General features: G+C 43.9%; 1 protein-coding gene across 2 annotated transcripts; it reads right to left on the reverse strand.

Moving 5' to 3' along the window:
• Positions 1-14,391: 14,391 nt before the first annotated feature.
• On the reverse strand, positions 14,392-45,895 carry LOC148522795 (homeobox protein SIX4-like). 2 transcript variants are annotated; one of them, XM_088473729.1, is made up of 3 exons: positions 45,057-45,895; positions 39,431-40,092; positions 14,392-17,069 (listed from the first exon to the last, which is right to left on the reverse strand). In XM_088473729.1, exons 1-3 carry the CDS (start codon positions 45,761-45,763, stop codon positions 16,273-16,275), a joined length of 2,166 nt encoding a protein of 721 aa, XP_088329855.1. In that variant the 5' UTR covers positions 45,764-45,895; the 3' UTR covers positions 14,392-16,272. The 2 variants fall into 2 exon arrangements, with proteins under 2 accessions (XP_088329855.1, XP_088329856.1); XM_088473730.1 differs by lacking the exon at positions 14,392-17,069 and adding an exon at positions 23,255-24,043.
• Positions 45,896-72,089: the final 26,194 nt, after the last annotated feature.

The following is a 72,089-nucleotide window of genomic DNA, read 5'->3' on the forward strand; positions in this document are numbered from 1 at the left end:
GGACAGGGACGTGACGGTGTAATGATGTGGGACGACAGGTATGTGGAGGTGTAAATGATGTGGGACAGGTATGTGAAGGTGTAAATGATGTAGGACAGGTACGTGGAGATGTAAATGTTGTGTGTACAGGTACGTGGAGGTGTAATGATATGGGACAGATATGTGGAGGTGTAAATGATGTGGGACAGGTACGTGAAGGTGTAAATAATGTAGGACAGGCATGTGGAGGTGTAAATGTTGTGGGGACAGGTATGTGGAGGTGTAATGATGTAGGACAGGTACGTGGAGGTGTAATGATGTGGGACAGGTACGTGGAGGAGTAAATGTTGTGGGGACAAGTACGTGGAGGTGTAAAAAATGTGGTACAGGTACGTGGAGGAATAAATGATGGAGGACAGGTATGTGGAGGTGTAAATGATGTGGGACAGGTACGTGGAGGTGTAATGATATGGGACAGGTACGTGGAGGTGTAAATGATGTGGGACAGGTATGTGGAGGTGTAAATGATGTGGGACAGGTATGTGGAGGTGTAAATGATGGAGGACAGGTACGTGGAGGTGTAATGATGTGGGACAGGTACGTGGAGGAGTAAATGATGGAGGACAGGTATGTGGAGGTGTACATGATGAGGGACAGGTATGTGGAGGTGTAAATGATGTGGGACAGGTATGTGGAGGTGTACATGATGTAGAGCATGTATGTGGAGGTGGAAATGTTGTGGGGACAGGTATGTGGAGGTATAAATGATGTAGGACAGGTACGTGGAGTTGTACATGATGAGGGACAGGTATGTGGTGGTGTACATGATGAGGGACAGGTATGTGGAGGTGTAAATTATGTAGGACAGCTACGTGGAGTTGTACATGATGTGGGACAGGTATGTGGAGGTGTAATGATGTAGGACAGGTATGTGGAGGTGTAAATGATGTGGGACAGGTATGTGGAGGTGTACATGATGTAGGGCAGGTACATGGAGGTGTAATGATGTGGGACAGGTACGTGGAGGAGTAAATGATGTAGGGCAGGTATGTGGAGGTGGAAATGTAGTGGGGACAGGTATGTGGAGGTATAAATGATGTAGGACAGGTACGTGGAGTTGTACATGATGAGGGACAGGTACGTGGAGGAGTAATGATGTGGGACAGGCACATGGAGATGTAATGATGTGGGACAGGGACGTGACGGTGTAATCATGTGGGACAGGTACGTGGAGGTGTAAATGATGTGGGACAGGTACGTGGAAGAGTAAATGATGGAGGACAGGTATGTGGAGGTGTACATGATGAGGGACAGGTATGTGGAGGTGTAAATGATGTTGGGAAAGGTACGTGGAGGTGTAATGATGTGGGAAAGGTACGTGGAGGTGTAAATGATGTGGGAAAGGTACGTGGAGGTGTAAATGATGTGGGACAGGTATGTGGAGGTGTAAATGTGGGGACAGGTATGTGGAGGTGTAAATGATGGAGGACAGGTACGTGGAGGTGTAATGATGTGGGACAGCTACGTGGCGGAATAAATGATGGAGGACAGGTATGTGGAGGTGGACATGATGAGGGACAGGTATGTGGAGGTGTAAGTGATGTGGGACAGGTATGTGGAGGTGTACATGATGTAGGGCAGGTATGTGGAGGAGGAAATGTGGGGGCAGGTATGTGGAGGTATAAATGATGTAGGACAGGTATGTGGTTTTGTACATGATGAGGGACAGGTATGTGAAGGTGTATATGATGTGGGACAGGTACGTGAAGGTGTAAATAATGTAGGACAGGTATGTGGAGGTGTAAATGTTGTGGGGACAGGTATGTGGAGGTGTAATGATGTAGGACAGGTATGTGGAGGTGTAATGATGTGGGACAGGTACGTGGAGGAGTAAATGTGGTGGGGACAGGTATGTGAAGGTGTAAATGATGTGGGACAGGTACGTGGAGGAGTAAATGATGGAGGACAGGTATGTGGAGGTGTACATGATGAGGGACAGGTACGTGGAGGTATAAATGATGTTGGGACAGGTATGTGGATGAGTAAATGATGTGGGACAGGTACGTGGAGGTGTAATGATGTGTGACAGGTACGTGGAGGTGTAAATGATGTGGGAGAGGTATGTGGAGGTGTAATGTGGGACAGGTACGTGGAGGTGTAAATGATGTGGGGCAGGTATGTGGAGGTGTAATGATGTGGGACAGGTACGTGGAGGAATAAATGATGGAGGACAGGTATGTGGAGGTGTACATGATGTGGGACAGGTAGGTGGAGGAGTAAGTGATGGGGGACAGGTACATGTAGGTGTAATGATGTGGGACAGGTACGTGGAGGTGTAATGATGTGGGACAGGTACGTGGCGGTGTAATGTGGGACAGGTATGTGGAGGTGTAAATGATGTGGGACAGGTATGTGGAGGTGTAAATGATGGAGGACAGGTATGTGGAGGTGTAATGATGTGGGATAGGTGCGTGGAGGGGTAAATGATGGAGGACAGGTATGTGGAGGTGTACATGATGAGGGACAGGTATGTGGAGGTGTAAATGATGTGGGACAGGTATGTGGTGTACATGATGTAGGGCAGGTTTGTGGAGGTGGAAATGTAGGGACAGGTATGTGTAGGTATAACTGATGTAGGACAGGTATGTGGAGGTGTAATGATGTAGGACAGGTACATGGAGGTGTAATGATGTGGGACAGGTACGTGGAGGAGTAAATGTTGTGGGGACAGGTATGTGGAGGTGTAAATGATGTAGGACAGGTATGTGGAGGTGTAATGATGTAGGACAGGTACATGGAGATGTAATGATGTGGGACAGGGACGTGACGGTGTAATCATGTGGGACAGGTATGTGGAGGTGTAAATGATGTGGGACAGGTATGTGAAGGTGTAAATGTTGTGGGGACAGGTACGTGTAGGTGTAATGATGTGGGACAGGTACGTGGAGGTGTAAATGTTGTGGGGACAGGCGCATGGAGGTGTAATGATGTGGGACAGGGACGTGACGGTGTAATGATGTGGGACAGGTTTGTGGAGGTGTATATGATGTGGGACAGGTATGTGGAGGTGTAAATATTGTGGGGACAGGTATGTGGAGGTGTAATGATGTAGGACAGGTACATGGAGGTGTAATGATGTGGGACAGGTACGTGGAGGAGTAAATGTTGTGGGGACAGGTATGTGGAGGTGTAAATGATGTGGGACACGTACGTGGAGGAGTAAATGATGGAGGACAGGTACGTGGAGGTGTAAATGATGTGGGACAGGTACGTGGAGGTGTAATGATATGGGACAGGTACGTGGAGGTGTAAATGATGTGGGACAGGTATGTGGAGGTGTAAATATTGTGGGACAGGTATGTGGAGGTGTACATGATGTAGGGCAGGTATGTGGAGGTGGAAATGTTGTGGGGACAGATATGTGGAGGTATAAATGATGTAGGACAGGTATGTGGAGTTGTACATGATGAGGGACAGGTAAGTGGAGGTGTAATGATGTGGGACAGGTACGTGGAGTAAATGTTGTGGGGACAGGTATGTGGAGGTGTAAATGATGTGGGACAGGTACGTGGAGGAGTAAATGTTGTGGGGACAGGTATGTGGAGGTGTAAATGATGTGGGACAGGTACGTGGAGGAGTAAATGATGGAGGACAGGTATGTGGAGATGTACATGATGAGAGACAGGTATGTGGAGGTGTAAATGACGTTGGGACAGGTACGTGGAGGTGTAAATGATGTGGGACAGGTACGTGGAGGTGTAATGATGTGGGACAGGTACGTGGAGGTGTAAATGATGTGGGAAAGGTATGTGGAGGTGTAAATGATGCAGGACAGGTATGTGGAGGTGTAAATATTGTGGGGACAGGTATGTGGAGGTGTAAATGATGGAGGACAGGTACGTGGAGGTGTAATGATGTGGGACAGGTACGTGGAGGAATAAATGATGGAGGACAGGTATGTGGAGGTGTACATGATGTGGGACAGGTACGTGGAGGAGTAAATGTTGTGGGGACAGATACATGGAGGTGTAAATGATGTGGGATAGGTACGTGGAGGAGTAAATGAAGGAGGACAGGTATGTGGAGGTGTACATGATGAGGGACAGGTATGTGGAGGTTTAAATGATGTTGGGTCAGGTACATGGAGGAGTAAATGATGTGGGACAGGTACTTGGAGGTGTAATGATGTGGGACAGGTACGTGGAGGTGTAAATGATGTGGGAAAGGTATGTGGAGTTGTAAATGATGTAGGATAGGTATGTGGAGGTGTAAATGTGGGGACCGGTATGTGGAGGTGTAAATGATGGAGGGCAGGTACGTGGAGGTGTAATGATGTGGGACAGGTATGTGGAGGAATAAATGACGGAGGACAGGTATGTGGAGGTGTACATGATGAGGGACAGGTATGTGGAGGTGTATATGATGTGGGACAGGTATGTGGAGGTGTACATGATGTAGGGCAGGTATGTGGAGGTATAAATGATATAGGACAGGTATGTGGAGTTGTACATGATGAGGGACAGGTATGTGGAGGTGTAACGATGTAGAGCAGGTATGTGGAGGTGTTATGATGTGGTACAGGTATGTGGAGGAGTAAATGTTGTGGGGACAGGTATGTGGAGGTGTAAATGATGTGGGACAGGTACGTGGAGGAGTAAATGATGGAGGACAGGTATGTGGAGGTGTACAGGATGAGGGACAGGTATGTGGAGGTGTAAATGATGTTGGGACAGGTATGTGGAGGAGTAAATGATGTTGGCACAGGTACGTGGAGGTGTATATGATGTGGGAAAGGTATGTGGAGGTGTAATGTGGGACAGGTACGTGGAGGTGTAAATGATGTGGGATAGGTATGTGGAGGTGTAATGATGTGGGACAGGTACGTGGAGGAATAAATGATGGAGGACAGGTATGTGGAGATGTACATGATGTGGGTCAGGTACGTGGAAGAGTAAATGATGTAGGACAGGTACATGGAGGTGTAAATGTTGTGGGGACGGTATGTGGAGGTGTTGTATTGATGTGAGAGGGGCTTTTGACTTGCAAGTGAGAGCTAAAAGTGTTTATTCCAACTTTTTATAAAACAGTATTAAAACACTGAAAAAATCACTTTAGACATTTTTTCTGTACCCCAAAATGCTGGAAAGACTTTCAGAAAAACACTTGTTTGCTATCATTTTTCAACCATTAATAACAAGTGCAAAAATCAGCCATTTGACACAGCCTATATGGTCCTGCTATCTCAGTTGGGGTGCAGAGTGGTTTCCCCACTTTTTTATGCACCTTTCCCAGTTCGCTTTTGGTAGAAAAGTCACACAACCTCGCTGTGGGTATCGCAAATTAGCCTACTCTAATTGCATTTCTCGGGTGCGCACATTCACGCGAGTTTCATGAAACAGACTCGATTTTGGAAACTCACTCCTAATTGGATTGGCCCCACAGCGTATCTTTATAAATATCTTTTCATTGTAAATTAGTGTAGTGCATAGTAAATACTCACCTGCCAGTGTGTTCCTTAATCCGCTTAAGGGTTAGGTTAAGCCTTGTTTTATACCCCAAAAGAAAGGATATTTATAAAATATTGATCCTAATGTTCATAGGAGATGTATCAAAACTTGGAGAGAGATAAAGAGCCAACCAATCAGCGTCTACTTTTCAAACACAGCATTTAAAATGGCAGTTAGAAGCTGATTGGTTGGTACTTTATCTCTCTCCAAAGTTTGATGCATAGCCTCCATAGGGCCATATTTAATTTGGAGCGAAAAGTCCATTAGCCGATGACGTAATTTTCACTATTTTCAGTTATCCCCATATTCAATTTCAAAGGCTTTTCGCATGGCGCGAAAAGTCTTTGTAAAAAAAACGTTTTCACCACTACACGTGGATTTTTGAAGAATTTTTAAAAATCGCTTTAGGGACTTAAAAATTAGCTTGCATCCATTTTCATGTACCCCAAATTTGATGGGACTAGTTATTTTTTCCCCCCCAAAAATCTAAGTGCTATTCTTCACCACTTCTGCCGCGGCTGTTTAAAAACTCCAATTACCTTCAGCAGGCCACATCGGGGGTACCCATAGTGATCCCCCATGTCAAAACATCTTTTAGAGGGTGACAGCCTGATTTCCCCAAAAGTGACAGGACTTTTCGATACTTACCTTTCTGCCGGGTCCCGTTTTCGCTGATTCCTAATTGAATACTGGGAAAAGTGAGCACGCGCCCGATACTTTATCCCCTCCAAAAACGGCGATGATGGCGAAAAGTCTGACCTCTGACTTTTCACCTCAAATTGAATATGCCCCATAGTGAGAGAACACTTAAAGCTTAGGGGTATATTTACTAAAGCACCTTCTACAACAGGTGTTCCCAACCACGGTCCTCAAGGCACACTAAAGCTGCATACACACACAACGATTTTGTTACCAACGATTTTCTGTCAGATTTTTTAAAGTGTAATAAACGATATTTTTGAACTACAAATGATTTTTGCATATTCCCTTAATGAACATTGTTGAGTTAATAAGTCTGACTGAACTACAAACGTGAACGCGCATGAACGATAATCATTCATCGTTTGACTCAGAAAGTGAACGATTTTTTCAACCGATTACCGTTAAACGATATCGTTTAACGATAATCGTTCAAAAAATCGTTGTGTATGTATGCAGCTTAACAGTCCAAGGCCCTGATTCAGACCCACTCGCGAGCGGCTGTCCGCTCGCAAGTGGGTCGATGTTCTGCACTGAGCATGCGCACGACGGAGGGAGCTCCGTCGTGCGCATACGCCAGACGCGACGAGCGAAGGACTTTCCTTCGCTCGTTGTGTCTGATCAAAGGGGGCGTGCTGTCAATGTTGATTGACAGCACGCCCCCTTTGGTGGGCGTGCCTCGCTGACGGGGGCATCCCACGGGAACGCCTCCCGTCAGAAGCCGGCCCACTGACATCACTAGTGATGTCAGTGGGAGTGATTTTGGCTCTGATAGAGCCAAAATCACTCCGGGCCTTGCGGTTGAAAACCTCAACCGCAGGCTCCGGCTGGCAGTTTCGATGGTCGCGATGGTCAAGACCATCGCGGCCATCAAACTGCACGCTCGTATAGGCTGTGGGTGGTGACCCACAGCTATACGAGCGTCCAGGAGGACGCTCCATAGTTATGGAGGCCGGCCCTCATTCAGAGCGTGCGCTCTGCTCAGAGCGTACGGCTCTGAATGAGGGCCCAAGTTTTAAGGATAGCCACACTTAAGCACAGGTGACTTATTTGGTACCTCACTTATTTTGATTTAACCACCTGTGTTCAAGCATGGATATCACTAAAACCAAGACTGTTAGTGTGCCTTGAGGACCGAGGTTGGGAATCACTGTTCTACAAGATAATAGCTAGAATCTGACTCGTTGCTATGGGCAACATCTTCACTTCTAAAAACCCACACTTTAGTAAATATACCCCTTAGGGGTTTATATTTGTCATTACATGTATATGTAAATTTGTTTATGTTCAAAGACAGAGCTACCTTTGTCTTCAACAGCAGCCTGTTAAATAAACTTCTGTAACGCTGTGTATCCACTTGCAGAAAGTGGAAAGACAACATTGTAATCGTTCAGTCGTTCCTCATCCCGTATAGTGCCTACACTGAACTATGTCATTCAGTGTAGGCACCCTCCCTCATCCCTGAACATGGTCAATCTGTCGTTATCGGCAGATTGACCGTCATGTTCAGGCGATGATTGATGTCGGAAACGACCAGCGGGAGCGTGCATCGCTGGTTATTTCCAACATTAAACTGCCCGATTTATGCACGATTAATGAGCGATTGAACGATAACGGTGTCGTTATCTTTCAATCGCTCATTTATACCTGTAAGTGGATACGTGGCTTAAGATTAGTTATATCTGGTGTGATCATTGTGTCTGGGGTTGGGGAATCCTTTACCTCTCTGCCAGGGAAAGGGAAGGAGTGACTACCGGAAGAGGCCATTATACCCTTGGTGAGTGTTACAGATAGTCTGACAACCTAACCTGAAGAGGGGGGAGGGAAAAGCTCCTTTCTGACCCTATACTGAGCAATCGGATTCATTCTATGGTTCAAATACACCAAAAGTGCAATTTACTAGTTATAATTATTGGTAGCATTCCTGATAAGAAAAGTGTCCAATCAATTGAATTAATCTGCCACTACTACCTTCAATGATAGGGATTTATGCTGACCATCCTTACATTGCAGGACACTTTCTATACGGATGGTATTTTACCAGACTCAGTGGTAGTTCTCTGCATAGTGCTGGGGATAAAAAATGTTTTAAGCAAACTGTCATATGGACCTTTAATACATTCATACATAGTCAGATCATCCCTATGGTGCCTTTTTTCCATTGTAAGCAACAATCCTAATTTGACATGCCTTTCCTCATAATGACACCTCTCATTCCAATTGGACCTTCATTGTTGAGAACAGCTGTTTACTGCCCATACGCAGAGCTTTTTCAGGCAGTGTGGTCAAACATGCTAGAATTGACTAAAGTGATTGGTACCAGGGATGTGCAGTCAGGGAAGGCAGGGGAGAAAGAGCTTCCCCTGTCATACTCCTGGGATTTGTTATAAAATCATAACCCTGTTCCAACCTATGGGTCAGACCCGGAATTTAGGTATAAAAGCAGTATTAGAAACATATTCTTTGTTTATTATAATAATTTTTACAGTTAACACTCACCAGCTTTGGGACTGCAGGGAGACGAGAGATGAGGCAGCAACAGCTCAGCCTCGCTTCTGTATAGTCAGACACTGCTTGCAGAGCTGGCGGCGGGGCCACACCACGGACACTAAGCTGCTCAGAAAGAGAGCTGATACTATTATTAGCCTAATAGAGGCATGTCTGAGTATGGGGGGCATGCCTTGAACACTGATAGACACCTTGGATGTGTCATGTGACCAGGTAGTGCACTGCAGTGTTTAGAGATCGGAGTTCAGTCAGCAGAAGCAAGAGAAGACACAGTGATGCAGGTAGGAGAATCAATGGTGTAGTGAGGGGAGAGTTACAGTGAGTAGGGGGTTAGACAGTCTCCCAGCACTCAGACCCATCACCATGTGTGCCTCCCCAGCCATTGACCTCACCGTACGTCACTGAGTGGTACATGTGGCCAGCATACAGTATGATGTAGAATAGCTCAGTGCAGGGTGTGTCATTCCCATTAACTCTAACATCCTCTGTCACTTCATTCTCTAGAAATGCCAACATGGAACATTACAAGGAACAAAACAAAAGACGGGGAGGGGTATTTTGCATATCCAGTTAGGGCAGGCACATATCAGTACAATAATGCACAGCGTGGTATGTATCCCATTAGTCTTTAAAACATTGGTCATGTTCTTACCTGCACTAGTTTAGCTCGGGGGATTTTTAAATCATGAGTCAGCTTGTTGTATGCAGGAAAAGGTTAGAAAGAGGTTTGCAGATTGAAGCAAAACTGACAATACCTGAGACTGAAGTACTTTATGCTACACCACATTCAAGGTGAATTACTAGATGCTACTTAACAAAGGGCCGGATTCAGAGAGGTACACTAATCTTGTCGCAGCTGCGAATATGCATCAGCTGTGCAAAAACTTTGTAAAATCTGTATAGAGAGGCACACTGGCAGCTGCACAGATCCAAGCGACTGAGTACATAGATCCATCGGTCACAGATTACTTGATTGTAGTACTTCTCAGGAACCCCATGGTTACTCAGAAAGGCCGCCGGAACGGAGAGAGTAGCAGAGCCATGTTTACCGCTTAGAGGATCACAATTGCAGCCTACAGCACGCCCCGAAAAGGGTTGCGACATGCTTACGATTTTATTGCCACTCCAGTAATCTCCCCCAAACGCTCCGCAACTGTTAATCACACAGGCGCAGGCCACCGATAATCGCTCAACTGCGGAAACAATTGCGCCAGTCTCTGAATCAGGCCCGAAATCAAGTGATGTGTTCCTGAGCATTTTACGTAGCTACTAATGATCCCTCTCTGGGAGGAAATACCCATCTTTTCCACCAGTTCTTGTTCCAGATTTCTATAAAAGGTGTAAAAGTAGGTAAGAATGGCTGTAAATGTATCTGCCTCAGTAAGCGGCTTACAGTATATAATATAATCATTTGAAGCACTGTATAATCTGTTCAGACTTAGAACAAAATAAAATATAGCGGACAAGGAAAAAAACCTGTGTAATACCATAGATATAAGCTCTGTAAGCGATTAAGTGCAGTCACCACTTTTTATAGTGTTGGAAATAAAATTTCAGTTCCCCTCCTTTTTCAGTATCGCTGCAGTGACAGCTGACACCTCAACTGGGCAGGCCGCAGGATAATTTAAATGCCACCCAGTTGTGATGCCAGCCCAGACACATTGGGGGCGATTCAATTGTTTAGCCAGTGGCTATTTTTATTTTTTTTAAGTTGCTCGATGGAGCAGTTCAATTGTTGCTCCGTCTGAGCGTGATAGCCGCAGGCGCCGGCATTTCTGCTCGCGCCCTCTGGTGGTTGTGAGCAAAAACGTGCTTAAAAACTGTAGTTGGGGTGCCCTAACCAGGACTTCAGACGGGTTTAGCCGATATACACGGCTCAACCAGGGCTTATAGAGCGTGAAGAGGGTGATAATGAGAGCCCAGAACAATTGAATTGTACACCTCCTACACAACAATTGAATCACCCCCATTGAGAGGCCAATTGGTGTGTATTGCTTACCAATCGGCCGCCCTGGCGGAAGATCAGTCATCAAAGCGTGTACCCAGCATTATTCATTTGCTGGTACCTATCATGCATTTTACCTTGTACAGCGCCATATTGTCCCCTAATGGCAGATATTAGAACAAAATTTTTTTTCATAGAATCCTTCTACCCATGCTTTGAATAGTATCCTTACTAAATCTGATGGCATTCCGTCTAATCGGTAGAGCTACAGCCAGCTTTGATTAAGAATACTTTATTTAAAGCCACTTAGTGTTTACGGCTCCAAAGATCCTTCTACATCATCCATCTGTGCAAGGCAGGCTTGTTCCCCTCATTCAACGCCAACATGCAAAAATGTGACACCAATTTTTGGGAAAAGATAATGAAATATAATTCATGGTGAGGAAAGGATGCATTTATGGGACATTACCTGCATGAGATAGCAGGGGCGGGGGAGTTAATGGGGCGACATCATATCCTCAGAGGTGTTGGAATTATACTCTCAATGAGAAGCATTTTGTAACTTATGTTCACTTTACAAGAAAAAGTGCAATTCCAGGCCCATTTTTCCTGAAGTTGTTAAAATAATTAACATGTACTATAGGGAAACAAAAAAGACATTCTCGTGGCTGACCCAAGCACTATTTTAGGTGACACGCAGAAAATGTGAGTTGATGAATGGGATGAGGTCTACCGAATATCAGTAAATAATGTTTTCTTATTCTAAAGTGAGAAACAATGAGGGGACACATTTGACACTTGCAGATTGTTTATGGAAAACACTATGGAAAATCCACTGATAACAGCGACATGACCAGTTTCTGATATATACAGTGCATCCGGAAAGTATTCACAACACTTCACTTTTTCCACATTTTGTTATGTTACAGCCTTATTCCAAAATGGAATCAATTCATTTTTGTCCTCAAAATTGTACACACAATACCCCATAATGACAACGTAAAAAAATTTTTGGGAGATTTTTGCAAATTTAATAATTAAAAAAAAAACAAAACACTAAGAAATCACATGTACATAAGTATTCACAGCCTTTGCCATGAAGCTCAAAATTGAGCTCAGGTGCATCCTGTTTCCACTGATCATCCTTGAGATGTTCCTACAGCTTAATTGGAGTCCACCTGTGGTAAATTCAGTTGACTGGACATGATTTTGAAAGGCATACACCTATCTATGTAAGGTCCCACACTTGACAGTGCATGTCAGAGCACAAACCAAGCATGAAGTACAAGGAGTTGTCTGTAGACCTCCGAGACAAGATTGTCTCGAGGCACAAATCTGGGGAAAGGTACAGAAAAATATCTGCTGCTTTGAAAGTCCCAATGAGCATAGTGGCCTCTCATCCAACCTGATGGAACTTGAGAGGTACTGCAAATAGGACTGGGCAAAACTGCCCAAAGATAGGTGTGCCAAGCTTGTGGCATCATATTCAAAAAACTTGAGGCTGTAATTGCTTACAAAGGTGCATCAGCAAAGTATTGAGCAAAGGTTATTAATACTTCTGTACGTGTGATTTTATTTTTTTTTTCTTTATTAAATTAGCAAAAATTAAAAAAAAAAAAAAAAACACTTTACACGTTGTCATTATGGGGTATTGTGTGTAGAAATTTGAGGACAAAAATGAAATTATTCCATTTTGGAATAAGGCTGTAACATAACAAAATATGGAAAAAGTGAAGCGTTGTGAATACTTTCCGGATGCACTGTAGCTTCTTACCTGGGCATCTCAGTACTCCAAGGACTAAAAACTAAGTTGCTGTAGCCAAATGTGGCAGGTTATCAGATCAGGGGCAGATCTAGACTGTTGTATTAGGGGGGGCGAGTTAATGATTAATTCCACCCCCCCCCCCCCCCGCGAGGCGACCGCCCCTCCCGCCATGTTACTTTCACTTACCTCCGCTGCTCCAGTGGTGTTCTCCCTCCGGGCTTCGGTCAGCTGCTCTCCCATCCTTCACTGTGACCCGGTCAGCTATTTAATGTAGCAGCAGACCAGGGTCACAGTGCAGGAGCCGGGAGACCAGCTGACTGGAGGGAGGACATCACCAGAGCCCCGATCTTCGCTTCCTGGACAGAGGTAAGTTGTTTTTTTTTAGCAATGGTCAGCATATGGTCTGTTTAGACCACACAGCTGATCACAGGGTGTAAGGAGCCGGCTGCCCCCGGCTCCCGAGTCAGGTGACAGCCTGTCACTGACACATCCCCCTGAGAGACGGGAGCTCCGATCACAGCACAGCCCAGCCATTATCATCTCTCTCCTCTGAACTTAATGATGCAGAGGAGAGAGATGATAAAGGTCGGACAAACTGTGCTGGGGGGGTGGGGGCGATCGCTCCAATCGCCCCCACCCTGGATCCGCCACTGTATCAGATGTATTTGTTATGCACATTACTGTACAAATCCCTAATGCATAAGTCTTCCATATTGCAGAAACCAAATAAATATCTACATCCACCACCAGAAGACGCTCCTGCCTTGCTGCACACTTTGGTTTTATTACCTTTTGAGTTTGCAACAGTGATAACACCATTGATGGCTGGACAGTCAGTAAAGATGTATTTTATCTTTCCACATTGCAAATTTGAGCAGCGATACTAGAACCGTTACAATAAACTGAATGTGGACGTGCTCCAAGTTAGGCTGGGTACACACCTGAAGCACTTGTAATTAGAACGATCTTTCACCCGATTTCCCTTCAAGCCAGAAGAACTATATTGAGCATACACACTATACAATCTCGCATACGACCAAGCGATCGTAATCGTTTGATGGTATACGATTTAACGTTGCTCCCGTACACACCATAACGACTGGCCTAGTCAAAATGGGACCAACATTATCTGGTCTGGTTTGCCGTATACACTACGCGATCGGCACCAAGTCGCATACAATATCGCCTGATTGGAGGTGCAGCACGACCAAACAGAAGATCTCGTACGCAACTCGCGTGTACACTAAACAATGTAGACAACTGTCGTTCCAATTCAGCAAATCGCCCTGATATCGTTCAGGTGTGTACCCAGCCTTAGGCTCTTTGGGACAGTTGGTGGTTCGTAAATGACCTTTAAAGATCCAGACGAGAACCTGCTAGGAAAAGAAAGAACCAAGTATTCTGTTGACAGGCAAATTCATGTTAATATTCCCATTAGCTGTTTCATTAAACTGTATATAATTCTGGGGTGCCCCTTTCTTGTGGATTGTGACAATTTCCCAGATCTCAAATGAGGGAACGAATGTTATATAGTAAGCCAGTGTGTCTGTATGCACCTCTTTATTTTATACAAGTCCGGAGAGAATCATAGTATAATAAGGGAGAAGGTAACATCTACTACAGCACTCACAGATGGTTCTTAAGGAAAGTCTGACCTGTAGGACAACAAAGATCGAAACAGATAGATCTGAATGATTCAAAAGTTTATTTTTTATATTTCTTTAATCATTATATTTGAACAGTATCGACAGTCAAATAAATGTTAAAAGGACAACTACCAAAGAAATAATTTTTGCCACAGTTTGATATGCTGCCGGCATATAAATATTTACTGCCGTAATGGTCCAAGAGGTAGGTATTTTTCCCTCCCTAATCATGAGCTCCCCAATCACCTAAAAGGCAAGCTTACAATTTATTTTATTTCACTGGTGCTCTACTTGTAACACACTAGTGCAGAAACCACAAATGACCCAAACGGACATGAAGCAAAATGTATAAATATAAAAGTTTATTCAGTATAGTGTTTAGAAAAATAAGTTCACATCATTTCAGAATACAATAAAACTTGTCCAGGCATAAATCCCTATTACAGTACAATGAAAAACAAAACAAAAAAATAATATATATACACACACACACACACGATACCTCTTTGGTTGGGTAACTGCACAGAAATGATTTTTGACATGAGGTTGGTACCATTAAAAAGAAATGCATCATTAATAAGAACTACATAAAACATTACAGAAGTGTTCTGTTCACTTGAATCATCATAAGGCACAAACAAATATAAATAAAAAAAAAAAAAAAAGTTCAACCATGCACAAGAAAGCAGTTTGAAAATTAGAACAGGAGGTCGGATATTAGACATGCATATTTTAAGTTAAATAATTCATAAAATACAACTAAACACCACCAATTCCCAGTTCCTAAACTAGAGAACAATTTTTAATAATCCGTGTTACTGTACCTGCTTCAGTTCTATTTTTTTTTCTCACAATGTTTACAAACCCTCCCCTTAAATTCAAAAAGAAAGTCAAAATAACTGAAACATGCAACAGGTTAACTTAAGTAAACAAAAGGCATACAAAAAAAAAGTTTGACGATTCTTCAATGACAAAGAAACACCTTTTTTAAAAATTGCATGTTTTTTTTTTCATTAATTAGAAGCAAAAAACCTTGAGTATAAAATAGCATTTTGCATCTAGTTATATATATATATATATTTGTTAATGCAGATTCCATGCAATAGTGAAAAAAGTCTAAATAAGTTTAGTTAAAATAGTGCAAAACAATTCATATAAATGTAGTGTGTAAATTCCAGGGAAGAAATTTCAACAGTATTGTACTAAAGAATTTGAGAGAATACTGGATAAACACCATCTTTCCCTTTCAAAGCAGGTTGCTTTACCGTAAGCTTAAATTGCAAAATAGTCTATTACTTTCTCTCTCTATCCTTAGTCATAGGATAAATGGATCGTGATCAGAACATCACAGAAGAAATACCAGACCAAGACACACATATATGACTGATCCGATTTCCTTCTTCATAATGTGCTTTGCTACAAGTAAACGGCCCACAGGCCAAAAGGCACATAGGAATTTTTAAAATTGCTATATTTGGATAGAAGAAAAATTGCAACATTTTAAAACTATGAAATAATAGGGTAAATCTTTACAATTCTAGGACTTTCCAATACTTAAAATATAAGTTTTCTAAAAGAAAAAAAAAAAAAGAAAAACCAAAATTGCATATTTTCAGCCTTGTAGACTAGTGAAACAAATTTTTCGAGTGTACATTCATTGTACTTGTTATAAGAAAAAGGTTTGTGTATAGTAACTTAAAAAACATACACGACATTCCACTGTTCAATTTTCACTTTTACAGCAGAGCTGGCAAATATTTTATTAACATTCTTATTTAGCAGAAGCTTACTACACAGACCTAAAATTCCAAACTGTCTGTTGTAAGCCATTTAATGGGGGTGGAAAAAAAAAAAAGTACAAAAGACTGGCTTTTGGGGGGGAAAAAAAACAACAATATTCCAATATATTTTGTGTATTAAATATACAATTCCAGCATAGCCCCAGAATTTACAATAAAGTACCATTAACGCTCCTTTATCACCCTCTTACACCATACCAATGTACTAAAGGTGTTCCCTTTATAAACCCACATTTCAAGAAATGGTTAAATGTTCATGTGGGGAGGGCACGACAAAATCAAAGAAAAGCAAAAAAAACAAAAAACAAAACAAAAAAACAGTGCGATTTCTTATATATATAAAAAAAAAAAAAGAAAAGGAAATTCTAGTCCAGACAAACCCCAGAACGGCCATTGAAACATACTCCTCCAGCAAAGTTTTCCTTTACATGTCTTGCATGTCATCATCCATTTGAACATTTTGAAGCTTGGCCAACTCCTTTTTGCCAGAGTCAAGTTCTTCGCAGCCTGTATTGATCATTCCGCTGATCACATACTTGGATTTTGCATCCAACAACATAAGTCTGCCACTGATGGTGGTATTCTGCTCTATGGGCAAGTAATTCTCCTTCGTGTCAAGTACAGGCCCCAGAACCAGGTTGTGGTGGCTGTTGAAATCCTGATGGGTTTGTGTGGCAGGGTGGCTGCTGTTACTATTACTGCTTGTAGTAACCGCTTCGCCAGGGTTCTGTTGTGCAGAAGACACAGATAGCAGGTCTTGGGCAGCGATGTAGTGACAGTTCTGAAGGGGTGCAAAGTTCGTGTTACTGGTGGGAGTGACACTGGTTGTTGTGGTGGCAAGGGTGGATATAGGCTGGTTGAGCGCTACCGACTGGTTCCCTGTAATAGAGGCAAGATGTCCGGATGCAGTTATTAAGGTAGGCGGAGCGAGTGAAAAATTGTGCGCGTGATTTCCATTTACTAATGAGGCTGCGACAGAGTGCAGCGCATCGTCAGAAGACATGCTAATGTTTACTTGTGCTGTGCTTTGATTGACAGGCACTAAAGGAGAAAAGACAAGGCTGCGTTCAAGGCCATCTTGTTTGATAGAATGCGGAACGGTGTAGACGACTGTGCTTGGCGGGAGAGAGCTGAGGAAGACTTTCCCTTGATCACCACTTGAGATGGTGTCACTTGTAAATGTCCCCCCATCCGAACTACAGGGAGCAAGCGAGAGGTTTCCTGAAAATAGAAAAATGGGGGGAATATTAGTTAAAATATACAAACACTACAAACACACAAAAAAATGCTGTGCAGTGCAGGGTAAATGAAACCAGCCCTGGAGAGTATTGCGTGTTTGATTTAATACGAAGCTCATTCCTGGGGAGTCCCTTTTATTTCAGTTACTACACAGTGTACAAAGAAAATAAATACAGTGACATCTGCAAGTTCTGATGTCATCACTTCTACGCTGATTAGGAAAACTCTCTTACTGTAAGGAATAATACCTCGCTACTTTAAGATAAAATCGGTACAAAAGCACAAAACCATTTATGGTCACAGAATTCTTATCACACATATATAAGCTTTTTTTTTTGTAAGCTGTTATGCACCTCTAGCACCCCCACCCGTAACTTCTGGCCATTGACAGACTTTCCTGGTCATGGTGGGTATAGTCTCCTGTATGTTATGGGAGCAATCAGCAGGGGGGGCTGTAGCTCCCACTGCACATGACAGAGACGGGACAGACCACAATTATATAGATATGTACTCATAGGCAGGTGCCAAAATGTACAAAAGCACTTCTGATGGGCTATTCAAACACATGATTTGCTCAGTCATAAATAAAGCTACTACTACTTTGCTACATTAAACTTCCACTTATAAGCAAGCCATGCATTTACTGTATGTTGAATGTATGTGTGCTTTGCTATGAACAAAAACCTGGCTTTGTTACCAAACTCTGAAAATGACAAAGCATTGCAAGCAAACACCAAGCCATTAAATACTTCACAACACAGAAAACAGCCAGGAAGGGAGACTACTCATTTATCTGAAATGTTTTTATTTGCAGTTCCCTTGAAAGTGAATTTGTTTACATACACAAGAGGGAGGCAGCCATTTTGTAAACTGAATGACCGTGTCAACATGTAGAAGGTAGGTAAACATTAAACAAATGAACATATGAAATAAACAAAAAGTATACCATAAAAATATGGCATTAACAAATTATATAAACCATGACACAATCTACTTCAGAAAATATGTGAAATTACATTTGGCAAATACAGTAGTAAGATTCAGCCAGTCACCAGGGGAGCTGCTACTTTCACAGGCTAGGGGGGGGGGGGGGGAGGTTTTGGAGCCTTATTTATAGACTTGAGCTCTTATGCTCTTGATCTGGCAGCCATTTTGTTCCTGCACAAATTATAAACAATGTGCTTATTGCTTCTTCCAAGTCGCAAACGAGCAGATTCCCAGACCTATGAGTAAAATAGCAGCACAATGAGCTAAAACAAAGCATATTTTAATATTGAAAGTCGTTTCACTTAATTTCAATACAATATTTTAACTGCATCTGTCATTTTATTTAGTTTCATCTTCCAACGTAGAACATATCTGAATTCCATGAATTTGATCTTTTATGAGAACCGTCCAACCTCAACAGTGAGACTTTATTTACAACTTACTGATTCTCCCTCTCTGGTCCCTGACCCTAACCTCCTCCCCTAGTGCCTAAACCTAAGTTCCCACTCCCTAAACCTAACCCGCCCCCCCCCTTAGTGCCTAACCCCTAACCCTCCTGCCAGGGCTTAACCCGAACGTAAATCCTCCCCCAACCCCGCTACTTACCTCTGGGATTCTGGCGGTTGGGATCCCGGCGCAGGGATTTTGACAAGTGTCGGGTTTCCGGTGGCGGCATTCTGAGCGCCAGAACCCCCTGCGGTCGGGATATTGACCACATCACGTTACTGAAGGAAGGTCTCTCCCCTGTATCAGTTAATACCTGCTCACATGATATAATAGCTCAGAGTTTGTATAGAGCAGCTGGCCATTACATTTGTTATTTCTTTATCCCCAGCAAAATGGGGATAAAGAAATAATGTGAAATGTGAAAGCAAGTTCTGATTAAAAATACAGACAAAAAATGTTTTTCCTGATACGGTCAAATTAAATATGCATTTCCCAATGCTACTAGGATGACAACGCATTCTTGAAAGCAAGTAGTTTCCTACTGACATAAAGAAAAAGCCTTTCGGGTGTAAGTGAGAAAGATCATGGTTATGAAAGTACAACTAGCTCTTGTCCAAAATTAAGTTCAATCTAGAAGTCCTGCTACTAAACGATGTTTGTACCCAGCGATGTCCCTGACTATCCCAGCACTGACAGATCGGGCGGTCCATACACACTGGACGATCTGGTGCTCGACCATCCGATATGCCGCACCCCTGCATGGTGCCGCATGGGATCGTCAGCCGCATCGGCTGATCTTACATGTAGCACATAAGATCAGGCAATGATGTTGACGACCCCATGGAAGCGCGCACTACGCAATGTACTGCATACACACTACTTATTTTTAACGATTTGTCATTCCGATGTGTCGGAAATCGGCCAAATCGTTAAAGATATTGTGTAGTTTGTAGGGGTAACCCAATATTACAACCAACTAAAAAACACAAAATAACTCTAAAAAGAGCATACACGCTAGACTATTTGCTCCCTGAGCGATATCGTCTAGTGTGTCCCTGGCAGGGTCTGCTCAATGTCGTTCATGACATTGAGCATACCTGCTGAACGATATCATTAACGATATTGTTCAGCGACGGGCTCTCTCCTCCATTCCCCAACATGCAACAACCTGACAATATCGTTAGGTTGGTCTGCATGTTTGCCAGATGAACGATAAAGATGAACGACCTGCGGGAACGCCCATCGTTGGTCGTTATCGTTCAGGTGAAGAAATGAATGATAAAGTGAACGACTGAACGATATCGTTCAGTCGTCCACTTTAATCGCCCAGTGTGTACGCACCATAAGGAATGGTTTACTGAAGAGAAATAGTGGAGTTGTTGTCAAAGCAACAAGATTCTAGCCATTTTAAACAACATACTAGATAAATGATCTGTATGGGTGCTAAGGACAACCCACCTATACTGCTCTTCTTAAAAGGCGGGGTGCATCAGCATTGCATTTTGCGTACGATGCATCCAGTCAATGATCGAATGCACACCAGCATTTAGTAACGCCATATGCATGAATATTAAAACAAAGGACACCTCTTCCGATAAGAGCTGTCCTTTGCAGTGTTGGAACTTCCGGGTTTGTGACCAGGGAGTCCCACTGCACATGCGCAGCCAGTGCATGCACGCACCGCGGGTGACCCTGGGAGGGATCCTGCCGGATCCCTCTTAAGGAAGTCTCCCAAAAAAAAGCCCATAGACTTCTATTAGGCTACAACATCTATAGACGGCATTGGCTATCTGGTCCATGGTCCGGAGAGCGAGCTTAGGGCCTGATTCAGACCCGCTCACTAGGATGCATTCGCACGCAGCCGTCAGCAGCCAAGGTATGCAAATCCTGCGACTGCTAGCAAGACATTAGCACGCCCACTAAGTCTTGCCGTGCGATCACGGTATGCATTTAGACGCCCACCAGCCTGACACAAGACGCCCACTTTCCCTTAGTAACACACGTCATCTCCAGGAAGTGTATTTAAAAAAAATAATAAAATCGGTAACATCGGACCCATACACAGCTGACCAAATCTTAATGCAAGCACTACGAGTGCTGAGGTGCGTAATTCAGCCATGTGACATGTATGCTGACGCCGGGTCTTAATTATGCACGCCCCTGAAACGACGTTCAGACGCACCCCCACACCCCCGTTACCATCGACCACCCCGTCACCACCCACAAACTGCTCGTCCTGTCACTCATTCTAGTGGGGAGTCTGTGTACAGGGTGCGAGCGCTTCCCGATTACATGGACTGGTTCGCACACTGCGTCTTATACGCATGCACAGATTGCAAACATCGGCAAGTTACGTGCGAACGCAGCCTAGCGAGCGGGTCTGAATCAGGCCCTTAATGCATACAGAAAATGCAGTCAATCCTCTGAAATCAGCATTTTCCGAGGTGTGACTACATTCTTAGCGTTGATGCCTCCCGCCCAGTGAGAATTAGTAAACCTGCCCCTTAATATTTTCACATGTAGGAAGATACAAAAAAAATGAATAAAAATGATTTAGGCAGGAAGCTTTAAAATAAGTCAGACATATTGTTTGCCCAGCAAATATATTTGAGCTAGCCTCTACTGCAATCAGACAAATGGACATGTCATGCAACCTGGCCTGGGAAAGTCAATGAGGCACGGTAATAATAATACAAATGATTACAAATATTATATCAAAATAATGACTTTACATCCATTTTTAATATATTAAATAAAGGATTAGGAAACCCCAAGTGCACATTTCTTTTTTTGGGGGGGAGGGAGAAAAGACCTCTGGAAATCATGTCTGTGACAGTCTTTTGAGAGATGACATGGGTTAGCACTGATCAGTACTTTCCAACAACAAGCCACTAATAAAGGCAGAAAGAGAGAATGCTCTCCAGACAATATATGCACAAAAAACAGGGGATACTTAGCAAGCCTAGGGGAGAGGTGGAGATGTTGCCCATAGCAACCAGAGTCCAGCTATCATTTCACAGAATGTACTAAATACATGATACCTAGGGTTGCAGTAGATGCTATGGGCAACTTGTGCTCTTAAGAAGCTTTGATAAATCTCCCATCAAACTTTAAAACCGTATTGCGCTACCAACTACTTATTTTCAACTCTGGTCTGAGATAACTACCTACCTCTCCCCAAAAGACAACAGAAGATCTGCCTCAGAGTGTTCAATGTATTATATTCCAAAGCAAACTAACATGGAGATCAGTCTCCTTCCATGTATTATGGATTACATCTCCCCTCTTAACTGTACTTTACCATATAATATGCCCCCCAAAGCTTTAGAGAATTTGAAAGCTTTAATTCTATTTTAACACTACATAATAGAATATAAAGTGACAGAACTTAATCTAACCCTCCCCCTAATACCAGAATCCCGACAGCAGTTGGGATCCAGACGGTAGTAGGGGGGAAGGTTAGGTTGCGGGGGTGGAGGGGGAGAGGGAGGGTTAGCATACTTACCTTCAAGGCGTTAGGATTCTGACTGTCGGGATGCCGCAGTTTAGACGGGTGATAAGGTGCAAAAAATCTAATTCCCCTCTCAGCATGCAGAAAAATGTGGAACTACAAGAAAATGGCTGTCCGGGCAATAATAGAACTCGAAGTTTGTTCATTCAGCTATGGGGAATTATGTTGCCACAACATCAGTTTCAAGGGAATTAATATTCAACGTCTCCATTACTGATTGAGTCATACAAGCAGCGGCCATTTTTCTGAAGACCAGCATCCTTTGAGATCTATGTAAACAAGGCAGCATTGGGAACACATTTGATTGTGATAACTCAGTGTTCTCCCCAGGCTGTTTTCTGTGGGCGCATCGCCCGGCAGAAAAAGCCTGCCCCCCGGCACTTTTCCCCGCCGACCCACGCTGTCCCCCACTGTGGAACACTGGCCTCTGAAGTGACCACTTCAGAGGCCAGCGTTCCCAGTGATGCACTGCGACGTGAGGAGCCTGCCCCGCACGTCTGCTGGATCTAGTTAGATCCAGTCAGCGTGAGGCAGCAGCGAGCGGGAGAGCGGCCAGCAAGTAAAGGTATGTGCTGGGGCCAGGGCCCTGACCAGTCTGGGGGCACTGCATAAAGGGGCCAGCCTGGGGGCACTGCATAAAGGGGCACTATTTAAGCCTGGGGGCACTACATAAAAGGACCAGTCTGCGGGCACTACATAGGGGCACTACATCAGCCAGGGGGGCACTGCATAAGGGCAAAGCTAAACTACAGGGGGCAATGCATAAAGGGGAAAACTACAGGGGGCACTGTATAATGGGCATTTTTGACTGAGAGCCAATGGGGGAGCAGCCCGAGACCTGTCGGGCTGGAATGGTAAGGGAGATACCCCTTTTCTTGGCGCGCGCATAATTGCGAAGGCCCCCACCCAGCTACTTTTGGATGCCACCCGGCAGAAAAAAAATTCTGGGGAGAACACTGTAACTGATCACCAAGTGGTGAATCAGAGGTAGAGAAGGAGGAAAAAAAATAGTAAGTATAATGTACTATTGTATACATGGCTCACATCAGCCACTGCATACAAGAAAGAAAAGCAATCTGGCCTATGTCCCAATGGCAGGATCTCAGCCACTATGCTGATGTATTGTGATAACAAAAACACAAGTCAATAATATCAATATGATTTATTATTATAAAGCAAGAAACAAAAAACACAAGTCTCACGGCCCCTACTGACATTTTTTTTTTTTTTTTTTAATCAGTTTTTTCTGCAACTGCAGATTTTGAGGCCACAGATTTCTCAAGAAGTTCCAGCATTTTCCCAAGTATCAAACCGATATTAGCCATCTCGCTGCGCAGACCACGCACGTCAGCGGCCATCGCACTCTGAAGTTCACATATATCTCTTAACCTTTGATCGGCATTTGAAAATGGTCCCTGAAACTGGGCCGGTTTTCTCTGTTTAAATTCCTCAGGAGTATTCCCCATTAATTTAGAAGATGGGAAACTCATAGGACGAGCAGAAACGGGCACCAAAGAGCGCCGTCTGTATTTCTTTTTTATTTTCCTTTTTGGCCGTTCCAGTAAGTGATTTTCATTGCAGTCTGAAGAGGAATCTCTCTCTAGCAGAGACAGTTCTTCTGATGAACAATTTGTTGATGCCTCAGCGGAGCCCAACTGGTTTCGGACATGTCCATTACAGCTTGAGCTAAAGGTGGAAAACTTACTATATGTAGTACCCTTAGCCACATTTGGGTCTACCCGAGTCTGCTGTAACCTGGACATTGAGCAACTCGCTTCACTATCACGCGAATGGACACGAGATGAGGAGCTTTTGTGGATATCCATTTTTAATTCCTCGTCCTCAAAATCTGTATAATTCAGTATCTCTGGTTTAAAGTTGCGCAGAATGGTCTTTGGGGCATCTGCCTCATGAAGACCCTGTAGCGGAGATGATCCTTCATGGTGGACATCCATGCGATGTTCAGAATCAAGGGGCAGCAGCTGGCAATGCTCATCACCATCTGGATGCTCTGTGGGGGCAGAAAAAAAAAAAAAAAATTGTGTTGAAATGAGCCCTTGAGATTCTAAGTCTTTACATTTTACAATATTAATTGAATATGATATTCCACATGGAATACTTACACACAGGGAAGTCTGCAGCACAAGGCCGTGTAGACTGAGCTACTGCAAAGGAGCAGGAAGAAGAGGTCTAACCTTAAAAACAAATAATTTGTTGCTTTAAAAAAATAAAAAAATGTAGCCAATAGGCAAAGAGAAAAAAAATAAATGAAAAGAAGACAGGGTGGTTAAATATTAGAAACCAAATTAAGAGGCAGTGGAGTCAATCCAATTAGGTGCGAATTGCGAGTTGCTATTTTCTCTTGAAATTCGTATAGCGAATTCATTTTGCAATCCAATTAGCAACTTGCACTGACTGAAGTCGCATCTTTTCATTCGCACCTACCTGAGGGTGAGAGATGGAAAGGAAAATCTATGCTGAGCCCCTTGGACAGCCCCCTAAAGACTAATTAGGCAATTGGAAGTTTGTAATTAGCTTAATTAGTCCAATAATTACATGTCTTTTTTGGGGTGAAAAAAAAAAAGTCCTCAAATTACCTCAAAATCAACTTTTTCATTAGTTTAGGCACCCCAAATTGAATTACATTATTTTTTTAAATTGAAAAATAATTGTTTTATCATTTTTTTTCTCAATCTTTCAAGGTGCCCTCAAAGTACCCCAAAAATCACCTTTTTTCCTACTTTTTTTATTTTATTTTTTGTTTAATTCGTTTGAGGTTAAACGAAAAGTTTTTTTTTTTTTATCATTTTCTTGCATTAAAAAAAATAAAATAAATAAAAACCCACAAAATCAGCCATTTGACAATTTAAAAACTTGCAGTGCCTTCCTAAAGCCCAAACACAGCCTTCTATAGGGTCCGGCTAACAAAATTATCCATTTTGGGGGGTCCAGGATAGTCTCCCCACTTTTTCATGCACTTCTCTCAAACCTCATTTGGCATTCAATTCGCACCCCTCCGCTGTGAGTAGTGCGAATACGGATTTTTAATTGGATTGGAGAATTCTCAGGAGTGCGCTTCGATGCGAAGTCTGAGAGTTTCAAAAAACAAACTCGCTACTCGCCATTCGCACCTAATTGGATTGACCCCAGTATTTCACTTAAAAATATATAGATACATAAAGAAATTCCATTCTCTTACCTGAAACATGTAGACCATCTATCTTCCTCACATGCTCCAACAAAAGAGCAAATAGAACGTGCGTTTGCATTCTGGCGATTCTCCACAATGCTGCCATGTTCTTGATTTAACACACTTAGTGAGACCACTTCTCTCTCTTGCAGTAGCCCAGACTTCACACCACAGGCAGTGAACACAGCAAAATGATTTAAGTGGAACCAAATGCAAAGCAGATTTGAAAAACTCCATGTACAGCGCATCTTCCATACCTTGGAAAGTAATGAACTGACAGACAATGCAGTGATCTACGTTAGCAGTACGGCTTACCGGGGGCTTGCAATGGTGTCCTAACCAAAAGCGGATAACCCCCTATTGATAAGTGTATAAAAAAAAAAAGTAACAGCTGCGCTAACACTTAACAGAACATATTTTACTAGGGATTATATGCAGCCACACAGTTCCTCCATTGCTCTTCCAGTTATGGCTAAAGATTGAAGGGGATTGTAGCTCGGACCAACCTCCCCTTAATTGCCAATCCCATTACAGCAAAGCCCCATTAGAACAGCATGGAGAAGACAAGGGGCTCAAACGGAGACAGAGCCTGGTTACCGTAACTATTACAGATCATCAAACCTGGTGACCAAAAAGAATTCCCCATCTTGTAAATTAAGTCCTTGCAGCGGAGGCGGCTCTTGACGGCCGTGTTGCCTCTAGAGTACTGCGCACAGGCAACTAGAACTGGTGTTTGCATTCTGCACTCTACATGTAACCAGCCATGAAATTATTAAATGCAGCTTTCACCTGCTTATAATTCACACAAGCAGTCAATCAGTGCTGGCTAACATATTAAAAGGGACTGGAAAGAAATAGAAGACAAGAACTAGCGAGCTGAGTATACATAATCCAAGTCTTGGTGCTAAAAAAGGGTTAACAGAGAAACTGAACCCAGGGTGAGTGTGACACTGGTTGAACATGTGTTATGGGTGTTGTAAATGTTTGGTTCCAAAAATGCAAAATAAAGAGTTTAAAAATAATTAATACTGATGGAGAAACAGCTTTGCATTGTTCCATATGATTATATTGCACTAGTGCAACTTATCTGCAGCTGTGTACAGCCAAATATCCCAAATTTGAATGTATGGGTGTAATCTCGGGACACAGTGGATATTGGCACACACATACCCTTCAAGTTATGGGGAGAAATATCACCAAATGATGGTTTGATTTCTTCCTGCTGGTTCACATATGAGCTAAGTAACCATGTTTATGGGGCGAGGGGCGTGAGAACGAGCATTCTCCGACCTGAATAGCTCCGGGAGCTCCTTCCCGGCGTTATTTAATTTGCGTTCAATTGATTCAAGTCCTTTGATTTTTTTCTTTTTGCGGATCATTCAATGGTTGATCAATTTGTACATTAAGCTGACTGAACCAATCTGTACTTGAGACCAGCGTAATTATCAATCATTAAATAAGAGAACACAGGGCTCGATTCTATTCTGCGCGAAGTGAATAGCGCCAGGAATCAGCTCCCAGAGCTATTCAATACACCGCGCTACTAAGCCCGACTAAGGACTTCTTCTCGCACACCTCCAGGGATGCGAGCAGAAATCCGACAAAAGTCCATGCGCGAGGCTGTTTTCTGCCCTTTGCGCCTGGAATACGGCATCGCGCCGGGAAGTTGGGTCGGGGAATGCCCCTTCTCGCGCCTTAAACAGGGTGTTTAGTCACGAGAACGGGCATTCTCCGACTAAACACCACACAGAATTGAACAGCTCTGGAAGCTATCTCCTGGCGCTATTTACATCGTGGGCAATTGAATCGAGCCCTTAGAGCTTCTGTACCAGCACTAGAGTTTTGCAGATGAGGTCAAAATTATATAAAAGCCGAGTACAAATTACTGCCCTGAAAATGCTTCCATGTTATTAAGTGCCAAGGTCCAGTAACATTTGAGTATGTTGATTGATATTAGTAGTAGTTGTGTTTAGAAGACCTAGCACTTTACATGTAGTGTTTTCTCAGTTGAGACCATATTGTGTGAAGACCCCACTACTAAAACCTCAACATTCCAAAATAGCAGAGTCTCTTCTTACTAGATGTTACAGAACTATGGAATATCTGCAAACTGTTTGCAGCAAGCTACATACAGACACAGGGAGATGATTTTACATAGCCCAAATCCCAGGACAACTGCTATTCATACCTTTTCCACTGCCTAGAAAACTCGGGTAATTGCCATGTCTAATCGGGACTTGGCCCAGTGGAAACGGCCCCAAGGAAAAAATCCTGGGTCTAAGGATCCAGGATTTCTTGCCGGGTATCGAGCAGGGTTTTTAGCGGGTAAAACTGGTAACACTGCAGTGGAAACAGCTCTTACCCGAGTTTTTTGACCCAGGTAATAGAAATAGCCACTGATTGGTGCTTCCAGGGTGCTGGCTAATGACTTAATCACCCAGAGACCAGAGGAAACGCCAGAATAATAGGAAATCATTTAAAATGTAATTAAACTAAATAAATTACATAAATAATAATAAAGGAGGTCATTAAAGATGTAATTAAATGTGGATGTCATTAAAAATGGCCATTTTTAATGACATCCACAGGTTTTGCTGGGCTTACCCGGGTTCAGTGGAAACGGAGGCGACGGCGGGAAAAATGGGGTCAATCCTATTATGTGCGAGGGGTGCGTGCTGCTGTTGCAGCGGCGTTAAAACGCTGGCAACAGACTGGCACCTCGCACCCTTCGCGGCCCTCTCCGAGCCAGAATTTTGCACGGAGCCCTATGTGGCTGAGCGTAAAATTTAGCGAATCCAGGCTGCCATAAAGTGCGGCAATTGCCACGATGACTCACACCAGCAAGATCATTGCGGCTAATAGGATTGACACTTAAATCGGGTATGACCTGGCAAAGTGCCAGGTAAAAAAAATCCTGGGACAGACCCGGAAATCTGGTGGAAAAAGGGTGTAAGTGTATTGGTTAGCATGGAATATATTAAAATTTGGGCCCTCAAGTTTATGAATATATATATATATTTATATATATATATATATATATATATATATATATATATATATTTTTTTTTTTTTTTTATTACACACACACGGTCAGGTGCATAAATATTGGGACATTGACATAATTTTCATATTTTGGCCTCTATTCACCACCACAATGGCTTTGAAATGAAACAAACAAGATGTGCTTTACCTGCAGACTTTCAGATTTAATTTGAGGGTAATTACATCCAAATCAGGTGAACAGTGTAGGAATTACAAAGGTTTCTATATGTGCCTCCCACTTTTTAAGGGGCCAAAAGTAATGGGACAAACTAAACAATCCTAACTCTAACTTACACTTTTTAATACTTTGTTGCAAATCCTTTGCAGGCAATAACAGCCTGAAGTCTGTAACGCATAGACATCACCAGACGCTGGGTTTCATCCCGGGTGATGCTCTGCCAGGCCTCTACTGCAAATGTCTTCAGTTCCTGCTTGTTCTTGGGGCATTTTCCCTTCAGTTTTGTCTTCATCAAGCGAAATGCATGCTCAATCGGATTCAGGTCAGGGGATTGACTTGGCCATTGCATAACATTCCACTTTTTAGCCTTAAAAAACTCTTTGGTTGCTTTTGCAGTATGCTTCGGGTCATTGTCCATCTGCACTGTGAAGCGCCGTCCAATGAGTTCTGAAGCATTTGACTGAATATGAGCATATAATATTGCCCGAAACACTTCAGAATTCATTCTGCTGCTTTTGTCAGCAGTCACATCATCAATAAATACAAGGGAACCAGTTCCATTGGTAGCCATACATGCCCACGCCATGACACTACCACCACCATGCTTCACTGATGAGGTGGTATGTTTTGGATCATGAGCAGTTCCTTTCCTTCTCCATACTCTTCTCTTCCCATCACTCTGGTACAAGTTGATCTTTGTCTCATCTGTCCATAGGATGTTGTTCCAGAACTGTAATGGCTTTTTTAGATGTTGTTTGGCAAACTCTAATCTGGTCTTCTTGTTTTTGTGTCTCACCAATGGTTTACATCTTGTGGTGAACCCTCTATATTCACGTTTGTGAAGTCTTCTCTTGATTGTTGACTTTGACACATATACACCTACCTCCTGTAGAGTGTTCTTGATTTGGCCAACTGTTTTGAAGGGGTTTTTCTTCACCAGGGAAATAATTCTTCTGTCATCCACCACAGTTGTTTTCCGTGGTCTTCCAGGTCTTTTGGTGTTGCTGAGCTCTCTGGTGCATTCTTTCTTTTTAAAAATGTTCCAAACAGTTGATTTGGCCACACCTAATGTTTTTGCTATCTCTCTGATGGGTTTGTTTTGATTTTTCAGCCTAATGATGGCTTGCTTCACTGATAGTGACAGCTCTTTGGATCTCATATTGAGAGTAGACAGCAACTGATTCCAAATGCAAATGTCACACCTAGAATCAACTCCAGACCTTTTACCTGCTTCATTGATAATGAAATAACGAGGGAATAGCCCACACCTGTCCATGAAATAGCTTTTGAGTTGATAGTCCCATTAATATTGGCCCCTTAAAAAGTGGGAGGCACATATAGAAACCGTTGTAAGTCCTACACCGTTCACCTGATTTGGATGTAATTACCCTCAAATTAAATCTGAAAGTCTGCAGTTAAAGCACATCTTGTTTGTTTAATCTCAAAGCCATTGTGGTGGTGAATAGAGGCAAAGATATGAAAATTCTGCCAATGTCCCAATATATATGCACGTGTGTGTGTATATATATATATATATATATATATATATATATATATATATAACACATATACCCAAACGCTGCTGACAGGTAGAATAGATGCCGGTTACCTCACATTTCCCCACCCGCGGGACACTGCGACTGAAGACGGCACCCACAGGCTGTCTTAGCGGGGCGCTGCACAGTGATAGCAGGGCGCAGCACCCAGCCAAAACAACCTGTCGGGAACGCTATATTATACACATATATATTATATATACACACATTAACATACACAACTACAATACCTATATTGCGCTATATCTGCCAATATCTTAAAAAGCAAATATAAAAAAAACAGTACGATTTGTTAAAAAGTCTTTTTAGTAGAGGCTGCTTCCCCAAGTGCGGTCCCTTTCCAGTATGGACCAGAAGGGTTCTAGGGAATGGTGATCTTGGGGAGCGCCAAGCTCCAATTATGCAGGTTCAGATTTTCCCTTGATATTTTACTTTTAGTGTCCTTTTAAGGGGATGCAGATGAAGAAGGGATCCACTTTCAGTTTCTACAAGGATACCCTCAACTCAATGACAATCAGTTTCTGTCTGCTTCGTTAACATTTGGTTTTATTTAAAATGAATAAAAACCTTACGTCACACATATATCCAGCCATTGTGGGTTAGATGTTAATAACTCGCTGTAACCCCTTACTTAATGGGGCGAGCTCATTGACAGCTCGTTGAGCCCACTTTTTGGTCACAGAAACAAGTCACCCAACGCGTTTCTTCAGGGGTGTTGAATTCAAAATGTATGAACTTCCAGCCTAAACGTTAATCTTCAATCAGGATAGCAAATAGTATGTCCCTTAAAAAGCACTTAGACTAAAGTAACTTGCTGCTCCTATCACAATATATATTCAGTTTTCAGGCCAAATGATGAATGACCTATCCAGTCTGATGTTTCTTATTGTCCTTAGCTGGAGATATCCAATGGAGGGCAGCTTCCCTGCAACAGTGTACAGCTCCCTGCAAATACCTGACCTGTGAGTTGTACACGTTGGTATACCCATTTGGTTTATCTAAAGGTCTTCAAGCCCTTAGAGTGCAGCAATTAAAATTATAAAAAATAAATATATATATATATATATATATATATATATATATATATATATATATATACACACATATATACATATATATACACACACAATGCAATGAGTAAAATAATTATAAATCTTAAATTATGGTGTAACAATTGCACTCTTCCTTCCTACAGATCACAAATGTCTTACACCATCAGGAAGCATTATTTCTTGTTCATTACATATTATAAAAGGAAATTAACTTTAAAAAAATAAATAAATAAAAAAAAACGCCATGAGGCATCTTTTTAGACAACTGCAGTGACTGCTTGATCTGTCTCCATCCTCACAACTTTATAGGATGTGTCTGACCTGGAGGTTACTTAACAGACATACAACAGAGTGTGTGGGACACACTAGTCTGTCAAGATACATAAATCCCATGAATTAATTAAGCGACAGCCCACAGCTAAATCATTGTATTTCCCTATGTAATCCCATTAATGACAATAACTTAATTTAAGGGTTGAGTGTAATCCTTTCCATGACCGCATTTGTTCCCTTTAAAACTCCATACTTTGATTACTTCATATTAAAATATTGAGCCCCGGGAGTCCAGTGTAGCTGTAAAGGAAAACTGAACCTCCGTTCTGTATGGATTCTGGGCAACTGTAATCAACTTATTTCTTTCCTTCAAAACAAAGGGGAAGATTGATCAAATCTTGGAGAGAAATTAAAGGGCTCAATTCAATGCGAATTGAATAGCGCCGGGAAGGAGCTCCCGGGTCTATTCATTCAGTGCGCTGTTAAGGCCGACTAAAGCATATCTTCTCGCACTCCTGCTGGGGCGCGAGCTGAAATCCGACAAAACTACTGGCGCAATGCCGTTTTTTGACCCTAGCATGGCGGAAACAGCATTGCGCTAGACACAAGTTGGAAAATGCCGGTTCTCGCAACCATGTTTAAAGGCGAGAGGAGGGGCAATTTCCGACATAACAGCGCGCTGAATTGAATAGCTCCGGGAGCTCCTTCCCGGCACTATTCAATTCACGTTGAATTGAATTAAGCCCAAAGTACAGAGATAGAAAGTACAACCAACAAGCTCCTAGCTGTCACTCTTCAAAGACAGCTTGCAAAATGACAGTTAGGAGCTGATTGGTTAGTAGTTTATCTCTCTCCAAGCTTTGATAAATCTCCGACGTTTTATACCAATAATATCTAATACTGACACTTCTTATTTAACTCTAACTGACATTCTATAGGAACTCTCTATTGCTCCACGAAAACAGTCTGGTGACTTTGATGCCTGATAATGTACAGATGTTACCACTAATGCACACACAGTAAAATTAAGGAAAAGAAAAAAACCCACAACACATACCGTCTCTATCTACAGTGTGAAAACAGCGATCAATGGAAGTGTGCCATTTATTTACACTGAGGGATCAAAACCGGTTTCGGCCTGTAATTCTGATTAAGGGCAAAATGTACTAAGCGACTGTTTCTGAAAACTTAAAACCGCAGAGAAAGCACACATAATAGAATATCAAAGCATCAGCTATGTTTTAGAACATGGAAAGAACAGAATAATATTGAAACCCCAGACCAATTGGAGTTTTGAAATCTGCCTTAAATCCACCAGCAAACCCTCCAAAACAATAGACCTGCCTGTGGCAGACAAGTATGGGTGAAGCACTGCACAGATCACTATGATCTGTGCAGGCATGGTTATATCGAAAATGTAGGCAATTTAAAAAAAAAGAAAAATAATTTTGCATGGGGTCCCCCTCAAATCAAAAACCAGCCCTGGACCTCGGAGCCTGGTCTGGTATTGGAAAATAAGAGGGGAAAAAAATGTCGTGGGACTCCCCCCTATTTTCCAATAACCAGCACCAGACTGAATCAGCCAAAGGGATAACACTATAACAAGTAGACACACAGCATGGGATCCCCCTGCCATGTTCACCAGCCCCAAACTGGTCAGCCCAAAGCTGGAATCCTTCGGAAAGTCAGGACCCCCCCCCCCCCGCCTACCCACTAAAAAAAATAAAAAAAAATATTAGGTTCCACATCCCGCTCTTTTCCACACTCATAGTAGTGGTGGATGCAGGGTGGAATGGTAATGAAATAGTTAAACTTTGTTTAACTACGTGGCCCAGCAAGCCTGCCCCCCCCGACATGATGGCACGTGTAGAACCACAAGTTGCAGCATGTCCGCCTGCAAATTTTGTTTTATTTATTTATTTTAAACACACCCCAAATGTATTTTATTTATAATAAAAAATTTTTTTAAAAAGCCTGTCCCCCACATAGCCCTTGTTTTCAGAACAGAGAAGAAACACTGCTGTGTTGGTCTTTGTTTGTCTTGGTCAATTACATTTTACGTGCTCTCTTCCTGTGGCGCAGAATTTATTTTTTGCAAGACAATGATCAGACTCATGTTCAAAGATGCACTAGACTGATCTAGTGGAGTGCCTGGGAAATGGGGAAATAGGAGCCATAGGCACCTGTACACGTGTTAATGCCATCCCTGATATTTATATATTTTACCATTTTATTTTGAAGCTAGAGTTGGTACATTTATACTGATTCCACCCAAAATTGCCTCTTACTCACGGACTCGGACACCATTATATTTCCCTCATTCTGCCCAGTTACCCACGACTAGACTGCAATAATTACCCCGTGCAGCCATTGCGCACTACACTGCAATATTTACCAGTTACCTCATACAGCCATCACCTATGACCTGATTTCATAGTTCACATGTATTCTATGCTATCTCATGACCTAATCTGCTATTTGAACCTTATTGAAAATCATGTATTGCTCAGAATTACCCTAAGGTTCAAATTGTAGTCTAGACAAAATGCATGTAAAATATACAACAGTAGTAAAATAGTAGTTGGAGTTGAAGGTTTGACGTACTGTCTCTACAGCCCTGCCGATGATCTAGATACATGGACGAGAAACATCCAATGCAGCAAATTCAAGTAATATATATAGTAAAGTGTTCACTCTCTCTGCCCGGCGCCGGACCTAGAGAAAGGGCACTCCGGCGCACGTGCCCGAGAAGGGGGTGTGTCTGTAAGATGCGTCCCTTATCCATCACTCTTGGGGGTGTGCCCGGAACTTAGGGACATGCCGGGCAGCCCCAAGCTCTCCCTGCTCTGAATAGATGCCGAGCACATCATTTCACTGGCAGTGATCACTACACTGTGGCCCGCACGGGGGGAGGGGGAACGGCTCCGCAGGCTGTTTTAGCAGGGTGCCGCCAAAAGGGGTATGGCGCATTCTGTCTTACTGAAACTGGGCAGACTGCGGCATCCCGCTGAAAACAGCTTAGCGGGATCGCTATAGTATGATGGACTACATACAAAGAGATTGCGCCAACCTAAAACAGGGAGACTTCTTTTTAGGGCTCATCCCCATGAGCATCATTACATAGCATTCATATAGGTGCCGGTTAAATAGTACTGAATATGGAGGCTGGTCGGTGCATTCACCATGTTATCCATTACTTGATAGAAAAACTAATAAACTGCATGGACCTTTGTCTGCGCACAATGTCATTGTAACGTATCGGACCATCACAAAAAGAAAAATAATCCCTAATAGGATACTAGTAATACCTTAGTATTTGTGGATAGTTCCTAGAATCCTGCAAGGAGTGACAAGCACACAGGACAAAGATTTCAACAAACAGAAAAGAGATATTAAAAATCTCAAGTTCCTAATCCTATTACAGTGATCAGTTTTATTTGTATCAGTTGTGCAACAAATTTACTACGCAAATTGGCCACCCAGGTAATTAAAAGTGCAGTCACATGAGCACAAAAGAATTTTAAGTCTTGCATCAAATAAGTGAGTCACTAACATAATTTGGGCGACCCGCCGATTGGTGAGTGCATATGAACTTACCAATCGTCCGCCTGATGTGTCCGTCTGACGTCACAACTGGGCCAGCCCAGTTGAGCAATCACTCACCGCATCATATGTACGGGCGAGAGACAGGTCACCCGTACACGCCAGCAGATGCTCCGATATATCTGCATATATTGGCCATTTGCTGTGCCCCACAGCCGATGCGATATGTCTGAACAAAGTCGTTCACAAACATATCAGGGGTACACAGCCGCCGATGCGCTCACTATATGTCGTAGTCTTCACTCTAGGTCCTGCATGGGGCAGGGCTCCGAACTGTAGAGAAAGCGTGCATTGAAGGCGCCCCCAGAGAAGGGACGTGTCTTTAATACACGACTCCTTTCCAATCACTCTTGGGGGCGTGCCTGGCACTTACGGACATGCCGGGCTATCCCCAAGCTCTCCCCTCTGTGAATAGACGCAAGGAGCATTCTGCCATTTTGAAATCGGGCAGGGCTCAGCGTCCTGCTAAAACAGCCTAGTGGGAATGCTAATGTAAGACATTCGATTGAATGGCTGATATAACACCCAGAGTGTTTAGCAAGAGGGCAGTCAATTCCTGACGCCGATTAATCCAAGGGCAATAAAAGTAAATTAAAACTTCAAGTGAGCCCACCTAGGTTCCGTGCGACTATACTTTTTTTTTTTACTTTGATGTTCTAAAACGTAATGAAATTTCTATTTCATTTAACTAAATGTTCAAAGGGATAAATTGAAGGGATATTGGAAAAAAAAAAAAATAAATCTAAGAAAATTTTAATTTTTCAGTGTAAACCAACAAACAAATTGATATTCTAGTGCTCTATTATGGGTGCGGATGCAATCAAATTGTTTCCCTTCCCCCAATTCCTATTAGGGGGTTCCATATAAATTGAGAAAACAACAACAACAACTAGAATAACAGGAAATACTACCATGACTGTAGAGGCAAATGGCTAAATCTTCTCCATTTACAGAAAGTTTGTGGCCAGATTGAATACTGATCTCATCACTGGGCCAAAACAACAGGAGCTGCCACTAAATTGACAGTTATAGTGGCAAAGTGTAGCTAGCCCCATTCAAACCAGTATATAAATCCCATTAGGTTGCAGTACGAGCTCACGTAGGACAACATTAGTAACTAGGAAGAAGCTCTATGTGATCATGGCTGTCGGACATTTACTTGTGACCGCAACCAGTGAGACAAAGTTTAACCTTTTTCCTGCAGTTCTGTTGCTAGGGAAGGGGATGTAGTTAACTTACCAACGTCCGAAACGTTGGGCGCCATAATCCTGACACAGAAAGCCTGACTTGGGACTAAAGATAGGCGTCTGGATTTAGATTAGGAAATATGGTAAATGGATATTGCGCACTGGATTCCGAGTGAAATGCTAAAGGTGAGCAGCTCTTTTAGGACAAGTGTCTGACCTCCTAAGTGAAATGCAAATATCTAATCTATAATAATAGATCAAAAAAAGCGCTCAAAACCTGTAGCTAAATAGTGTACGTCGTTTGTAGGTGTATGTAAGAGTGATGAGTACAGATGGAATCTAGTATTTGTATAGCTTTATTATACCAGAAATAAGCGGTAAGCTAAAACTGTTGGACTTGCCCCTGACTGAGTCAATGGCAGTCAAATTATAGGGATTCTGCCATATGTATGGCAATAATCAGTCTCTCAATAAAAAAAAGTGTATGTGGGGGGGGGGAAACTGGTGCTGTGATATACAATCACAGAAAAACAAGGGGAAGGTAAAGTCAATCGTGGGTATTAAAAGTAAGTACAATGGAAAAGCAGGAACCGAAGACCAAAGAGCTCACATAAAAAAGTGGCAGATCTTTTAGTTTGAGTCAGTGTTGGTGCGGCGTCCCGCACTTTGAATAGTCATAAGGCTGCTGGTGGACAATGGACAGCTGGTGTTGTTGCTTGCGTGTTCCCGGGGACACGTGTGGTCAAATGCTGAATGAATGCGGTGTCTGGTTCCTTGCTAAGTGGGGATGTGTGGCCAACGCGTTTCGACCCACGTGGGGTCTTCCTCTGGGCGTGATTAATTGACGCCCAGAGGAAAACCCCACGTGGGTCGAAACGCGTTGGCCACACATCCCCACTTAGCAAGGAACCGGACACCGCATTCATTCAGCATTTGACCATACGACGCTCGGCGAGCATTCAAGAAGCAGCTGCATCTGACGAGTGAGACCGGAGGAAGGGAGGACGTGACTTCAACACGCCGGCAAGGGGAAGAGCGGAAACTGCCAAGTCCCTGAGAGGTGAGTCCACAGTGGAGGCAGGGAGTACGATGTCTGGTACTTAGCACCAAAGCCGTTTCTCCCCCTCCTGCTGTATACCAAGTTGCGGGCCAGCGGGACGCGACGGAGGCTACCTATCGTTGGCAGGTGGTCTGCGGACGTGCCCTGTAGTCACACACGGGTCTGGACATACACCTCCACATACTCGGAATAGGGTCCGTACTACTTACCCCGGGAACACGCAAGCAACAACACCAGCTGTCCATTGTCCACCAGCAGCCTTATGACTATTCAAAGTGCGGGACGCCGCACCAACACTGACTCAAACTAAAAGATCTGCCACTTTTTTATGTGAGCTCTTTGGTCTTCGGTTCCTGCTTTTCCATTGTACTTACTTTTAATACCCACGATTGACTTTACCTTCCCCTTGTTTTTCTGTGATTGTATATCACAGCACCAGTTCCACACCCCCCCCCCCCCCCACTTTTTTATTGAGAGACTGATTATTGCCATACACACGGCAGAATCCCTATAATTTGACTGCCATTGACTCAGTCAGGGGCAAGTCCAACAGTTTTAGCTTACCGCTTATTTCTGGTATAATAAAGCTATACAAATACTAGATTCCATCTGTACTCATCACTCTTACATACACCTACAAACGACGTACACTATTTAGCGCTTTTTTTGTCTGGATTTAGATGCCTATCTTTAGCCCGACAGCCACCATAATGAATGAAGGTAAAAGGGTATGTATGCTAGGTGTTAGCCGCAGGGGTGGGGGTGGTGGTGGTTTGGGACGACACTGGGGGATGGCTAGGTTTAGGGACCTCCTGGGGAAGATTAGGGTTAATCCCCACCCCCGGGGGAGGTTTAGGCACCACCGGGGGGCTTTGGGGGGGAGGTTAGGTTTAGGCACCACCGGGGGGGCTTTGGGGGGGGGGGGGAGGTTAGGTTTAGGCACCACTAAGGGAGGGTTGGGGTAAGTTTAGGTGCTTAACAGCGCCAGTCAGTAGAGTGTTCAGGCTTCCGGCATTTCATCCGGCGGCATTACATACCAATTCCCCAGGGAGAACATAGCAATTAAAATTCAGATTGCAGAGCAGACTATTTTCAGAATACATTCAATATATTACTGAGCTTTTCAAACTGTTTTTCACACTTGTCAGTAAAGGGAGACAATATGAAGTGTTTATTGTGAGATTTGTATACAACAAAACTGGTCAGCAGCTTGGATATGACGCTGCCGACTGCTTTACTAGTATGTATATTAGTGTTGCCGCTAAGATGTTTTAACAGGGCACTTCTGGATTTGTAAGCGTTGAAATGAGCCCTGTCCTTATGGCGGCACCACACTGCTGACCCCCACCCATGGGTCACATCGTCCGGCGCGCGGGGGGGGGGGGGGTTAGTACCTGTGAAACAATCACCAGTGAGTGAATCGATGTGCACGGCATCTATTCACACTGCAGTGAGAGCTTGGGGCAGCTGAGTCTCCGTTAGTGCTGGGTACACCCCCTGCAGCGAGGAGAAGCGGCCACTTTAAATGGATTTTAATTCACCTGCTGGCGCTGGTTACTTTTGGTTAGAAGACTCACTTATGAGCCCTGAACCAAGCACATTGGAAGTATTAAAGCAATGGCAATATTAAGCCCTTTTAATTATGCCTCTTGAATAGCAGTGGTATTTATAGCTATAAGCATAACAGCTGCAACATAAAAGAGGTATACGCAACCTTTACCATTGTTCTTAATGACTGCAGAAACATGGATGGGTAAACAGTTTCATAATATAGACTAGATAGTAATAGGTAACAGACAACAGTAAAACACACATTTCTGGAAATGATCATGCAGTTTAAACAAAAAAGTAAAAGGCCTATTTGTGAAATAAAGTTATTAAACCAAATAGTAAAAAATAAGACAAAAAACATTTCCCATTAATTCCATGTGAACTTTTACAGCCAATCTGTCACTTCTGTGCGGAGCATGCTCCTGTCAATAACTGACTGTACCTAGAGTAATTACATGAACAATTATACTTACCCAAAAATAAATATATAAAATATAAATAAAACATAATAAATGTAATATGTTTACGCATATGGTCTATTTAATATGTGCAGATGATAGTTCTGCTTTAAACTAAACTTGCAAAAGGAACACTAGGGTTGCTGAGGTCAGGTTATATTTCGTATAAAATTTGAGGATCCCTTTAAAAGATTTTTGGACTCCAATAACATTTTTATACATTTTTTTTTTTTGAAGATTGTATTTACCTTGTGACACTGCAACAGAGGGCAACTGGAGTGTGGAGAACCCAATACTTCCATTAATGAGTTGAGCATTTGTTCCTGAATTCGGTATTTGGACAATGCCATAGGGGTTGATTTGTATAGGAGTAGTGAATGTAACAACTGTCCCGCCATCCTGAGAAGTGACAGGCTGGATAGTCTCACTTTTTACTTCTGTGGCGGGTATTAAGCCAGGGAAAGAAGGATGTATATTTGTAGTGTACGTTGGGGAGGTATCCGTCATACCGGCTTGAAGAACCTTTACTTCCTCAGATGAGGACACCAAAATGTCTGAATTTGGGCCACCATTGCTCACAATGGTGGAGGCCAGTTTTTGAGAATTCAAAGTCAGAGTTTGTGAATTTGCCACATTTAAGCCATTTAGAAGCACTCCGTTGGCTCCCTGGATAAACGAGCCCCCATTTAAGAAGACAGGTGATGTGTTGGAAGACACCAAACTTCCATTCAGAAGCACTCCAGATGAACCCAATGAGATTTTATTTCCTATGTGCTGCATATACACTGTATCAGCGTGGACAGGAAGATTTATGTTGGAAACGCCATCTGAGGAGTTGGAGAGATGCGGAGATAAATCGTCTTGACCTTTACTCGATTCATCTTCAGTGCTATGGTTTCCATCCGACTCACTGGAAAGTCAAAAGGAATATACACAAAACAGAAATCGGTTACAAATGCAACTGAAATGTAAACACAAAGGCAACAACCACGATCCTAAAACAACATGTCTGAGAGCAGAAACAAATGGCTCAATGTGACCTATTGTGGTGAGGCTAATGGACACTCCAGCTTGTGTGAACTGGCAGGAAGACACAGAACAATGACAAAAGGGACCGTTGGCAAATGTGAGGCAATCAAGGAATGGCATTTGCAAATGGATACCAGTTGTTAAGTAGCAGATAATTATGCTCTAAAGTGTAAGAAAAAAAGTGGATTTACTAAAACATGTAAAAAGGCAAAGAAGCAACCAATCAGAATCTAGCTATCATCTATCTAGTTACAGATATTGGTTACTGCAATGTTTCCTTTTAGGAAGTTTGACTAAATCTTCCCCATGCTTAGTAAATGTATCCAAACAACAAAAAAAACGATCAAGTGAACAGACATCAACAACTTCATCTGCCAGGAGAGAAAATAAACCTCTTTATGATGTAATCATTACCCGATTACTAAAAGCAGGAGGTAAAAGATTCTGCCTTAATTGGACACTTCCTGACCTGACAGGCTTGCAATTTACAGAGGGCCTGGAATGTCCCCAAGGTGTGAATGTGTGTGTGTGTGGGGGGGAGATGCTAAATGAAGTGGGGGGAGGTGTAAAGTAAACCAGGAAGCAGTAGTTTAGACGGCCCAAGGAATGCTACCTGTCTCCGTTTGCCCATCCATCAAGCAACCCTTCCCCCACATCTGCAAGCTGTAAAGGAGCAGCATACAGATTTCTATCTTGTTTTAGAAAATATGCAACTAAAATCATAATTTGTTCTTCAAAAACCATGTATGCTGTCAATAGGAAACTGTTCTCGGTGCATGGGGTTATAGTTTCTAAAAGGGCTGCAGAAAAGCACATTTAAATCCCATGAATATTTTACAAGCTATAGAGGTTTGATCTATGACATATACACTAATGTAGAAGAAAACGTACTTATATACATGTATGTGAGGGTCCATCACCTGCATACCCCAGCCCATATTCACTTTAGCCCATATTGGAATAACTGCAGAAATATGGCTTCAGGAGACAAGTAGCCAAAATGTCTTTATATTAATGCGGTTGCCTAACTTTGTTTAGAGAGTCATTCCCTATATTATATTATCGCTGTAGGGAAAAAATAATAATAATAATAATAATAATAATAATAATAAACAGCTTACTTTACACATGGAAATAAAATGCATACAGAGTGACTGTCAGTTTTGTTAAAAAACATTAACTGGGAAATGTGTTCATACGATTTAATATCAGCTCCTGTCCCTACTTCTTCCCAATCCCATTCAACTAGTATCTCCCTCCAGTTCAACATTATCTCTGTAATATCCCACTGCTATGAATTGCTTATCCTGCCCACTGTTACCTTAGTAGTACGACCGAGGTGGCTGCCATCACGGGTATTTTCAAGGGCAGGGTGAACAACCCATTATGCATTGGGTATCCTGTTAATCCCTTTTTTATTTTTCCCTCGTATGTCTAATTTTAATGCATTACTTCTCACACGCTGGGGGCGATTCAATTGTTTTTGCTGGTGCCTCTGATTTATGGGCGCCCGACAGAGCAGTGCAATTGTTGCTCCGTTCGGGTAGGATACCTGTCAGCACTGGCATTTCTGCTCGTAGGCCTCCTGAGGTGACGGACAGAAATGAGCGATAAGTCTGTGGTTTGGGACTTAGACGGGTTTAGCCATTTTACTCTGCCAAACCCATTCTAATTGGGGGCAACATGTGCAATAATTAATGGGAGGACAAAATAATTAAATTGCTACATTGGGCGCCCATCAATTTGCGCAGCTAAAAAAAACAATTATATCGCCGCCATTGTAAACAATGTAGTGTGCACAACATGTATGCCTCACCTGGTAGTCTATTGTATAGAGAGAACAAATACATAGTTCAGATGATTTTGCAAAGATCTAATCTAGTATTTTTTTTTATCTCCTCCATAATGTGTCATTTCTTTCAGGTATTGCCTATTCTGCCAAGTGTAATCCTATGTAGTGCGCCTAAAATGGCTACTCAACCTGGATCCTTCCTGGGTAGAATGAATAATCCATGGAATTGATGACCCAAAATGGCTGCCGTACCTTTATATTATATTCATGGTTTCTGTATTTTAGGCAAATCTAGACCTCAGTAGTATGTTCACACTGTCTGTAAAGCACAATGAATACTTCTGGAGAGAAGTGCTATATAAATAAAATTATTATAAAATAACCATCCTTTTTTAAGTGTGTGACACTATAAAAGATATTTATGAATGGTTTTACATCACAATTATCTGTATAAATGTATTTTTTGGAGAACACAAATAGGAGCATGTCTCAGCTCATTCTGCAATTGTTTAGCCAATACATTTTAACAGAAAACATGTCATTTTAACATGTGCCTTTCAGAGGGGGGAGAGAGAAAAAAAAAAAAACACCTAAGGGCAAGTACTCTCGTTAGGTTCGGCAAATGGGAGGTGTAACAAGTCAGAAGTAATGAACAGGGTAGGGCTGAGCGTTTGGTTGGAAGAACAACTCAGCTCCACCTGACAGGCCAAACCAGTCACTAAACTGTAGAGATAAGAGATTGCAGCACTTTACCTGAAGACAATAACCTAACCCCTGTAAAGCCTTGGAAGTAAGTACCAGGTAGTATTGCAAACCTGAACCTTGCACCCAAACAAAGTCATTTGCTAATATATTTCAAAGATAGATGAAAATTGCAGATCTGCGAGGTCTGAGTAATAGGAGTGCGGCTATTTCAATAAGGAGATGGGAAGCAGAAATCTAAAGATAAAAATCAAACATTATGAAAATAGGAGTCAAATAAATATAAAAGGATCAGGAAGAAAAGAATAGATGCCCTTAGATATTTGGAATACAAATGATAAACCTTGATGTTTTCAATGTGCGCTGAAAAAAATAAAAACATAAAAATAAAAGATTGAAGAGGTGAAAATCTTTAAAAGGCAGATTATTTTCCTCATCTATGAAACAATAAAGGCACAGTCCCAGGAAGACTGGAAGCTAAGGGGAACAAACTCACATCTGTTGTAACACTATTTCATTCCTTTGAAGTCACAGGGGCACACAGCAAATCTCAGCCCTCTCTGGCTGATTCACCTCAACTAACAAATCAGCCAGCCTCCTCACTCCATCACAGCAGCAGCCTGTGTGGTGCTTTATGGATAATACAAAGTTTGTGCGCTCTTATAGAAGAAAATGAAAAAAAAGATGAACCCATGACTAGTATGCAGTTAAAAAAAAAACACTTATGAATGCAAAATACTAAAGTAATCTATATGACTGCAAGATATAGATATATATATATATATAAAAAATGTAATGCGCATTGCAAATGAGCAAGACGACTACAGTGCACTGGCATAGGAACAGCCGACTCCTATCTAGGTTTTCCATGAAACCCGAGCTGAATGAGTTTCGAATCAGGTTTCAAAACACTGCACAGCCTGATGTGCCATGCTCTCAGCTGCATTAAATTTTAGTAAATCATTTACTCTGTCACAAATTAAAATCTGTCACTAGGAACAGGCTGAGTCCAATGCAACGGACACTAGTCGCAAGGGGTGGAGGCACTATAAAGTTAGTCGCAGAGGGGGAATCAACAGAAAAAGAAAGTTGCGAAGGGGGGCATCAGGAGAGAAAAAGTTGCAGAGGGGGGCATCAGGAGAGAGGGCAGCATCAGCAGAGAAAGAAAGTTGCAGAGGGGGGCATCAGCAGGGAAAGAAAGTTGCAGAGGGGGGCATCAGCAGGGAAAGAAAGTTGCAGAGGGGGGCATCAGCAGAGAAAGAAAGTTGCAGAGGGGGGCATCAGCAGAGAAAGAAAGTTGCAGAGGGGGGCATCAGCAGAGAAAGAAAGTTGCAGAGGGGGGCATCAGCAGAGAAAGAAAGTTGCAGAGGGGGGCATCAGCAGAGAAAGAAAGTTGCAGAGGGAGGCATCAGCAGAGAAAGAAAGTTGCAGAGGGAGGCATCAGGAGAGAGGGCAGCATCAGCAGAGAAAGAAAGTTGCAGAGGGAGGCATCAGCAGAGAAAGAAAGTTGCAGAGGGAGGCATCAGCAGAGAAAGAAAGTTGCAGAGGGAGGCATCAGCAGAGAAAGAAAGTTGCAGAGGGGGGCATCAGCAGAGAAAGAAAGTTGCAGAGGGGGGCATCAGCAGAGAAAGAAAGTTGCAGAGGGGGGCATCAGCAGAGAAAGAAAGTTGCAGAGGGAGGCATCAGCAGAGAAAGAAAGTTGCAGAGGGGGGCATCAGCAGAGAAAGAAAGTTGCAGAGGGGGGCATCAGCAGAGAAAGAAAGTTGCAGAGGGGGGCATCAGCAGAGAAAGAAAGTTGCAGAGGGGGGCATCAGCAGAGAAAGAAAGTTGCAGAGGGGGGCATCAGCAGAGAAAGAAAGTTGCAGAGGGGGGCATCAGCAGAGAAAGAAAGTTGCAGAGGGGGGCATCAGCAGAGAAAGAAAGTTGCAAAGGGGGGCATCAGCAGAGAAAGAAAGTTGCAGAGGGGGGCATCAGCAGAGAAAGAAAGTTGCAGAGGGGGGCATCAGCAGAGAAAGAAAGTTGCAGAGGGGGGCATCAGGAGAGAGGGCAGCATCAGCAGAGAAAGAAAGTTGCAAAGAGGGGCATCAGCAGTGGGCCAAAGAAAGTTGAAGAGGGGGGCATCAGGAGAGAGGGCAGCATCAGCAGAGAAAGAAAGTTACAAAGAGGGGCATCAGCAGTGGGCCAAAGAAAGTTGCAGGGGGTGCATCAGAAAATAAGTTGCAGGGGGGCAGCAGATAGTAATATGCAGGGAATGGGTGGTGGGGGTTGCAACAGAAAGTAAGTTACAGCAGAAAGTTAGCAGCGCCATATTGCAGAGGGCACCATAGGGGTTGGCTTAGTTCTCCGCTCACCTCTTGGATTGCGCCTCAGACGGGTTCCTGTCTCTCTGCCGCCGGTTCTTGAACCAGTTGCTGACCTGGGTGAGGGAGAGGCCGGTGATCTTGGCCAGGTTGCGCTTGGCGGCCGGGGACGGGTAGCGGTTGTGCTTGTACAGTTCCTTCAGCGCGTTGCGGGACTTCTCCTTGAAGCAGTACACCGTCTCCTCGCCGTCCCAGATGGTCCGGGGCAGCGGGAACTTCCTCCGCAGCCGGTACTTGTCTACAGCCCCCAGCGCCCTCCCGCGGGCCTTCTCTGCCTCGTTGTACCGAGCCCGGTACCAGAGGTCCTGCAGCGCGGCGTGGTTGCACGGCTGGAAGTTGTGGCTCTCCAGCACGGAGAAGAGCTCCTGGTAGCGGCCCTGGTGGAAAGCCACCAGCGCCCGGGCTTTCAGGATGCTCTCGCTGCCACGTAGCAGGTCGCTCTGGGGCAGCGACCACAGGAACCGGGCCAGCCTGTCCAGGTCCCCACCTTGCTGCAGAGCCTCGCACACGCAGGCGACGTGCTCCGGGGAGAACGCCAGCGTGTACTGTCCACCGCTAACAAGTTCGCTCTTCACCCCCTGCTCTGTCCCGGACTGCTGCTGTGCATGCTCCATAGAGAACGAAGCCGCTTCCAGGACATCCTCCTGCTTGATCTCTATGGCATGGCCGGCAGTCCCGTTGGAGGAAGGGGAAGACATTTTCCCCTTCTGGTAAAAAAAAAAAAAAGTCCCCCCCTCCCGTGTGCTCAGGTTTCCAGCATCGGCCACGCAGCGCTGTGTTCCCCTCAGCTCCCCCCCTGCAGTGTAAGCGGAGAGCAGCAATGTGACTTCTGCTGCAAACTCCGGCAGGAGCGTCCTGGCCTGGAGCTGGGGGGGAATAGGGGGTGGGCGTGGCCTTTGGAATGCAAGACCGGCCGTTTCCAGGGTAACCGTCACTCAAGTTCTCCCCCTCCCTCCTGAACACACAGGCCATTCACAGTACACAGCACACCTCCACCTGGCAAAGGGATCTCCTTCTCGTGAGAGTCTCTCTCCTCTACACAGACAGGCCTGGAGGGTCCCGGGTGCCCTCCAACAAATTGTACAAACATATGGAAAATGGTGGCACTCACCAGGGCCGTAACTAGGGTGGTGTGACCTGTGCCATGGCACAGGGCACCACTGGGCAGGGGGCACTGTTTGGGCCTGTCAATTTTCCTGTTTATTATCATTCTCACTTGTAGCTTCCTCTTCTTTTATCCCCAGCATCTCCTGGCCTCCACTATCTCTTCCCTGGCCCTTTTTCAGGTACACTAGCTTATGTACCTATTTAAAAAATGGGATGGGGGGGCTCTCTCTAGCACAGGGCATCAAAACTCTAGTTATGGCTCTGGTACTCACAGACAAAATGGGGCCACAAGAACCTCCAAGGAGTTCAACTTTTCAGTTTATAACTCAAACTTCTGTCTTATGTTTTATAAACTTAAACGTTGAACTCTTATGGACCCATTTTCTTGGTGGTCTGAACGTGAGTGCTGCCACTTTCTAATTTTATATATATATATATTTAAATTCCACGTTTCCAGCACTCCTATAGACTTGAGATCACTGAATAGCTTGCCAGGGTGCTCACCTTGGGGAATTGAGCCCCCTCCAAACATACCATAAGAAGTAGGTGGCACTTATGGACAGATAAAGCATGAAATAGCTGGTGATTTGTGATTTAAATCAGCTATTTCATGCCTTAGTTGTCTGGGAGTGCCGCCTTCTTATGGTATGAATATATATATATAATTTTTTTTCTTTTTTCAGTGACATGCAGTGAGGTAAATGGCTGGGGAGGCATGGGCTAGAATCAGAGCCATATTTACACACATGTAGGAATCTGAGGGTTCATGTGGGCATTATACAAAGGTGCAGCAGTATATAGTGCTGGAAATTGGTGAGTTTTGATCAGGGATGTGCAGAAAAGGTAGACAGGGGAGGCAGTGCCTCACCTGCCATACACTTTTTACTCCAGAGTTTTGACTAGAACAATTATTAGAATAATACAAAGAAGATATTTATAATATTTTTTTTTAAGTTTTCCCTGAAGTATGCCTAAGGATGACAGGAAAGGCTCTGCCTCACCTGACCGCACATCACTGATTGAGATATATATATATATTTATTTATTTTTTTGCCAGTGTGTGGGTGACTGAAATGATCACCTGCAATAGTGACTTACAGGTAATGGAACCAGAACATCGATAACAGCCTGGTTTTTGACAAAAAAAAAATGGGATACCCTTATTTAAATTGGTTATATCCAACTTCACAAATAGGGGCCTGATTCAGACCTGGTCGCAAGCGCTGAGCGGTCGCAACCGGGTCGATGGTGGCCGGCTCCGTTGTGCGTATGCGCGAGACCCGGATATCGATGGGCAATCCGTCGCTCCGGGTCTCGTACCAAAGGGGGCGTGCTGTCGATGTTGAGTGACAGCACGCCCCCTTTGGTGGGCGGGCCGGGGGGGTGGCTGCCCAGACGGAGGCGTTCCCATGAGAACGCCTACTGTCTGGGGGCTGCCCCACTGACATCACAAGTGATGTCAGTGGGAGAGCTTTCGGCTCTATTTGAGCAGAAAGCTCTCTGGGGCTTGCGGCCACGAGACCCTACCACAAGGGTCTCGTCGCAAGCCCGATGGTCTTGACCATCGCGACCATCATCATGGCCGCTCGCTATAGCTGTGGGTGGTCACCCACAGCTATGCGAGCGGCCAGGAGGCCGTTCTAAAAAAAAAAGACCGGCCCTGATTCAGAGCGAGCGCTCTGTCAGAGCGACCGGCTCTGAATCAGGGCCTAGGTTCCTAAGATCTCTACCCCTAGTATAGCTTGGTAGCAATTTAGTGTTATACAAAGCAGCTCATTCTTTGTCACTATTTACTATAGGCCACAGTTTTTTTGCCACCTTAGTAGTCATATCACTTGTAGTTGTATATCTGTTAACCCACGGGATCATTTTATTGTTAGCGTTCCCGCTATGCTGTTTTAGCAAGGAGCGGTGCCCTGCTCTCCTTCTGGAGGGCAAAAAGCACCCTGCCCTCACAGCCTGCGGGTGCCATCTTCACCTGCGGGTCGCAGTGTCCCGAGGGTGGGGAAATGTGCGGTGACCTGGTCCTGTCAACAGCGCTTGGGGGGCTGCCCGGCATATCTGTTAGTGCCGCACGCCCCCAAGAGTAATGAGTAGGGGACGCGTCTTATAGACATGCCCTCTTTTCAATGGCCATGCCCCCTTTTCGGAAGTGCCCTCTCTAGCTCCGGCGCCCTTCCTGCCTCCAGAGCTAGAGTGAACACTATATTGTCATCTATCAGCTTCTTTTTCGGGGTTTAAAGCTGTTCTCGTGGTATGTTTTGGACTTTATATATTTTCCAATTGTACTCGATTGTATCCTCTATCCACAAAGTTCTCTAGCATATCCTGTAATGAGTGCTCAACCTGTCTGGGATCCGAAGTGATCCTTTTTACCCGCAGAAACTGAGAGTATGGTAATCCCGACCTCATAGGCAATGGATGAAAACTCTCATGTTATAAAATGGTGTTTTGATCAGTACTTTTCTATATAACGATGTGACTAATGCATAATCATTCATTGCTATATTTACATCCAAAAATTGTACCTCCGTTGTGCTCAATTTATATGACAGTTGTACCACATGTCCCGATTGGTTATGAGAGTCCAAAACAGACTTCAACTCATCCTCTGTACCCTTCCAAAAGATGAGCAAGTCATCTATATACCTGAGATATATGGTTATAGATGTCAATAAAATTGCCTTTAAAAAACCAAAACTTAATAAAGTACAGCTTGATTATACACAGAGACGAGTGTATTCGTGGCTCAATAATACTAATACCTCAGGTGATAAAGGTGTACATCAAAGATATCGTCGTACATGACCTTGGCCAAATGAGCAAATGGGCTCAAGTACCTCATTAAGCGAAAATGATTTACAGCCATCTACATCATCTGCGGTCAACTACCCTTTGGGGTTACAAACAAGATCAAACAGCTACAGTCCCAACGTAGGTACACATGGAGGGGTCAACCGAACAAGAGGTAGGGGCAACAAAAAACGCCCCGCAAATAGAGCACTCTGTTTTTAATTTATCTTCTGTCAATTTAACAGATAGTGAAACCTCATTATTCTCAAAAGGGTTGTCATTCATACCTACAACTAAACATGACAGATTCCAATGGACGGTGGACACATATAAATTAAACAGGACTTTAGACTTGAAGGAACATTTTGGTAAAGTGGAAAATTCGGATATTGTGATTACTGCAGAACAACTCTCTCCACAATTAAAAAAGATACAACCGAAGTCAAAATATGAACCAACAACACAAAATCCCTCTATAAAAAAACGTTTATATGGTTATTGGACAACGAGGGAGTGTAAACCTAGACACAATAATAACTTGTCTAGCAAGGAAAGACAAGCTCTAACCACTTTAAAGAATAGAACCAATCTAATAATTCGTAGCGCTGACAATGGCGGCTGTCACGCCCGGATGTATATAGGCTACAACTGCTGGAACTTGGGCCGGTGGGCTAAGGGTAGCGGGTGAGTGGAAATGGGAAAGCAATGTATACGTCCTCTTCATACGTCTCTCCCAGGTGTTGGTGAACCTACCCCAGGGCGCGGAGTCTAGTCCACTCGATGGTATTCACCACTGACCCCTCCAAGCGGGATGTCGGTTTCGTGCCATCAAGTCGTGGTACCTGGAGAAAACACAGAGATAGATATGGGAGGACTATATAAGCACTGATGAGCAAGGATGATGCTCCAAAGACTGATATGTGAGTTGCACTGGTAATCAGCACCTGGTATGGGATGCTGAATAGCGATGGCAATCAGGATTTGGTATGAGACGCTGAGTGACTATGGTAATAGATAGTTGGTATGAGATGCTGAGTGACGATGGTAGTCAGCACTTGGAATGAGACACTGAGAATTGATGGTAATTGATATTTGGTATGAGATGCTGAGTGGCGATGGTAATAGATAGTTGGTATGAGATGCTGAGTGACGATGGTAGTCAGCACTTGGAATGAGACACTGAGAATCGATGGTAATCGATAGTTGGTATAATATGCTGAGTGGCGATGGTAGTCAGCACGGAATGAGATACCATGAGTTGCACTGGTAATGAGCACCTGGTATGGGATGCTGAATAGCGATGGCAATCAGGACTTGGTATGAGATGCTGAGTGACTATGGTAATCGATAGTTGGTATAATATGCTGAGTGGCGATGGTAGTCAGCACTTGGAATGAGACACTGAGAAATGTAGACACAGGAATACACTGGGAATGGGTAGGAATCCAATCGCAGAGTTGCACTGAGAAATGTAAGGAGAAGTAAACACAGGGATGCAGCCAGACAGCTAAACTGATAACCAACTTGAAGGCTGACACATGTAACACAGAGAGCCAGCTAAAGGGCTAAGTAACACACTAAAAGACAACACAGAAACTTACATGAAACACTGGAGCTCTGTGAGAGAGCTAAAGTAACACGCTGAGAATTAGCATGGGAGCTAATACAAGTAACACTGGAGGTCAGCGTGAGGGCTGAAACAACACACTGGGAATACTTTGTGGAAAACACTGGAGAGCATAACAATCACTAGAACAGCGAAGTTGAACAGCATCTTCCTGTTCCTGAAGTGAGACTACATACCCTTAAGTAGCTGGTCATTGGATCAGAGGATCAGCTGAGTGACCGCAGGGCTACCATTGGGGGAGACTAGAGAAACAAAATAACCCGCACAGAGATATATATAAACTAGTTTGTCCTAGATCCTTCCTCATTGTGAGTCTGTCTATGATAAAATAATCAATTGACTTAAAGGAGGTGCACCCTGGAATAAGATAGACAATATAAACACGAAAAAGAAAAAAATAAATTCCTTTGTGAGGCACTCACGGATCAGGACAATATGACATGGCAATAAGTATGTCTACTAAGTTGGGGAAACCTTCTGATATGTTAAAATATAACTTTTATTAGTCCTATCTAAAATAATAACAACTCACGAAATATAAATGAAAAAACAATACAGAAAATAAAATCATGTGACCACTATTGTTTTGACTGTGTTATTTACTATTATTATTATATATATATATATATATATATATATATATATACACTCATCATTATATAGCCAAATGGTTTATACTGAGTTAATTAACTGGGTGTCTGCAGTACAAGGGACATACAGCACTTCCCCTTAATTAAATTGATAAGATATCTCCCAGGGGTACTCTTGTCCCTAGTTCCTAGAGGAAGTCTATTCATTCACGATTTATAATGTATCTAAATATCGCATTATCTCAGAGGCAGAATATTATGTGAAAATCTCTGTAGTTGGATAATAAGGCTTACTAACAAGATCACAACTATATTATCCCCATATACTGTGTAGGCGTGTATACTGTGTATCAATAACATCAATGAGGGATCTCATATATATGGTAAATTTACACATGTATTGGACAATAAAATTCCTTTACTTGCTATTGTGTCGCATGGGGTTAGAGGATTTTAGGCACACCCTATATATTATATTTATGATGTAACAGTTCCAAAGTGAAATCTCACTATCACTAAGATAAAGTATCCCAAGTCTGCTATGAATTAATATTTATGTAGCTGTCACAGACACAAATGTGGTTTTATATGATACAAATATTCCACATACTGAAGGAGATTAAAATTGGAGATAATAGCCAGACTGTGTTAGCCTCCTTTAACCATTATAATAGACTAAGTAAATGTCTCAAATCATTGTATCTAATGGCTGCAAAACCGCCACCAAACCCCCGGGGTTTAGAACAGAATAGAACCCGCCGTCAAACCGCCGGGGTTTAGAACCCGCCTCTTAGTAAATTTTGCCCAGTGTGTCTCATACTCTCCTAAATACTGCAGGTCACATGTGCCTGCTGACAGCGTCCCTATGTCTAAAGACACCCTCCATATATACAGTGATTTTTACAAAGTCATAGTGGTATCAACACATTAATGTAAACATAGCACACGCTAAGTAGCGTCCTGACGTGCGTTTCGCATCTTAGTGCTTACTCATAGGATCGACCCGCCTCCCGGGTTGACAGATCCAATAAAGCGCTTGCTGGTCAATCAGGGCGCTGTCATCATTGATGGATAGGTTAAGTGCCCAATCCCTATTGCTCTCCATGATTGACTCCTCACAGAGCCAATCAGGAAAGCCTGTCAGACTTTCTATTGGTCCACTTCGCTGTCTCAGCAAAAATCACAATAAACAAGCAGAATGGATCCATAAAATGGGAATTTGATAAAGAAGTTAAATAAAACAATGGATCTACTTGATACTCCAACATTATTCACTTATTTAGAAGGTAAAGTTACTATCTATATAGATATTAAACATATCGTTAATTCTCAATATCAAATAACTTGCTGTACATATAAGGGTAGAAAAATAGTATATATTTATATTATCTAATTCGATCGTATATCTATTCCTATTGGAAATATGAATGAAAATAAATCTGCATATTTATGAAAAATCCATTAGTCAAATACATGATACCTATGTTGACATAAATATCAATATACCAATGACAATAAATATGATCAATATGACAATAATAATTAATAAATCCCTTATTGTGAAAACTATATTAGACCAAAGTCTAGATATGAGAATATTATTATTATTATTATTATTACCAGTTATTTATATAGCGCACACATATTCCGCAGCGCTTTACAGAGAATATTTGGCCATTCACATCTGTCCCTGCTCCAGTGAAGCTTACAATCTATATTCCCTACCACATGCTCACACACATACACACTTATGGTCAATTTTGAGGGGAGCCAATTAACCTGCCAGTATATTTTTGGAGTGTGGGAGGAAACCGGAGTACCCGGAGGAAACCCACGCAAGCACAGGGAGAATATACAAACTCCACACAGTTAAGGCCATGGTGGGAATTGAACCCACGACCTCATTGCTGTGAGGTAGTAACGCTACCATTACACTGTCTGCTGCTCGTACCTGCTAACCAATATATACATGAATATGTATATAACGTTCATTTAATAAGCAAAAAGGATATATGTGTAGATATTCATACTACATCTTATGTAGCTGTACAAAAAGGGGGGAGGGGGTACATAACGTTCACTTAATGTGCCAGAACAATATAGGTGTAGATATTCCCACTGCATCATATGTGGCTGTACCAAAAAAAGGGGAGGGAGGAAAAAGGTTTTTTTGGGGGGGGGGGCGGGGGTTTATTTCAAGATACATAAAGATATTAAAGATCTATATAAGAATAAATATTAACCTAATATAGTACAGAAATTATAAATCTCTCTAGCTTTATAATGATAAATACGTGAGTACCATCATATTACGTATAGATGTTCCTAGTGTCAGAACATATGACTCCCGAAGAGACAAATATTAAAACCTCGAAGTAATTAAAGAAATATATTAATGAACCATTAAGTGCAACCAATGGTGGCAAACACCTTACTGTAGAAAATAAATATGTGATTCCATATTATCAAAACTGATGTATGAATATTAAGTGAAAAGTGAAAAATCCTCCAACTAATAAAGGTATTCAAAAAACGTGTACACTCACATTAAAGTTAACTTAAAACGCCAATGTGAAAAAATCAAAATGAAAAACTATCCAAATGAAACGATATTTTATTGACGTGACAGATAAACATATAAATAAATTTAAAAGGCGATCACAAAAAGGCCCCATAATAGATCTGTTCATTAAGACCAACCAGTTGTAGGCCTCCCATCAAGAAGATCCAAAAACTCTCTTTCTTTAATAATTCCTTTGTGATGCTACCACCCCTAATGCCCAAGCTTAGTTGTTCAATTCCAAAAGCTTTTAGTCCAGTGGGATTTCCTTGGTGCGACTCATAAAAGTGTTTTGCCACCTTTGTTAATTTCTTGAATTTTGTCAAATCCGTTTCCACATTCCTTATCATACCCACATGCACATGTGCCTCTTTGGTCACAGCAGACCAACACACGCTTCTGTGTGCTAGGCTGCACTGGGAGACTGTCTGAGGCTGCTAAAGCAGCAGCCTGAGCAGTCTCCTTTGCCAAAGGGGGGGAGCGATCACGCTGATCGTGCCCCCCATTGGCTGTGCACCGGGCTGAGGGGCACACAGCGCCCCCCTCCACAACGAGCAGCGCCGCGCCACCCCCAGGCAGGCCAGATCCGCTGCAGCATGCAGATGATGGTCGTTCAGTGTGTATGAACTAGGGGTGAGCGGGTTCGGTTTTACTCGGACCGAGTAAATCCGAGTAAAACCGAGCCTGCACATCCCTAGTATGAACGACCATCATCTGCAGATATATCGCTATAGTGTGTACCCACCTTAACAATGTCCGGAATATCTTACTGACAATTTATTGGTCAGGGCACTCAGAAGGTTGTTACCATGGGGACCCCACAAACCTTAATCCAGCTCTGATTTACAGATGTAGATCACAGTCGCCATTGAAGCTTACACAATGATTTGCCAGTTTTTATTCCTTATTAGGGCAACTAAATCCACTTATTGCTTTCTAAATGTTAACATATTTAAATGGGCAACTCGGTTTGCTTTTTTTTTTTATAATTATGCAATAGTAGCTTACAATACAAAATGTGTAATAAAACATGCTGGAAGGGAGACTAACGCAGGCTGTTATGGAATTTGGGATCCAGTAACTATTTTAGAGACAGACAAGAAAGTTTCAGTGCGCTCCTAATGGGATTTGGATTCTCAAAAAGTTACAATTCATATGTCCACAATAATTCTGTTTAAAGCCAGTGATGATGTCACTATTCCATAGATTCACCTTGGTTACTATAATCTCTGTGTTTTTGAGACAGACCTTATAAATTCTATGTCCAAGAAACGTGATAATCCCACCATTCAGTTCATCCACACGGGTGGTTATAATATACCACTGTACATGTGGGGGTGCGAAGTTGTTCTTTTTCAACAATATGTCAGAAAATCTCTTCAAAAGGTAAATAAAATAAAATGTTTATAACCAGTTCACTGCAGATTCATCATTCCAATAAATTTTCGATTATATTCATCTTTTAGATGCGGCTCTTCTTTTGTGCAGGCTCCTTATGGTGGTACCGAATTTGACCTTTTGAGAAAGGTACACTTTAACACATATAGGGGTATTATTTAGCTCATATTTACACATATTCTCAAAGGTCAAATTCGGTACGCTTCCATTTTTATGTTTTTGATTACATTTCAAATAAAGTGTAAAAGATTTTATGCTATGGTGGCTACCTCTTCTTGTTTTTCATGAATATACACCATAAGGAGTCTGCACAAAAGAAGAGCCGCATCTAAAAGATGAATATAATCGAAAATTTATTGGAATGATGAATCTGCAGTGAACTGGTTATAAACATTTTATTTTTTACCTTTTGAAGAGATTTTCTGACATATTGTTGAAAAAGAACAACTTCGCACCCCCACATGTACAGTGGTATATTATAACCACCCGTGTGGATGAACTGAATGGTGGGATTATCACGTTTCTTGGACATAGAATTTATAAGGTCTGTCTCAAAAACACAGAGATTATAGTAACCAAGGTGAATCTATGGAATAGTGACATCATCACTGGCTTTAAACAGAATTATTGTGGACATATGAATTGTAAATTTTTGAGAATCCAAATCCCATTAGGAGCGCACTGAAACTTTCTTGTCTTGTCTGTATACTGTTATTGGGGTGATCAGTGATTATCACCATCGTTTGAGTGTTGCCCTATTTAATGTGGATCGCATTTGTTTAAAATTACCTTTTTGTACACATATTTTAGAGACAGTTTAGGGCCCGGGTACGTCATCCCGATGGTCAGAATTGCGACAGCAGAATCCCGCCGTAGAAAATACTGGCGATTTTACCTTTTGAAATTGTCAAAATTTTGACCCGTCAGGATACCGCAGTCTGCATAGCGAGCGGAGGGACTCTGACTGTCGGGATGCTGACTACATCCCCCCGTTTAGATTATACATACACACAATGCATCCCAAAAGAAGTACCATTGGCACTATTTTTTTTAACAGTTTCCAGGGACACACTGGAGTCTTAAGGACTTCAGTGTGTCTTATTGGAGCACTACAATGGCTGCCATGATTGTTTCATTTTTTTTTATACTAAATTATCGTTCATCGATATAATTTTATTCATTGTAGAAAATAAAAGTCAATTTTGAGAATTACATCTACAAGGGAGACAGGGAGGGATGGTTTTATGATTTTTACTGTGCAGCTGGTCAATTTAAAAATAAAAAAGGGGGAAACAATAAAAAAAGGGGTGGGGCTTTTTAGTGACACGTTTACAAAACCCAGGACTGTCTCTGAAAATTGGGGTCAATGGGAAACTCAACAGAGGATCATTAAGGAAGAACATAAGACTGTAGGGTCGTATTCAGCGATAGTTTGGTTATGAGTTGTGGCATTGGATACCATATTATCAGAGCTCTGGTGCGGGGACATCTCCGAAGAAAAGCAGCTGTCTCCATGATCACTAACATTGCTGATTCCGTCGCTGATTACTAGTGGCATAACTTTACATGGCAGTGTTAGTGCGTATGCGTGAACTAAGGGTCTAATTCACTACCATACGCAACTGCGTATGCAATTGCGATTACGCACGCAGTTCAACTGCCATGGTATGCTAATTCATTGAGATCGCAATCCCGTCACAGCACTGCATAAGGACGCCCACTTTTACTCAGCAAACATACGTAATGTTTAGCAAGACTGCGAAACCATCGGTACAATCGAGCACCATCGCAGCCTCACGCACATTTGCACAAGCCCTGACCTTACTCAGAAATTGCTAACTTTCCATGTACGCTCTCAGGCCTCAGGCTGCGTATGGCATCGCAGCGGATAATTTATGCATGCCCCTGCAACGGTGTGCGAACGCACTGTCACGCCTCCGCTTGGCCGACCACCCCCTCATCACCACCCGCAAACAGCACTTCCTGTCAATCACTCTGCAAAACAATAGTCAGATTGCGTGCGGAATCGCAGTTGCATATGGTAGTGAATCAGGCCCGAAGTCCACGCATGTGCACTGTGTAGGGCACAATAGGAAGCAGTGGGGCTCCTGAAGATGGCATATGGTGCATTCACATGGGATGATCATCAATGATAACGATATTGTTGAACGATCTCCCGGGTGTGCTGGATGATCGATATCGATCATCTAGCACACCACAAACCCACCAATGATGGCCAACGTTGATCGCGGGTCCCTATAGTATAGTATGGCCTGCATGCACAAGCGATGGACGATATCGTCATCGTCCATACAAGCCTGCGTGTCGCAGGTCGTTGGTGGGTTGAAGGCAAATATAAAATGCACGATATGAACGATATCGTTATTGTTCACATCGTGCACTTTAATCGTACTGTGTGTACACACGAATACAGATGTGTCCTTATTCATCTAGCCCAGGGGTGGCCAGACTTTTCAACTTAGTGATCTACTTTTAAAACTAAAAACCTTCTGTGATCTACCGAGCCCGAAAAAGGGGGCGTGGAATGCAAAAAAGGGGGCGTGACCTTGCAGCAAAGGACGTGGGATTTGTTTCACCAAATTAACATAGTATCCCCAATTCAAATGACTCTACACAGCAGCACAATCTTATTCACATTACACCACATAGTAGTGTCCCTTATTCACGTTACGACATACAGTAGTGCCCCTTATACACAATGCCCACTGTAGTAGTGCCTCTTATACAATTCCCTCAGTAATAGTGCCCCTTATGCAGTTCCCTCTGTAGTTGTGCCCATTATGCAATGCCCCCTGTATTAGAGCCCATTATGCAGTGGCGCCTGTATTAGTGGCCCTCATGCAATGCCCCTGTAGTTGTGCCCATTATGCAATGCCCCCTGTATCAGAGCCCATTATACAGTGCCCCCAGTAGTGCCCCTCATGCTGTGCCACTGTATACAGTGCCCCAGTAATGTCCCTTATACAGTGCCCCCAGTAGTGCCCCTTTATACAGTGCCCCAGTAATGTCCCTTATACAGTACCCCCAGTAGTGCCCCTTATGCAGTGCCCCCAGTAGTGCATCTTATACAGTGCCCCCAGTAATGCCCCTTATGCTGTGCCCCCAGTAGTGCCCCTTATACAGTGCCCCAGTAATGCCCCTGATGCTGTGCCCCCAGTAATGCCCCTTAAACAGTTCCCCCAGTAATGCCCCTTATATAGTACCCCCAGTGGTGCCCCTTATATGGTGCCCCCAGTAATGCCCCTAGTAGTGCCCCTTATGCTGTGCCCCCAGTAATGCCCCTTATGCTGTGCCCCTAGTACTGTTGCCCCCTGCCCTGTGCTGTACTTACCTTTCTTCACGCTGGTCAGCGCTCCTGCTTCCACTCCCGCGTAGATGCTGCCTGCCGCTGACTGGTTCTAACTAAATCCAGCAGACGCACAAGCTCCTCATTTGGCGGGTGATGTGGGTGACGTCATGAAGTCACCCACGCACTGCATCAATGGGAACGCTGGCCTCTGAAGTGATCAGAGGCTTCTTTAGTCTCTGATCACTTCAGAATCTAGCGTTTCCAGTTGCTGCAGCAAGTTGGTCTTGATCTACCGGCAGGAGCTCCGCGAGCTACCGGTAGATCGTGATCGACGTATCGGTCGGCCCTGATCTAGCCTCAATACGCCACGCAGAGCGTCTTGCCTGGTGTGAGGGTGCGGTGCAATCCTGTGCTACTCTGCTAGCGTCGGGCGTCTATTTTTGCCTAAAATGCATCTAAGTCACTATGTGATTCAACTAGAATGCACCAGCAGATGTGCTGATTAATTTGATATGCAACACTTGTATCTCTGTGTGCACCTGAGTCTGTATACGAACCACAACGGAACGTTGAATGAAAAAAGCTGCAGCCGCAACATTGTAGAACTTGCATAGATTCAGAGACTCATTCCCTCTCTTCTGGCACTATTCCTTCTGCATTCAAGCATGCCCTTGTCTCCCCCATTCTTAAAAAACCTAACCTTGATCCTAACATTCTCTCTAACTACCGACCAATCTCTCTCCTCCCTTTTGCCTCCAAACTCCTTGAGCGTACTGTTTACAACCGCCTCACCACATTAATTTCCTCCCACCCACTCCTTGACCCTTTTCAGTCTGGCTTCCGTTCTCTCCACTCTACTGAAACTGCCCTCACAAAAGTCAGCAACGATCTCCTTGCTGCCAAATCCAAGGGCCACTACTCCCTGCTCATTCTCCTTGACCTCTCTGCTGCTTTTGACACTGTGGACCACCCTCTACTGCTGCATATCCTTTACTCCCTTGGTCTATGTGACACTGCTCTCTCCTGGCTGTCCTCCTACCTCTCTGACCGTTCCTTCTCTGTTTCCTCTCATGGCGACTCCTCCCCCCCACAGCCTCTTACAGTAGGTGTTCCCCAAGGTTCTGTTCTTGGACCTCTCCTATTCTCTCTATACGTCCTCTCTAGGTAAACTCATCAGCTCTTTTGACCTCCATTATCATCTCTATGCTGATGATACTCAGATCTACCTTTCCTCACGTGATCTTTCCCCCTCTCTACTGACTCGTATCTCTAACTGTCTCTCTGCTATCTCTTCCTGGATGTCCCTGCAAATTTCTCAAACTTAATATGTCTAAGACTGAATTCTCAGAACTCAGGCTAGGGTAAGATTTGTGAAAGCCAATACCCTGGGACTGCTATGACGCAAGATCTGGAACACGGTTAGGAATTCAGGTACTGAAGGACTAGGATTGGAAATACAAACTTGACGATCACCCTGGTGCAGCAGCCTCTACTCTGCACACTGACTTCAGCTCTGGAACCAGCACCACTTACTCTGAACCAGCCCCAGATGGTAACACACAGCTCCGGCAAACCATACTCAGCCAGGAAGATAGTGTAACCACTAACCTGAATAGACCAGCGGTGAGCCAGCTGGTATACTGCAGAGTATTGTAGAATAAGCTGGGGCATAAGGTCCACGTAGAACAGGTGCCGGAACAGGAGGCACAGAGGCGGGCTCCACAGGTTTGGAGACTGGCAATGTTCACAGCGGCAGTTGGTAATAACCCACAGATGTAATAGTAGAACTAGGGACGCTGCAGACAGGTGAATTACAGCTGTACCTGGATGCAGCAGCAGATGGTGTATGCTGGCAGTTGAATGCAGGTACTGGAGTCCACGGGAGACGCAGGCAACAAAGGGCCTGATTCCGGGTTGATTGCAACTGCGAGTGTGGCTGCGATTACACACGCAGTCTGAATGCGATGATATGCTAATCCATTGCGATCGCTATGCTGTCGCAGCACTACATAAGGACGCCCACCTTACCTTACACACATCCGTAATGTTTAGCAAAACTGCTAAACCATCGGTAACATCAAGTAAAATCGGAGCCTCATGCACACTTGTACAAGGTCAGACCTTACTCAGAAATTGCTAACCTCATCGCATGCAGTGAAAGCCCAAGCTGCGTATGGCATCGCAGTGAATAATTTATGCACGCCCCTGCAACAGCGTTCAAGTGCACTGGCACGCCTGCGTTTTGCTGACCACCCCCTCGTCACCTCCCACAAATGGCACTTCCTGTCAATCACTCTGCAATGGGTCTGAGTAGTCACTGCGATCGCTTTCCCGATCGCAGTGGCCGGTTCGCGCACTGCAATGTAGATGCATGCGCAGAATCGCAGTTGCGATCCTTGCTGAATCAGGCCCAAAGTCCACTGGAGACACAGGTAAAGTCCACTGGGGTCGCAGGAAACAGTAGATACTGAGGCCTGGTGCCTAGAACGATCCCTGGAGGAATTAAGTTGTTCTGGCAATAATTGAGCTCCAAGTGCAGGTTTAACTAGGTAGTAATAAAAAACAGATGAAGAAACTGCCATGAAGAAACCGACGCGTTTCGGGTGGAGAAGAAAGAAACCGACGTTTTGGGGCGGAGAAACGCGTCAGGGATCCGGAAAACCACAGTTGGAACACACACTAAGACACAGGAAGTCCGGAAGTCCATAACCAGAAATAAACGGACCACTGTCTGAGCCTCACTGACCAGGGCCGGAAGAGAGAACCCGGCGGCGGCTGTGCTGCTCTACAGGAGCAAAGGTCCCTCTGCTTTGGCGTGCGGCTCTGCACACCCGGGATCCGTCTCCAAGTTACTTCTATAATTCCACTCACCAGCCACGTCGGTCAGTTAACCAAAAAGGCAGCACGACTCAAATAGGACCCTCTTGTTCAGCGGGAGGCTGATGCTATATGACTATAACGCACAAGTTTATTATCACTCTGCATATTAACTTGCATATCTGCTGCTACTATATGATTTAAAGCATTAATTCAAGACTATTGTGCATATGAATAGGGATATCTGTTGTTGCAGTATACTAACATGCAGGCCCATGCTTTCTTGCCGTCCATCTTTGCTACCAACAGACTTGGATTTTCTAGCAATAAGATCTGCTTTAGTCGATGTCTGGTCCTAAAAAAATCTTTTGTGCAATTTTATTTAGACATTATCCGGATTTCTGTAACACCATCCGTGGTCATAATTTATGAATTTGGATTTTTTACACTTATTAGGGTTTTTTATTACCTATGAATTTGTTTTTTATTTCATTGTATATTGTATTTGTTTATTAAACATTGTGATAATTTTAAAACCAGCAGCTATACACCGTTAATTATTTGAGCACCCCTTTCTCTGACATTTTAAAAAGGGAGTGGTTCAGAGTCATTGGTCTAAATGTCCAGGTGAGCACTTAGGTGAATCGGCTGATGATTTGTTTACCTTGGGAAATGTCACAGGTGCTTTGCAGACAGAAATGAATGATCTTCTAAGTTTAAAAGAGATGCTAAGACCCCAATTTGTGACACTACTGCAAATTGCCTCAAGGTGTTCCAGAACACCTCCTCCAGTGATTGCGTAAGCATTTCTCCAGTGCAATCTAGCACACCTGCTTCAGTATTTGCTTCACAAAGCAGTCTGCCTCTGTGTGTTCCAGCACACCTGTTCCAATATTTGCTTCACGGCATTCTGTACCAGTTATCTGCCCCAGTATTCTGCTTCTGCCTGTACCAGTTTCTTGCACCAGTATTGCTTCCCAGCATTCAGTCCTGTTACACTCCTGTAGCCTGCTTCAGTTGTGCTTCTGGCAATCGGTTCTGATGTTTCTTGCAGTCTGTTTCCATTGTGCAATAGCACCCAATTCCAGTATCTCCAGCAGCCTGCTTCCATTGTGCAATAGCACCCAATTCCAGTATCTCCAGCAGCCTGCTTCCATTGTGCTATAGTACCCAATTCCAGTATCTCCAGCAGCCTGCTTCCATTGTGCAATAGCACCCAATTCCAGTATCTCCAGCAGCCTGCTTCCATTGTGCAATAGCACCCAATTCCAGTATCTCCAGCAGCCTGCTTCCATTGTGCAATAGCACCCAATTCCAGTATCTCCAGCAGCCTGCTTCCATTGTGCAATAGCACCCAATTCCAGTATCTCCGGCAGCCTGCTTCCATTAAGCAATAGCACCCAGTCCCAGTATCTCCAGCAGCCTGTTTCTATTGTGCAATAGCACCCAGTCCCAGTATCTCCAGCAGCCTGTTTCTATTGTGCAATAGCACCCAGTTCCAGTATCTCCAGCAGCCTGCTTCCATTGTGCAATAGCATCCAGTCCCAGTATCTCCAGCAGCCTGCTTCTATTGTGCAATAGCACCCAGTCCCAGTATCTCCAGCAGCCTGCTTCCATTGTGCAATAGCATCCAGTTCCAGTATCTCCAGCAGCCTGCTTCTATTGTGCAATAGCACCCAGTCCCAGTATCTCCAGCAGCCTGCTTCTATTGTGCAATAGCACCCAGTCCCAGTATATCCAGTAGCCTGCTTCTATTGTGCTATAGCACCCAGTTTCAGTATCTCCAGCAGCCTGCTTCTGTTGTGCTATAGCACCCAGTTTCAGTATCTCCAGCAGCCTGCTTCTATTGTGCAATAGCACCCAGTTCCAGTATCTCCAGCAGCCTGCTTCTATTGTGCTATAGCACCCAGTTCCAGTATCTCCAGCAGCCTGCTTCTATTGTGCTATAGCACCCAGTTTCAGTATCTCCAGCAGCCTGCTTCTGTTGTGCTATAGCACCCAGTTTCAGTATCTCCAGCAGCCTGCTTCTGTTGTGCTATAGCACCCAGTTTCAGTATCTCCAGCAGCCTGCTTCTATTGTGCTATAGCACCCAGTTCCAGTATCTCCAGCAGCCTGCTTCTATTGTGCTATAGTACCCAGTTCCAGTATCTGCAGCAGCCTGCTTCTATTGTGCAATAGCACCCAGTTCCAGTATCTCCATCAGCCTGCTTCTATTGTGCTATAGCACCCAGTCCCAGTATTTCCAGCAGCTTGCTTTCATTGTGCAATTGTACCCAGTCCCAGTATCTCCAGTAGCCTGCTTCTGTTGTGCTATAGCACCCAGTTCCAGTATCTCCAGCAGCCTGCTTCTATTGTGCTATAGCACCCAGTCCCAGTATTTCCAGCAGCCTGCTTCTGTTGTGCTATAGCACCCAGTTCCAGTATCTTCAGCAGCCTGCTTCTATTGGGCTATAGCACCCAGTCCCAGTATATCCAGCAGCCTGCTTCTATTGTGCAATAGCACCCAGTTCCAGTATCTCCAGCAGCCTGCTTCTATTGTGCTATAGCACCCAGTCCCAGTATCTCCAGCAGCCTGCTTCTATTGTGCTATAAAACCCAGTTCCAGTATCTCCAGCAGCCTGCTTCTATTGTGCTATAGCACCCAGATCCAGTATCTCCAGCAGCCTGCTTCTATTGTGCAATAGCACCCAGTTCCAGTATCTCCAGCAGCCTGCTTCTATTGGGCTATAGCACCCAGTTCCAGTATCTCCAGCAGCCTGCTTCTATTGTGCTATAGCACCCAGTTCCAGTATCTCCAGCAGCCTGCTTCTATTGGGCTATAGCACCCAGTTCCAGTATCTCCAGCAGCCTGCTTCTATTGGGCTATAGCACCCAGTCCCAGTATCTCCAGCAGCCTGCTTCTATTGGGCTATAGCACCCAGTTCCAGTATCTCCAGCAGCCTGCTTCTATTGTGCTATAGCACCCAGTTCCAGTATCTCCAGCAGCCTGCTTCTGTTATGCTATAGCACCCAGTTCCAGTATCTCCAGCAGCCTGCTTCTATTGTGCTATAGCACCCAGTTCCAGTATCTGCAGCAGCCTGCTTCTATTGTGCAATAGCACCCAGTCCCAGTATCTCCAGCAGCCTGCTTCTATTGTGCTATAGCACCCAGTTCCAGTATCTTCAGCAGCCTGCTTCTATTGTGCTATAGCACCCAGTTCCAGTATCTCCAGCAGCCTGCTTCTATTGTGCTATAGCACCCAGTTCCAGTATCTCCAGCAGCCTGCTTCTGTTATTCTATAGCACCCAGTTCCAGTATCTCCAGCAGCCTGCTTCTATTGTGCTATAGCACCCAGTTCCAGTATCTGCAGCAGCCTGCTTCTATTGAGCAATAGCACCCAGTCCCAGTATCTCCAGCAGCCTGCTTCTATTGTGCAATAGCACCCAGTTCCAGTATCTCCAGCAGCCTGCTTCTATTGTGCTATAGCACCCAGTTCCAGTATCTCCAGCAGCCTGCTTTCATTGTGCAATTGTACCCAGTTCCAGTATCTCCAGTAGCCTGCTTCTGTTGTGCTATAGCACCCAGTTCCAGTATCTCCAGCAGCCTGCTTCTATTGGGCTATAGCACCCAGTTCCAGTATCTCCAGCAGCCTGCTTCTATTGTGCAATAGCACCCAGTCCCAGTATCTCCAGCAGCCTGCTTCTATTGTGCAATAGCACCCAGTCCCAGTATCTCCAGCAGCCTGCTTCTATTGTGCTATAGCTCCCAGTTCCAGTATCTCCAGCAGCCTGCTTCTATTGTGCTATAGCACCCAGTTCCAGTATCTACAGCAGCCTGCTTCTATTGTGCTATAGCACCCAGTCCCAGTATCTCCAGCAGCCTGCTTCTATTGTGCTATAGCACCCAGTTCCAGTATCTCCAGCAGCCTGCTTCTATTGTGTTATAGCACCCAGTCCCAGTATCTCCAGCAGCCTGCTTCTATTGTGCTATAGCACCCAGTTCCAGTATCTCCAGCAGCCTGCTTCTATTGTGCTATAGCACCCAGTTCCAGTATCTCCAGCAGCCTGCTTCTATTGTGTTATAGCACCCAGTCCCAGTATCTCCAGCAGCCTGCTTTCATTTTACCCAGTTCCAGTGTCTCCAGTAGCCTGATTCTATTGTGCTATAGCAGCCAGTTCCAGTATCTCCAGCAGCCTGCTTCTGTTGTGATATAGCACCCAGCCCCAGTATCTCCAGCAGCCTGCTTCTATTGTGCTATAGCACCCAGTTCCAGTATCTCCAGCAGCCTGCTTCTGTTGTGCAATAGCACCCAGTTCTAGCCGTATCTCCAACAGCCTGTTCCAGTTGTGCTTCCGGAATCCAGCTACAGTGTATTATTGTAGAATGTTCCAGATACCCATTTCCACTGAGCCTTACCCGGGTCTTACCCGCATGAAACCCTGCTTGAGACCCTGGATTTATTCCTAGGAGCCTTTTCCACAGAGCTGCAACCCGGGTTGACACGGCAATAACCCGGGTATTTGTGGTGGAGTAAAAGGGGTATGAGTTGTCTAGTTTTTCCAGAAATGGGGAGCTTGGTAGGAGAAGGTTAAGCCATCAGACTGCTTATTAAATTTAGGGGGGGGGGATTTGCTGTGCCATAAACTACATTCCCATACTGTTAGATGCACTTTCTGACCCTGGGCATTAGGAACCAGATTTTATGGGCAAGAATTGGAGTTTGTGCGCCGATTGGTGGCGTTAGCGGGTGTGCAAAATGATGTACCTTCTGATGAGAGTATTTGGGATTGGTCTTAGGTGGGCACTCCTACTTATGCACTGGACTGTGCAAGATTGTGTTTAGCTAGACAAGGTTATTTAGATAAGATAATTGAGTGGACAATGTACATTTAGGCAGACATCCATGGTTCCCAAGAGGGTATATTTTTCTCTATGTTGTCACAAACCGTGCTAGAGACCTCCGCCTCAGACCCTGCATCTTCCCATGCACCTGTGCCATCGCGGTCTACGGTGCCGCCGGCCTGCTGCCCGCGTGATTTCCGATCCTGGGTCTCCACTTGAGAATCATCTGCAACATCCCTGCTGTTGCCTGTGTTCCTTTGCCGCAGATCCATGTGCGCATGGCGCACCAGTACGCGAGTCTTCCGGACCATGGGCGCAGCCATCTTGGTCCAGGTCAGGTGATACTCGTGCATCCAGTCACCAGCAGTCTCAAGTTGCCTCAGCCTATCCGCCTCAGCCTGCTGGTATAAAAGACCTCCCTATAACACATGCTGGTTGCCAGTTGCAACAATGTCCATTGCTGCTGCATGACTTATGTTCCTGTGTGAAACCTATGCTACTCCATTCAGGAGTCAAGTTCCAAGTTGTTCAAGTTCAATCCACGCTACTCCATTCAGGAGTCAAGTTCCAAGTTATTCAAGTTCAATACACATTACTCCAGTCTGGATACAAGTTCCAAGTTCTTCAAGTTCAATCCACGTTACTCCAGTCCGGATACAAATTCCAAGTTCTTCAAGTTCTATTTTCATATTGCATTATCTCTGTACAGAGGACTATAGTATAACATCTTATTTCATAGTCTTCTCTATTGCTGTATGAGCAGAAACTATATTAAACCATCTACTTTTAAACCACCTCTTGATTCAGGTGTCTCTGTCACACACCCCAGTTCGGGTACACAACTCCAAGTTCCCCAGGCCGTGACACATGTCCACTGAGGTGTCATGGAGCTTTGTCCTATACTTTACTCCATCCAGTTGTTTTATTTTCCCCATGCTCCTTGGTTAGTCTCACAGCTCCAGCTGAAGACCAGGGTTTTGTCACTTTTGGTGTGGGTCTGAGTGAGAGGACTAATGAAGAAACGGCAATCATTGCAGCTTCTCATTGGTCCTCCGGCTCACACCCAGTCAGTGTAGGGGCGGGATGTGCCAAAGGGGTAAATGTGGTAAATCCCCTGAAAATACAGTTTATTGATTATTTGTGTTTTTCAATCTAATTCGTATACAGTCATACTTTTTCTCTTTGTATTTATAAGTGTATGAATTTTTGATTATGTATGTTGCCAAGTAATGCACACTGAATCTGACTAAGGTGATTTTTAGTTAAAACAAATGTATTACTATAAGCGCGGTTGATCTTTTTATTGTATTTATTTTATATATGCTAGGAGGTTGACACCCTCCCTTGAACCAGCAGCTCATTGACAGCGCCACCACTTGACCTTTGTTTCTTTGAGATTTAGAATTAAGCTAACACACATTCCCTCCCAACTAGAAATCTCTGCACAGTTTATATCTGTCCCATTAGGCAGTGCAACATGGATCTGCTCCTTCTTGCTCCTAACTCTGAAAATGGCACTGTGGGCCTGATTCAGACCCGCGAGCGCATAGCGCTCGCAAGTGGGTCGAAGGTGGCCCAGTGCGCATGCGCACGATGGAGCCGGCTCCGTCGTGCACATGCACGAGACCCGGATAGCGACGGGCAAACCGTCGCTCCGGGTCTCGTACCAAAGGGGGCGTGCTGTCGATGTTGAGTGATAGCACGCCCCCTTTGGTGGGCGGGCCGGGGGCGAGGCTGCCCAGATGGAGGTGTTCCCATGGGAACGCCTACCGTCTGGGGCCGGCCCCACTGACATCACAAGTGATGTCAGTGGGAGTGCTTTCGGCTCTGTTTGAGCCGAAAGCACTCTTGGGCTTGCAGCAACGAGAGCCTACCACAAGGGTCTTGTCGCAAGCCCGATGGTCGCGATGGTCTTGACCATCGCAACCATCATCATGGCCGCTCGCTATAGCTGTGGGTGGTCACCCACAGCTATGCGAGCGGCCAGGAGGCCGTTCTGCAAAACCAGAGGGCCGGCCCTGATTCAGAGCGAGCGCTCTGTCAGAGCGTCCGGCTCTGAATCAGGCCCTGTGTGTAGAAATATCAGTATACTCAGGGTATTTGGATTAAATTGGTTCAAAATGAAGTGACTGTTTCACATAAGATTATGATATAAGCCAGAAGGAGCACAGCACGTTTATAAGTTGGTGGGACTGGAGATTTCTACTGATATCCTCCTTTAAATTATGCATTTAAACAAATAAATATATAAGTAAATAAATAAATAAGTAAAGGAATACAAAACTGCAGTGTTCTTGTTATAAAGTTTATTATAAATAAAAATCTTTTTGTTGAAGAGGCATTATTTAATTGGATTAACAAATTTCATCTCTATAATAACAAATATGAATTAATATGGTCATTATCGCTAGAGATGAATGATTGTGCTGAACATTAAGATTAATGACTAATGTGAGCATTAGTCCAATGATCTGATCATGCAGTGATAAGATAGGCTATCGTTCCATGCTTTAGAGCAGTCATAGGCAACTGGCAGCCCTCTCTCCAACCTCTTCCTGCTTCATGGTCTGAGTTATCTGTTGTAGCATTGTAGCTTGTAACACTTGTTTAAGATGCCTGCTTATATGTTGTTAAAGACAGGTGTCTCTTTCTTTGACTAAATGTATTGTTTGAACATATTGGTAAGCTTAATGGAAATACAAGGCCCTTTTAAAGGTTAGAGGGCCACCCATGCAGCCCTGATATGTATCCGGTTGCCTATCACGGCTTTAGCAGTTGGATCTGTCATTTAGTGGTTACAATGCAGGCAAAACAACTTAAAAGAATTCAACTCCCCACTTCTTTTACTAATATAGTTGTGGTCCCCAGCCAGTGCTCGCCATGCAATTCACCCCAACTACTATACCGAGTCAGTGATGGCACCTATAAAATATTGTGCCATCACTAAGTAAGAATACTTTGGGGTATATTTACTAAAGTACGGGTTTTTAGAAGTGGAGCTGTTCCCCATAGCCACCAATCAGATTCTACTTATCATTTATCTAGCACCTTCTAGAAGATAATAGCTACAATCTGATTGTCTGCTATGGGCAATAACTCCATTTCTAAAAACCTGCACTTTAGTAAATATACCCTTCTATGCTTTGCTCTGGGTAACTACATTGTAGACGAGGCCTTCTGTCTAGTCCTAGTCTGGCCCTGGTTGGCGTCATTGCCCATCAGCTTCTAGAGTCAAAGGTTGAATATTTAGACATGACTGCAGTGCATGTTCAATAATACAGCCCATTTGTTATAGCTAATGAAGGCTGACGCTGTGCAGGCCGTGCAGTGGGACTAGACTGAAATCTGGAAGAGGGACCTTGGCTGCAGTATCCGCTATGATGAACACACAATTCCTTGCTGAATCATTCTCTCCTACATTGCTCTGGACACAGTGGCATAAAAAGAATCAATAACCTCACTTTCACATCTAGTTTTAGTAATATAAATTAAATGGAAACTAGCATTAATATTTAATTGCGCTTATATTGACACAGACACTGTGTTTTGTCTCGTCAGGCTTACCACTTCCTATTACCTCATTTAACCATATTTATGATATAAATATGTTTTTGCAGTTGAAATATCATGTAAGTTGGGTCACGTATCTAACCACATCTTGTGATTCCTTTGCTTATACCGATTCTGGGGTTCAATAGGATGATGTTTGAATAATTGATAATGTTCAGGCTCTAACAAGGAAACAACGGCTGCATTGCCTTTTAAAGGTTTTATGATGTTAGGCGGAAGAAATGGCATTTACACTCTGTGGGGGTGATGCAGAGCTGAACACTATTATTGCGGACGTATCTTGTGTGTTTTTTGCACTGCGCATGCTGTGGGGCCGAGCGTACGCAAATACCGGCGATGCTGAGTCATACGCAACTCAGCGGTTACTCCACTAGCGGCTGAAGGGGCATAACTGGGCAGTAACAAAGTGTTCATACCTAGGCGAAGTTTAGTGAGGGAGTGTTGATGGAATTTCGGGCTCTGCAGAGGGAATCGGTATGATAAGCCGCTGGTTAAACAGCCGCCGGCTGAAATCCCGACAGTGGAAGGCCGCCTGGTTCAGAATCCTGACAGCGGTAGGTAAGTAACCCTGACCTCCCCCTTCCCCTCCAATAAACCCTCCCCGGGGGTGCCTACCCCTAACCTCCCCCCGGGGGTGCCTAAACCTAAACCCTCCTTCCCCGGGGACAGAGCAGTGACTTACCTGTCTGGACAATCAGGATTCCTGCTGTTCGAGCTGCCAACATCGGTATCCTGTTCACCTTCGGGATATCAGCGTCTGCATATTGCCGGGTGGCGGTATATCGACGTCCGACATTCCGTCCGCAGGCAATTTGACTACTTCCCCTGCAGAGTTGTGTGTACGTATAATTACGCCTGTTTTCAGAGAGATATTTTGCACCAGGGACTGAGGTTGGTGCAAGTACGCACAGACAGTTATGATGTCTATAAAACCAAGCACCCGGATGGGCACCGCCTGGCAGCAGAAATGAGTCCAACTCAGCATGTGGGAGAATACACGCAAGCCCTGATTCAGAAATGGACGCAATGCTAATGTTTATGCAGCCGAGCGTCGGTCGGTGGTTTGCGGATGCGTATAAACTGCACTGCGCATGCATCAAGTTCCATTACCGTCATCGCTCGCAGTGAGGACTTATTCGCAAAGTGATTGACAGGCAGGGACTGTTTGTGGACAGCATGGGGGGGTGGGTGGGATTGATTCAAATGCAGACGTGATCAAGTCCATTTTCGAGGCGTGTCTCTGCTCTGCGACTGCGATCCCGTACACCGTAAAAATGGCTCCATCGTCTCAGTTCCAAGATGTGCATATTTTCGCACAGCCGCTGCATACAAATTTGCAGCAGCGGAGGCATTAGCGGCCATCTCCCAATCATTCCCATAGATCTGTGCAGGCAATGCGGGTACAATTAGTGACGACTTGCGTTCAGCCCCCGTAACTACTTCGGAAATGACCCTTTATGCAGCTTGCCTGTATTACTCTGTACTATCCATGCACCGTTGTTCAGCATCTGCGTGTGGATGACCTTCCTGGGGTTATTTCAGATCATATGAACTTATTTCACATCAATAATGCCTTGTGGTAGAGATAGAATGTATGAAGCTCTGCTGTAGATCTTCATGATCGTAGGCACAGGCGGAATACACGCACTAGGCCGGCACGACCACCAAAGACACCGTACAAATCTGACAATTTTCATGAAAACAATTCAAAGCCCGCGAAAGTCTGGAAGGTCAATTTTAAGTCATATCCGCTTACTATCGGGAACTTACTATCAACAATATAACAATGATACAGTTTTCCGACAACAATGCTACAGACTGTGCATTCAAAGAATACTTTGTGGCATGCACAACTTCCTACACCTAAATGTAACCAGAATTCAGATGTCCTGCTTGTACACACTCATAGAATATCTCTGTCAGCAAAATCACATCACAAATACACAAATACACATTCGCTCTAGTATGCGGAAAAGGAGTTTGAGCACAAGCTGATATAAATCAAACTATCCACAAAAGTGGTGACGGAAACATTCAACAGTCACAATCCTAATAACCAATTTGGAATGCTTATGACACTGTGGATAGCACTATGGACCTCATTCAGAGGCGGTCGTTAGTTGCAAGCGATCGCACTGAATCAACGACCAACCGACCAGGTTGATGGTCGCGATGGTGATCACCATCGCGACCATCGGGGCTTGCGACCAGACCCTAAGGTTGGGTCTGGGCACTCGTAAGCCCCAGCGAGCTTTCTGCTCTCATGGAGTAGGAAGCTCCCCACTGACATCACTGATGATGTCAGTGCGGCCGCCCACAAAACGGTAGGCATTCGTTAAGGAACGCCTCCGTTTTGGAAACCACCCCCCCCGGCCCGCCTATCAACATTGACAGCTGCCCCTTTGGTAATGAGCTCCGGAGCGACAGAG

Source organism: Taudactylus pleione, unplaced genomic scaffold (assembly GCF_031769625.1).
Source record: "Taudactylus pleione unplaced genomic scaffold, aTauple2 ptg000139l, whole genome shotgun sequence".
Taxonomy (NCBI): domain Eukaryota; kingdom Metazoa; phylum Chordata; class Amphibia; order Anura; family Myobatrachidae; genus Taudactylus; species Taudactylus pleione.

Excerpts from the sequence above, each read along its gene's own strand:
- LOC148522795 (XM_088473729.1), bottom strand. The coding sequence starts at position 45,763 with ATGTCTTCCCCTTCCTCCAACGGGACTGCCGGCCATGCCATAGAGATC. Across the intron at positions 40,093-45,056 it reads TCTGAGGCGCAATCCAAGAG|TGAGTCGGATGGAAACCATA; the intron begins GTGAGCGGAGAA and ends TTGACTTTCCAG. Across the intron at positions 17,070-39,430 it reads CTCTGTTGCAGTGTCACAAG|GAAACCTCTCGCTTGCTCCC; the intron begins GTAAATACAATC and ends TTCTATTTTCAG.